Below are 71,912 nucleotides of genomic sequence, written 5' to 3' on the forward strand. Positions count from 1 at the left end.
GGTGTCGGGTGGGGTGAATTCTACTTCACACACAGTACTGCCAGCCCTGGACTCCCCTCCATCTCCCTCTCCATCATGTCCCTGCTGGGTTTGGGCATTTAGTGCAGGACACACACAGTGGAGACAAACTAACTAAGGTCAGAGTTCCCTTCCCAGATTCCAGCCCCACAGACATTCACCACAGAGAGAAGGACCAATTTAATGGGAGTGAGTCAGCAGTGGGAGACCAGTCTCAGTCCAGGTCGCTGGGCCTCTTTCCCTGATCATGACCCTGAGATAGACCTGCAGGGCTCTGTAAGGACCTGGCCTGAGGGGCTCCCTGGGTTCTTCACAGAGAAGCTCAGCTTGGGCAGCCCCTCTACACACTCCTTTCACAAAAGTCCTGCCTCCATACACCCTGGGGAGACTGTATCTGGTTGGGTTTTGCCTCTTGCGAAGGGCTGAGGGAGAGCAACTGTTTCCCATGTGCCAGGGTCACAAGGCTCTTGAGCTGGTCCCCAGTTGGGGGTCAACCCTAACAGCCACGTCTGGGTAGAGTTGGAGCCTGGTCCTTCACCTGAGACTGTGTGTGGAGAGCCTAACTGGACAAGCTCCACAGATTATTAGCTGACTCTTCTGGGAGACTTAGGAGTCCAAAAAAGGTTAGTGTCCTAAGGGAGGACCAGGAGTAAAGATTCCCCTGGCAGCAGCTCATCCACCAGGGATCAGCCCAGGGCATTCTCTCATGAAGTCCATCAATAACAAATGCCTTTTATTTGAGTAGTTTTCCTTCCCAATATGTATGTCAGATACTGTAAATGTTTTATGAGTAGTACATTGTCAGCCTTGCAGTTAAATATTCATTTTACTTCACTGAGGGGAAAGTGAGGCAGAAGGAGAAACAGTCCCTAAGCAGAGTCACGAACACCATGAGAAATTGATCTGAGTCACTTGAGGTCTATCTGTAGCCATAGCCCCATTTTTCCTCCAATCCCAGTGGCCTTATGAGATGTCTTTGGATCCCTAGATCAATCATTGGTTCATATCCTTCCTTTTTAGGGGTCTTCAGTTCAGAGGGGTAGATTTGGTCTGGGGAGTGATGGCCAATTTAGAATTAATTAATTTTTATTGTGGAACCAAATTATCCTCATAACAATCAGAGTCACGGCTGAGATCTTTGAGGTAGGAGCATGGCCCCAGGTCTTTAGTCCACACTTAATCATTCTCACCTTCTATTTCTTCACAGGGGCAGTGAGTGTGCCCACACTCCTAGCCAGCAACACCACAGTCACAGAGAATGAGGATGCTGTGGTCCTGACTTGCTACACAAATGCTACCAACACCAGGTGGTTATACAATGCTAAGATGCTGCGGTTCACGGGGAGGATGAAGCTGTCCGACGACCACAAAATCCTCACCATAGACCCTGTCAGGAGAGAGGATGCTGGGAACTACCAGTGTAAAGTCTCCAACCCCCTCACCTCCTTTGAAAGTGCGCCTGTACAGTTAGATGTGAAGTACTAGTGATACTCCATCCTTCCCCTATGTTCTTAAACTAAAAAAAAAAAAAAAAAAGTACCTATTAGATTTCTTGTGGTGGTGTAAATTGCTTAGAAGACTTGCTCTGAATCAATAAATACTAAAAATGTGAGATGTGAGCTGGCATTGTCATTATTGTTGATATAAGGTAACATATCACATTGGATCCCATCTCTGGTTGGTCCCATTTGCACCATCTCCACAATGAAGGGTACACCATGTGCTTCACAGGAATCTGAGTACTCTCCCATTTCCAGGGAGACCTGTGGAGGGTGCCTGGATACTTGTGATGATGGGAATAGACAAGAAAACACCTATGGGAGATGCAACAGTGACCTTTGTCTTCCTCCAAATTAGTAATGCTCTCTGGAGTATTCTTATGTTTATGGCAATAGACTTATTTGCATAAGTGCAGTAGCATCCTGTCCTTTTGTTGATAGAATAGAATTGGAAACATTGGTAATATAAGCAAGGCTTAGCAAATATCCTAGTTCAAATAGAAATATAAACGACCTCACCTTTTATGGAGCTAATTTTGACCTGATGAAAACTTGTAATCTGTTTGAGAGTAGAGCATCATTGAAAACTAGAGAGACTGCAGGTGAAGTGTGAGGGTGGGGTCGCCTAACCTCAAGAGGCTGTTAAATCTCCCATCTCAGGTTTCATAGAAAAACCTGCTTCAGAGCAAACTATAAGGTGAATGTCAGTTCCTCTGCACTTAGGTTATTAATCAGGGCAAATTGAATGACACCAGCCATATATGGGATAGGATCAAAATACTCTTCTTCCTTGGAGATGTCGTTTGATCAAAGAGAAGGCTACTGTAGAGAGAAATGTAATGTCTCCATGGAAAACTCCAGAAGTACAGCCTTCTGAGAGATCAGATGCTATCTCTGTTCACTCTCTCAGCTATTTTGCATCTATTTATAAATGGCTGGCGACTTGCACTAGTTTATAAATTGTAGGAACTGATGGCGATGCAAACTGGGTCTTGGATGAAAGGAATTAGTTGTGTTTCCCTTCGCTGTGCAGAAAATAGCTGTGTTATGAACCAGAGGCCTCATTATTCCCTCAGAGTCGCTAACCTTTCTTCCTGACTAGGCCTCTTACCCCTATTTTTTTTTTAGAGCATGTCCTTTAGAAATGTAACTGCAATTTGTAATTGCAGATTCTTTCTCTGTCCTTTTGAAATATACCTAAGTCTCCTTAAAAGCTTCTTGCCTCCTGGCTGGAGTGGCTCAGTGGTTGAGCATCAACCCAGGAACCAGGAGGTCATGGTTAAATTCCCAGTCAGGGCACATGCCTGGGTTTCATGCTTCATCCCCAGTAGGAGTGTGCAGGAAGCAGCCAATCAATGATTCTCTTTCACCATTGCTGTTTCTATGCCTCTCCACTTCTCCCTTCCTCTCTCTGAAATCAATAAAACTGAATTTTTTAAAAACACAAATTCTTGCCAGTCATATGATTCATAGAATATCTGCCTAGAGGTTGGGGGCCATTCTGTTAAAATTAATTTGTCCTGTTTTCTGTGTCTCAGTCTCTGAGGAAGTGTAGGATCCTAACTTGGGTGGGAACATTAGAAACCAAGATGTAAAAAAACCTGCTTGCACTCAGCTGTGTGGCTAAGTTGGCTGGCACTTTGTTCTGAACATCTAAAGTGTGCATGTTCAATCCTTTGTCAAGGCATTTATGGAAGGCAACTGGTTATTTTCTCTCTCACATCTCCTCTCTCTCTCTCTCTCTCTCTCTCTCTCTCTCTCTCTCTCTCTCTCTCTCTCTCTCTCTTTCTCTCCCTCCCTCATAAATAGAAACTTATCCTTGAGTGAGGTTTAAATGTAACAATAATGAAAACCTTTCTGTCAGGATTTCATGAGTTTTATTTATCTTTTGTGTCAATCCAATTAGGAATCACAAATGCCTATGATGCTTTCTCCTGTTCTTAAAATCTCCCCAGCCTTTGTTTCAGTGGTGTTGAAATAAGTCTCACATGCCCTACTGCATGGTCTTGAATACGGACTTCCTTGCCTCCCAAAATTTGCCTGGCTCAAGTTTTACTTTGACATCATCTACCTGTGATTAGCGGAACCTGTCATCTTACAGTGTCAATCCTTACCATATTTTCCCATTTCTTTCATTATGTGGCTACAATCCACCAAATAAATGTTTCCCACTTTTCTTCCTCTCTTCTGACGTGTGGTTCAAAGCAGGACATGGCCTGACTTCCCAGATCTTTCCCAGGTTGCCTCTGAGTGGCCTTTGCACCAGATCTGAGAACACGCCACCTAACCATCAAAAGTGTTCTCATCCCACAATCATTTTCACAGCACCTTCGAAGAACAATATCACAGAGAATTAAACAAATATTCAGTGATAAAAGAACAACTCCAGTAAACATGCACATCCCTGTGATGTCAGCCACCTGCAGACTTACACCTAACGACCCTAATTCTAGCCCTCCATGACCCTGAGCTCAGGCCAGACATCAGGGTCCTCATTCTTTGTCTCTTTTTTGTTGTTGCTTTGCAAACTCTATGTGCCTGGCCTTTGAGAGTCAAGAAGCAGAACCTGGGAAATGGAAATAAATCTCTCCTCTAGTTCTGATTTGTTTCCTGCTTATTGTGGCCTGTGGGGTATTTGGTGGGAAGTTTTGGAAACCTAGCCAAAGTTGAATTGTGTGTAAGCAGAAGAGAGCATAGGAAGGGGTAGCCGGCCCTTCAACTCAAGGTTAACCTGGGCATTTACTCTATTAGATGCCTCTCTTCAGGAAAGTCTCCCTGGTCCCTCAGTCTAGGTCAGAATCCCAGTTATGTGAGGTCATGACGCTCCATATTTCACCCTTTCAACCATAATCACATGTGTAACTTCTTTACTCATTTGTCAAAAGACCATCCTTCTGCTAACCATCTTCTGACACTGCTCTAAGCACTGGGGGTGCAGGTGTGAGACAGAACAGACAAAATCCCAGTCCTCATGGACAGGCATGCTGGTGGGGGAGTCGCCCAGTAACCCACATAGCAACAACGGTAATAATGTGATAGCACGTTAGAGTGAAATAAGGCATGTTTGGGGTGTTTTTATTTCTTTCCATTTAAAAATGTTGGAGCAGTAAAAAGGAGGAAAGCTGGTTTGAGGAGACAGAGCAGGACATGACAGGACATGAAGTCAGAGATGGAGGCGCCATAGCCAGAAGTCTGGCTTCCCTCTCAGTGATTTGAGTAGCCTCTGGAGGGCTCAGAGCCCCAGTGGGCGTGAGTGATCTGTGTTTAGTGAAGCCATCCAAAATTTAGCCTTTCTGAAGTTCCTACTTTGGGATATTGATTTCAAGCTTTTAAGAAACAAAACTCAGAAAGAACTTTTGACCACTTCCCTCACCCCCCCAAAATTCCTGCCATAGATTCATACAGAAAAACTTGGTCAAGAAAGGAATCAGGATGTTCACCTTAGTCTACTTACCTCAGCACCTGTGTGGCTGCTGGGTGGAGGGCAGGGAGCCCAGTGAGAAGGCAAGAGCTGTCTGTCATCCAGGTGACAGGTGAGGGTGGTCAGACAAGGATGGGAAGAAGGGGTCAGTTTCTGTATTTATTGAAAGCATGGACTCAACTGGATTTGCTGAAAGATTGGATGTGTGGTGTGGGAGACAGAGAAAGAGATCCAGGAAAATTCTGGAGGAGCACATTGAGGTCATAAGTTTGGTGGAGATCAAGGATCTTAGGGCATCTTGAAGTGCCTTTTAGATATTAGTTGTCAAATAAATCTTTAGATATCAGCACTATTGCCCAGTTTGTCTCTCTCATCCACTCTCGTGCCTCTACGGCCCTGGATAGTGATGGGTAGGTACATAGTAGCAGTACATTACATATTCCAATAATCGACAAATGAACAATCAGATCCTATCCTGGACACTCATACACAATATCTCTTAGTGACTGAAAAAATACACAGATGCCATAAAGTTACCATGCCTGCAGGGGCCCTTATGATCCCATTTGAGTTTGTAAGTAACATCAGGACCTTTCTCCAGCATTCATGATGTACGCATTTGGGAACTAAATTAAGTTAAACATGAAAGTGCATGGGTGATATTGAAGCTTAGCTGGCAACCCTCGGAGAGACTCCTGTCCCCAATTCCTCAACAATAGAGATGTGACTGGAGTCCTTCGGGCAGGCAAGAAGATCATATACTAGTCATAATTAGGGATGTGTGCAAACATAACAAAGGAACCGCTTAAGCAGTGAGTAGTGATGGCGTAAACACTAATCTGAGACATGAGTCAGGGTCTCAGGACTCCTCGTTCTTCCTGAACAGCTATGGGTGATGTGAGTGTGTCAAGTTGCTCTCCAAGAATGAAGAAATTTTTTATTAGCAGATTCCAATGAATCTTTTAGTTTTTTTTTTCTAATGAGAAGTCAAAGGTGGACACATTTAGACTGAAAGAGCAATGTTGCAGTATTTTTATGTTTTGTTTTGTTTTGGTAATGAGTTAGGTACTCAATGACTATGTAACTAGGATTGAGCTTTTAGTTAGACTTTTAAACCTTACTAATTGTCGTGGCTCTGCTGTGAAGGGAAGCCGAGTGTTTACCCCAGATGTGCCTTTTTGGGTATTGATTTTGATATCCTTATTGGGAAAAGGGTTTAAGAAATAAGCCTTGGACCTTCCCACTAAACTGCCTAGAATGTGTATAGATGGAGGACCAGCTCCAGGAGGGACATTCACATTTGCTTTGATATCTCCATGCTAATATTCCTGCCTTTTGAAGCCTCAAACCACAACCCTCATTCCCCTTTAGCTTCAGAATGACACATAAGCCTCCACTATTCAATGCTTCCTTTGGTCTCTATTCTTATAGCTCCAGAATATTTGACATATATCAGACTTTGTACATTTTCTCCTCTTAATCTGTAGCTGTTAATTTTATTTTTAGCCCAGATAGAAGACTTTAAAAGATGAGAGGAAAACTACCCTTTGTTCCCAAAGCTGGGTGTTATGATTTCTAGTTAAATAACAAATAGAAAATATAACCTGGCAGGTGTGATAGGAAAGAATGCAGATGCGGCCTGGATCCTGGAAACTAGTCAGTGAAACAGGTTGCAGGAGATATCTTGCTTGAGATAGGGAAAGATGTTGTCTGCTAAACACAAGATGGATAGATGTTTTCTGCTCTTAAGGTAACATCACTGACCCAACCCCAAAATGGGTTGCAGAACATTGGGTTGTCTGCACGAAGGCAGACCTCTAGGCCCCAATAACCAAAGACCCCAGCCAGGATGGTGCCGGGAGAAATAAGTCACATTATGAGTACTGATAGCATAACTGACCAATCCTCAAAACCCATGAGTCTGAACCCCACGGCATGACTTTTGCCCCTTAAAAGACCCTAAATATAAACCACTGCAAGTTCTGGTCTTTGAGCAGCAGCTGCCCCATTGCCCTTCATTGTTACCTTTGAAATATATACTCTCTTTTCTTTCACTGCGACCTGGAGTCAGTTTACTGGCTGTCTAGGCATTAGGAAAACAGATCCCACCTCAGGGTGTACAACAGTATGAACAGACTTACAAGCCTGTACCTCCACTGCTCCTGGGATCAGAAACACTGCTTCAAGCCTCACACTGTGAGAACAGAGAGGAAGAAAAGGGGTGAAGGTGGACTCTGAAGGTGACAGAGGGATTAGTGAGAGAGGGGAGTGAAAGTAAAGTCTCAACTTGCTGAGCACGTAATACAGGCCGATCAATGGCAAAATCATAATCACTTCTAGCATTACCCTGCCGGATAGTTTTTATATGAGCTGAAGGTTATTTTTTTTTTTCCCCATCAACAACAAATTATCCAATGAGGTGTCCTAAAATTCATTTCAGTTCTGATACTAATTATCTGAAGTGGGTGCAGATGCCATAGGTTGAAGGCTCAGTAACAACTTCAGAAACCATCACAAATGGGGTGCCTAGGTATCTCACATTTTGGCCTGGTTAACTACAGGTTTGGAGGTTCCCATGACCCCTCATGCTTTATAATTATCTAAAAAAACCCACAGTACTCAGGAAAGGACTTTACTTACTATTACTGGTTTATTGTAAGTATATAATAAACCAGTGATAACTAAATGGGAGAGACTGGCAGATCAAGGCATGGGGAGAAGTGTGAAACTTCCATTTTTTCCCTGAGCACTCAGCCTTCCAGCATCAACACTAAGTTTTCTGAACCCTGTGTTTAGGGTTTTATTGGAAGTATCCTTATGTTGGCATAATTGATGAAGTAATTGGCCATTGGTAATTATCTGTAGCTCCTCTCTCCTCCCAAGAGGTTAAGGGTTTGGGCTGTGTGAATGAAAAAGGGGCCACATACTCAGCCTGATGAGTTCAGGAAAGGCCTGTGTGGGGGCCTTATAAACTCAGAAACCTGAAGTAACCCCACAGGATGGTCTGAAAATAAATCTTCTAATTTAAAGTGAGTCACGGTGGGTAGTCATGTGCTAGGCTGGTGTCTTTCCTGACAAAGGTCAGTCTTTACATTAACTGAGCCCATCCATTGACTTTTTGCATCTACAATAACATACCTTTGGAATGTCAGGATGATTTTCTTTTTTCCAAACTCCTCACAACTCTAGAACAGAGAGCACAAGACCCCTCCATGTTATCGTTATCCTGCTAATTGTTTACTGCTAACTATCTTATATCAACTAATATAAAAGAAGTATGCGTTGATTGGTTTTAATTTTTATCTAATCCCAGAGATTCTCTCTATGCCTTGCTGTTTTTTCTTCCACCTCTCCAATCTTTGACCACTGGATACCATGTCACTACTTTTCCTTCTATAGATTGTAAAGTGTGTAGCAGGTGTTCTATTGTCTAAATATACCCCTGGAAAATCATTCCATGAACCCCAAGCTCATTTCCTACTTCCTGTAGATCCCTTTTAAAGATGGCAATTGAATTTTATCCAAGTGATACCATGTGAGGAATACAAATATGTGTTAGTTATGATTTGTATGTTATTCTCACTAGGTTGAGGCACTCACTTGAAGGAGAGCAACAGTTAAAAAGGTAAATTATGATTGGGGATAATTAACGCCTTTTGGGGAATTCCCCATGAGTTACAGTGACTGAGGGACACATTTCACTATTCAAAAAATACAATTCATTTCTAATGATTGTCCTATTCAACTAGTCTTTTTGTTGTACTGATAACTCCAGTTGTCTGGATTGGTGTAATATACAAATGATATAATTAAAACTCAACTAGGTAAATTTTCAGAAGCTTTTAATCTCCCTTGGCCTAAAGCCCTCCTTATGGTTCTTCTCAACCTGGAATCTCCTTTTTTGGTAAACACATAGCTTTTCTCTTCATTAAATAGTCACGAGTAACCCCATGTATCTAGATGAAGAGACATATGAACCGATCTTACGAAAAGGAGACATATTGCATTATTATCAGGAACTTTTTAACCAGCTTATAGGGACAGATAAATTAGTGACATTTATTTTACAGGAGTGCTCTGAGCACATGAAGACTTCAAAGACCATGACTTATTTTGTCAATTGGAAAAGACATCAATGAAAGACTCTCCAACATTCTTTGAAGGGACCTTATCAGGTGCCCAACCACAAATGGACATCTGCCCCTGTCTCTGACACTTGCCTCCACCGATAGTGAACTAAGTCTTCCTGAGTTGAGAGGTCACTGACATCAGAGATCGACAGCTATCCCAAGACACTGACAAGGCCTGTATGAGTACAAATTGATTTTCTTTCCCTGTCTGTGGATATTAGTGATAATAATAATTACACTTGTCCTTTGGACTTTTCTCCAACATTGTATAAATAGCCCAATTTTTAATAATGACTAAAGGTGTATATGATAACTTTTGTATTATTAATAATACTTTTTTTGGTTTTCTCTTTTTGAGACCGGATACTAAGAAGCTAGGAAAATTCCTTGGCAAGTGGAATTAGGCAACTGAAACAGATAGCTGAAGAAACTGGCCAAGCAATTTACAGCCAGATACTGAAGGCCATCAGGGTGGAAAGCCCGTGTGCCTAGTAATGGGCGGAACTGGCCCCAGGGAGGCCTTTCCTTCCCTGCAATGTTGGTGATAATGAGGTTTAGACTGCCTGCCCTGGCACTGACCCATTATTAGAGACCATGGCCCTTAAAAGGGACATCTGGGAAAGCTGATGAAAATTCTATTGAGATCTCCCCTGAGACCTCCGCTAAATCCACACCTTTGGAAGGTAACTAACAGTGCGCAAGACAAAGAAATCAGTGTGAGTCCTCCTTGTGGCATGTTCCCCCCCCCCCCCCGCCCGCTTCTTCATTCTGTGTGAATTTTCTTTCTTTTAATCACTATGAGGTCCCCATGCAGCTTGCAAACGGGGGAGCAATGAGCAGCAGCAGCTTGTCCTGGACTAATCCCATTGACCTGCTCCCCAAACCTTTTTACCCGTGAGCTTGCAGCAGCCCCAGCTAGACTCACTTCACTCCCATGTTTCTAGAGAGCCCAAACAGCCCTGCCTAGTCTCTCTGCTACTGCCTCTATCCTAAGCCTTTCCTTGTTTCACTGTTCCAAGCTGTAAAAAACATACTTTCAATATCACCTGAACTCATGTTGTGAAATCTTTTTTTTGCCAAGTCAAGAACCCACAAACTGCACTCTGGCCTTAAGCCAATCAGTTCAGGACCTGGCTCCCTTTCGGGTAACATTTTGAAACTTAGAAGGAATGCTATTGCAAAGGAAAGGAATAGAATGTGTTTGTTTTTAGGAGAATTTAAAAGAAAGTAGTTTTTCCTAAGCAGTTGGTTATTTTAAAAAATGTTTTTATTGATTTCATTGAGACGAAGGGAGATGGAGAGGGAGATAGAGAGAGAAACATCAATGACGAGAGAGAATCATACATAGATTGGCTGCCTCCTGCACGTCCCCTGCAATGGATGCAGCCCGAAACCTAGGCATGTGTCCTGACTGTGAATTGAACTGCGACCTCCTAGGTCATGGGTTGATGTTCAACCACTGATCCACACTGGCTGGGCAAGTTGGTTATTTATTTATTTTTTAAGATTTAAAGCACTTTTATGCTTTTAAAGAAAGTTAAATATTTTATTGTTTAAAGTATTACATGAGTTTCCTTTTTCTCTCCTTTACCACTCCCCAGTCACTTCCACCCACCAGCATATGCCCTCACCCCCCCTATTTTCTGTGTCCATTGGCTATGCTCATATGCATACATACATGTCCTTTGGTTGATCTCTTACTCTGACATTCCTCGTCTTCCCTCAGTGGTTAGACATGCTTCTGTGTCTCTGGTTCTATTTTTGTTCATTAGTTTGTTGTTCATTATATTCTGCAAATGAGTGAGGTCATGTGATATTTATTTTTCTCTGACTGGCTTATGTCACTTAGCATAATGTTGTCCAGTTCCATCCCTGCTGCTGCAAATGGTAATAATTCTTTTTTTTTTTTTACAGCAGCGTAGTATTTCATTGTGTAGATATACCACGTTTTCAAATCCACTCGTCTGCTGATGGGCACTTAGACAGTTTCCAGATCTTAGCTATTGTAAATTGTGCTGCTATGAATATAGGGGTGCATATATCCTTTCTGATGGGTGTTTCTGTTTTCTTGGGATATATTCCTAAAAGTGGAATTACTGTGTTAAATGGAAGTTCCATTTTTAATTTTTTTGAGGAAACTCCATACTGTTTTCCACAGTGGCTGCAGCAGTCTGCATTCCCACTCCCAGTGTATGAGGGTTTTTTTTTCTTCACATCCTTGCCAGCACTTGTCATTTGTTGCTTTGTTGACGATAGTCATTCTGACAGTGTGAGATGGTATTTCATTTTCAGTTGGATTCGCATTTCTCAGATGATTAGCGACTTTGAGCATGTTTTCATAAGTTGGTTATTTTTGAATGACTAAAAAGTGATAAACCAAGAAGAACAAGGGAATATGTAGAAAGTTTGTGGAAAAGAAATGTTGAGAACCATATTTTTTGTATGAATGCTAGAACCTGATTATGGGCATATGCTTACACTTTAACCTAGCAAGGATTACTAACTATACTAATTAAAATAGAAGCTTTACAAAGAAGGCCCTCTATAACAGCTGCTGAGACATAGGAAATTTACTGATTAAACTTTCACTGTCTTCCTTGACTTTGGAATGTTTAGATGGTAATTGTAATTTATAGCATTGTATTCTTACAGCCTTGTTTCTGCATAAACCTTAAGATTATAGCTTCCAATTGCAAAACCAGCAGAAGTCAGATTAATAATGAATAGCACTTGAGTGTTTCCAATGGGAAGTATAGGGGCCATAGTAAATGGGAACCCATCTCATGGTCAGATGATAATAATTGAAGAGTTGTATAAGTTGCCCGCAAACTATGAGTAAATGTCAGACTAGAGGCAAAGTACAGAGAAATGAGACAGATAGCAAAGCTTGGATTATAGGTTAGAAATAATCCAGACTGTTTTCTTAGTGAAGGCCCATGGAACCTGCCTGCCTCCCATTTACTTCTTTTCACTTTTGAGAAAATTCAGCCTTGACTCCCATCCAAGGTTGCAGTCTTGGCCCATCCCCAATGGTCTGTTGTTCAGCAAGACAAATGCTTACACTAAGACTTCCTAGGAATGAGCCTCCTTAGCCCCGTGGGATCACATTATCCAATCCAGGTGTTGGTCATTAATGCCTCCTTTAGATTGACTTATGACCAAAATTTGAAAGTGTTGACATAAAAGGGCCCCATACTCAACCTGACAAGCTCAGGGGAGGCCTGCGGTGGGACTTACAAACTCAGAGATCTACAGTGACTACATAGGATGATGTGAAATGAAAATGTTCTAATGAAAAGTGAGCCATGGTGGGTAGTCCAGTCTTAGGCCTATCTCTTCCCTAACAAAGGCCAATCTTTAGTTTAATGCAGCCTGTCTACAGTAGCATACCTATGGAGCGTTTGTGTAATTTCTTTATTTCCAGACTTCCTACTGCACCGCAGAACTCCTTATTGTTATTGCCACGGCATTAATTGTTAACTGTTAAGTATTCTGCACCCTCCCATTTAAAATTAGTATGTGTCTACTTGTTTTACTTCTTATCCAATCTCAGAGATTTCCCCACTTTGTTTTCTCCCGCCTTCTAATATTTCAACAGTGGATTTCAGTTAACCCCTTATGCCTTCTGCTCTGATTGTAATGTATAAAATAAAAAGTGAAACTCCCATTTTCTGAAGCATTTTCTCAGTCCATTGAGTTTTGACTTTCTAGCAATTCTCATTAGTTTGGCTCAAATAAACTCATAAGATTTATCTACAGATTTAAACACTTCTTACATTGGCAGCCAAAAATTCCTACACACTTTACATACCTTCATCTCCTCAGGCAATTCCAGCTTCTAAGCAAGGTTTTGTCTATTTATTTATTTGTTTGTTTTTTTGTTTATTTATTTATTTTTATTGTTTAAAATATTACATATGGTAGTACATATATCTCCTTTTTTTCCCCATTGACCTTCTCTCTGCTTCCACTAACCCCTCCAGCATGCCCTCATGCCATCACCCCCCAGTGTCTTGTGTCCATTGGTTGTGCTTATGTACATGCATACAAGTCTTTTGGTTGATCTCTTTCCCCCTCTCCCCAACACTCCCCAGCCTTCCTGTTTAAATTGACAGTCTGTTCAATGCTTTAATGCCTCTGTATCTATCTTTTTGTTCATCCGGTTATAATTTTCTTTATTTTCCGTAAATGAGTGAGATCATGTGGTATTTTTTTTTCAGTGCCTGGCTTATTTCACTTAACATAATGCCCCTCAGATCCATCCATGCTTCTGCAAATGGTAAGAATTCCTTCTTCTTTAAAGCAGCATAGTATTCCATTGTGTAGATATACCAGAGTTTTCTAATCCACTCATCCCTTGATAGGCATTTAGGCTGTTTCTTAATCTTAACTTTGGTGAATTGTGCTGATATGAACATAGGGGTGCATATATCCTTACAGTTTGGTGTTTCTAGTTTCTTGGAATATATTTCTAGAAGTGGGATTACTGGGTCAAATGTGAGTTCCATTTTTAGTTTTTTGATGAAACTCCATACTGTTCCCACAGTGGCTGCACCAGTCTGCATTCCTACCAGCAGTGCACGAGGGTTCCTTTTTCTCTGCACACTCACCAGCACTTCTCATTTGTTGATTTGTTGATGACTGCCATTCTGACAGGTGTGAGATGGTACCCCATTGTTGTTTTGATTTGCATCTCTCGGATAATTAGTGACTTTGAGCATGTTTTCATATGTCTCCTGGCCTTCCTTTGTCTTCTTTCGAAAAGATTCTATTTAGGTCCGTTGCCCATTTTTTTATTGGATCATTTATGTTCTTTTTATTATGTTGTGTGAGTTTCCTGTAAATGTTGGAGATTAAACCTTTATCAGTGATAACATTTGCAAATATCTTTTCCCATACAGTGGGCTTTCTTGTTGTTTTGTTGATGGTTTATTTGCTGTGCAAAAGCTTTTTATTTTGATGTAGTCCCATTTGTTTATTTTCTCTTTAGTTTCCATTGCCCTAGGATTGGTGTCTGTGAAGAAATTGCTTCGGCCTATGTCTGAGATTTTTCTGCCTGTCGATTCCTCTAGTATTTTTATGGTTTCCCATCATATGTTTAAGGACTTTATCCATTTTGAGTTTATTTTTGTGTATGGTGTAAGTTGGTGATCTAGTTTCATTTTTTTGCATGTATCTGTCCAATTTTCCCAACACCATTTCTTGAAGAGACTGTCCTGACTCCATTGTATGTTCATGCCTCCTTTGTCAAATATTAATTGAGCATAGTGGTTTGGGTCGACATCTATGTTCTCTATTCTATTCCATTGGTCTATATATTTGTTCTTGTGCCAGTACCAGGCTGTTTTGAGAAAAGTGGCTTTGTAATACAGTTTGAAATCTGGTATTGAGATCCCACCTACTTTGTTTTTCTTTCTCAGGATTGCTCTGGCTATTCGGGGTCTATTTTTTTCCAGAGAATTTTTAGAGAGTTCTTTCTAGGTCTGTGAAATATGCCATTGGTATTTTAATGGGGAGTGCATTGAATCTATAGATTGCTTTGGTAGTATGGACATTTTAATGATGTTGATTCTACCAATCCATGAACATGGTATGTTCTTCCATCTGTTTATGTCTTCCTCTATCTTTTTTTTTTTTTTTTTTTTAGTGTCCTGTAGTTTTCCATGTATAGGCCTTTTACCTCCTTAGTTAAGTTTATTCCTAGGTATCTTAATTTTTTTGCTGTGATGGTAAATGGGATTGCTTTTTTGGTCTCTCTTTCTATAAGTTCACTATCGGTGTATAGAAATGCCATAGATTTCTTGGCATTAATTTTGTATCCTGCTATATTGCTGTATTTATTTATTAAGTCTAAAAGTTTTTTGATTGAATCTTTAGGGTTTTTTTATGTACAGTATCATGTCATCTGCAAATAAGGATAGTTTTACTTCTTCTTTCCCAATTTGGATGCCTTTTATTTCTTCTGCCTGTGTAATCGCAATGGCTAATACTTCCAGTACTATGTTGAACAAGAGTGGTGAGAGTGGGCATCCCTGTCTTTTTCCTGTTCTTAGAGGAAATGGTTTTAGTTTTTGCCCATTGAGTATGATGTTGGCTGAGGGTTTATTATATATGGCTTTTATTATGTTGAGGTATGATCCTTCTATTCCCACCTTGCTGAGAGTTTTTTATCAAAAATGTGTGCTGGATTTTGTCCAATGCTTTTTCTGCATCAATTGATATGACTATGTGTTTTTTATCTCTCAATTTGTTTATGTGATGTATCACGTTAATTGATTTGCGGATATTGTGCCATCCTTGCATCCCTGTGATAAATCCTACTTGGTCATGGTGTATTATTTTTCTGATGTACTCCTGGATCCGATTTGCTAGAATTTTGTTGAGGATTTCAGCAGCTATGTTCATGAGGGTTATTGGCCTGTAATTCTTTTTATTTGTGTTGTCTTTATCTGGTTTTGGGATTAGGGGGATGCTGGCTTCATAGAATGGGTATTGGAAGTGTTTCTTGCTCTTGAATTTTTTGGAATAGTCTGAGGAGGATAGGTTTTAGTTCTTCTTTGAATGATTAGTAAAACTACTCTGTGATGCTGTGTGGCCCCACGCTTTTGTTTCCTGCAAGCTTTTTGATGACTGCTTCAATTTGTTCCATAGTTATTGGCCTATTGAGATGATTAGATTCCTCCTGATTGAGTTTTGGAAGGTTACATTTTTCTGGAATATGTCCATTTTCTCCAGGTTGTACAGTTTGTTGGAATAGAGTTGTTCATAGTATTTTTAAACAATCCTTTGTATTTCTTTGTGGCCTGTTGTTATTTCTCCTCTTTCATTTCTGATTTTGTTTATTTGGGTCTTGTCTCTTTGCTTCATGGTGAGCCTGGCTAGAGGTTCATTAATCTTGTTTATCCTTTCAAGGAACCAGCTGTGGGTTTTGTTTATCTTTTGTATTTTTTTTTATGGTCTCTATGTTGTTTATCTCCACTCTGATCTTTATTATTTTCTTCCTTCTGCTGACACTAGGCTTCTCTTGTTGCTCTCATTCGTAGTCTTTAAGTTGTAGGGTTAGATAATTTATTACCAATTTTTTACCAATGTTTCTTTCTTTCTTTCTTTCTTTTCTTTCTTTTTTTTTTTTTTCTTGAGGCAGGCCTGTAGAGCTATGAACTCCCCTCTCAAGACTGCTTTCATTGTGTCTCATAGATTTTGGATTGTTGTGTTTTCATTGTCATTTGTTGCCATGATGCTTTTTATTTCTTCTTTAAACTCTCTGGTAACGCAGTCATTGTTTAATAGCATACTATTTAGTCTCCATGTGTTTGATTTTTTGGATTGTTTTTATTGTAGTTGATTTCCAGTTTTATGACATTGCGATCTGAGAAGATGCTTGATATGATTTCTATCTTCTTGAATTTGAAGAGACTTTGCCTGTGACTCAATATATGGTCTATCTTTGAAAATGACCCATGTGCACTTGAGAAGAATGTACATTCTGTGGCTTTGGGGTGAAATATTCTGAAGATGTCAAGTAATTCCATCTGGTCTAGTGAGTCACTTAGGATTGGTGTTTCTTTGCTGATTTTTTGTTTAGAGAATTTGTCCAATGGTGATAGTGGGGTATTAAAGTCCCCTACTATGATTGTATTGCTGTCAGTCTCTCCCTTGATATCCTCCATGAGTGTTTTTTTTTTATATATATATTTAGGTGCTCCTGTATTGAGTGCGTATATGTTTACCAGAGTTATTTCTTCTTGTTGCATTGCTCACTTTATTATTATGAAGTGGTCTTCCTTATCGCTTGTTAGGTCCTTCACTTTGAGATCTAATTTGTCAGATATAAGTATTACTACCCCAGCTTTTTTTCATTTCCATTCACCTGAAAACCTTGTTCCTTCCCTTTATCCTCTGTCTGTGTGTGTCTTTTTTTCTAAGGTGGGTTTCCTGTAGACAGTAGAAATATGGATCAAGTTTTCATATCCAATCTCTTACCGTATGTCTTTTGATTGGGGCATTTAATCTATTTGCATTTAAAGTTATTATTGACAGGTGCTTGTTTTTCACCCTTTTTATTCATTAGCCCCATGTTCCTTCTTTGCTTCCTATTTCTGCTTTTTACAGCAGACCCTTTAGCATTTTTTGCATTGCTAGTTTGGTGGTAATAAACTCCCTTAGTCCTTTTTTGTCTGTGAAGCTCCTGATTTCACCCTTATTTTGATTGATAGCCTTGCTGGGTACACTATTCTTGGAATCAGACCCTTCTTTTGCATGACTTTGTATATATCATTCCATTGTCTTCTGGCCTGATGTTTTTCTGTTGAGAAGTTAGTTGCTAGTCTGATGGGGGATCCTTTGAAGGTAACTTTCTGTCCCTCTGTGGCTGCTTTTAAGATTCTTACTTTGTCGTTGGTGTTTGCTAATTTAATTATAATGTGCCTTGGCGTTGGTCTTTTGGGGTTCATTTTGCTTGGGACTCTGGGCTTCTTGGATTTGTGTGGGGTTTTTCTTCCTTATATCAGGGAAGTTTTCTGTCATTATTGCTTCAAACAGTTTTTCTATTTCTTGCTCATTTTCCTTTCCTTCTGGCACCCATATTATGTGGATGTTATTTTGTTTTGAGTTGTCCCAAAGTTCCCTTATGCTCTCCTCCTGCTTTTAAGTTTTTTTTTTTTTTTCCAGAAGCTGCTCTACTTGGGTATTTTTTTCTACCATGTCTTCTAGCTCACAGATGCAGTCCTCTGCTTCTTCTAGTCTACTGTTGACGCTTTCTATTGAGTTCTTTACAGCAGCGATGTCATTTTTTCATTTCCTCTTGGTTCTTCTTTATTTCCTCTTGGTTCTTACAAATATTGTTGAATTTGTCTTCCATTCTTTTCATCCACCTTATGACCATTTCTCTGGATTCTTTCTCTGACAGGTTGCTTGTCTCCATTTCGTTTACTTCCTTTTCTGGTGATGCCTGCTTTTCTGTCATATGCAGGTTGTTTTTCTATCTCCCCATGATCTCTCCCTTTTCCAGGTGTCTTGTTATGTGGTTCTCTCTCTCCTGCGTTGATTTAAAGGCACAAAATACAACACAACATGGCACAATAAACACGCTACTGAACACAAATGTATTCACAATACTAATAATCCCAAATAAAGGTGACCACCAGCGAAAAGAGAATTAGAGGATAAGAAAGAAAGAAGAAGAGAAAAAAAGAAAAAAAGAGAGAAAAAGGAGGGAAAAAATGAAAATGGGAAAAGGAGAAAAAAGTAAGAGAGAAAAGAAAGGCAATAAAAAAGAAGAGGGAAAAAACCTATTTATATGGGGAGAAATCTCTAATAGAACGCCACAAATCCCAACAAATGCTAGCAACAAATACCTAGAGATGAATACAAACAACAACTAATATCAAGTGAGGTAAGGGAAAACAGAAGCAAGAAACAAGCAAAACAAAAAGAAAAAGCAAAACAATCTCACAAACAGGCATAAAGAAAAGGGTATAATCCACAATCAAGCAAACAACAACAAAAAGACAGAGAGAAAGAAAATTTTTGGATAGTGAAGAAAGAGAAGAGAGAGGTGTGTGTGGACTTGGAGCAGGGGATTGGAAATTAGATATATAAGTGGGATGAAATTTTAACAGGGGGTAAAAAGAAGGAATAGGGAAAATCTAAAGCAGGAATAGGGGAAGAGAAACAGGACAACAAAAGGGGAAAAGTGAGGAAGAGAGTGTTGGCCTAAAGGTAAAGTTGAGATAGAGTAAAATGATGCTAAAGGAAAGATGAAAATAGAATGTAGAACACAAATACCAAAATAAAAAAAAAGAAAAAAGAAAATGACTCTTTTTACAAAAAAGGTAAAATAGTAGCAGTAATAATACTGATTGAAAATAAAAATGTAATAATTAAAAAGGTAAAATCAAGTGAGGAAAAAAATTTAGTTTTTTAAGTAAAAGATGAAAAAATAAAAATGTGCAGCAGTGAAGGTCATTCACTTCCAATACTGTTCTGTTTTGCAGGCCTGTTTCCTAGTCAGGACAGTATTGAAGGTCCCTGCGTTATACTGATACTCCGTGTTGTAGGCCACAGTCCTGATTTTAAAGCAGGCAGTACGTCTTTATTTCTTATACTCCTTTGTGTTTACATAAGAGTCAATTTGTGATTCAACCCCTGGGTGGCAGTGTTTCTGGATTGACGTCCAGGTCTATAGGTCCTCTCTAGCTAATGCTTAGATTTTGTTTCCCCTGTGGCACTGAATGCCAGTTTGGGGAATGGGTTGCCCCAGGACTGGTTCTCTGATGGTTATTCCCCACTCTGATTCCCAGGTTCCACAAAAACAACTTTCCCCTGCAGTCTCTTAGAGTGTCCCTAACTGGGTGATCCTATGTATTGGGCTTAGTAATCAAAAGCAAGGATTTAAACAGAAAAAAAAGGAGGGAGAAAAAAGAGCCAGCATAATTGTGCAAACTCCGGCGCTGCGCACAAGTCTGTGTAGTCTTTTTTTCCTTTGGGACTAAGCAGCCCACACACTTTTAAAACTTTTATACAGTCCTTTTGCGCACAGTTCAGCCATGGGTTGATTTTTAGAGTTCCCTTCTTTAAGCAGCTCTGCAGATCCCTTTCCACGTTCCTGGATCATTCCAAGCCAAATGACTGTGGATTTTTCTGGTCGCAGACTTCCCAGGTCCTCCAGCTACTGCAGTCGGAGTTTCTCTCTCCTGCAGGGACCACAGACCTCACATTATCCCAGGCAAAGTCTGACCTTACTGTGAGGGAGTGCAGAGCTCCTCTGAATCCACATGCTTGCGCCACTTTGAAAAGCTGTTCTCGGGTTCGCAGCTGTTTGCTGGGTCCATAGTTGTAGTTTTCAGATTCCTGATAACATCCAGAGTCCCTTTCAAGATGGCGCATTCTCCATGTCAGATCTGTTCACTCCTGGAGGGAACCCAGCAGAAGTGGGGGCTGCCCGTACAGGGGAACCCCGTCTGGCCTTCCCCAACAGTCTGCTGGAGTATAGCTGTCCCTCAACTCACCAACAAACACTCCCCATGCGACCACACACTCTCCCTTTCTTCTCTCACTCACACACTATCTTGCAGTCTGCCTTCCTGTTGGCACCCATCTTCCAGCAATGTACTGTCACTATTTTTAACTGGTATGATAGTACACCTCTCACCAGGCAACACTTGGTTGTGCGGTTTCCCGGAGTACTCCTTGCTCAGGGCTTATTCCCTTACTTGGGAGGAAAAAGGAACGAAAAGACAGAAAGGGGACCGAAACCGGTTTCTGAGCATCTTCCCGCAAGCACAGCCAGCTTGGGAAGCAAGGTTTTGTCTTTATGGTGACCTGCCCTTACCTTGCATGTATCCAGAGGCCTGTCAGAGTTTCTTCAACACCACAAAAGACACTCTTAACACCCTTATAAATCATAAAATTCCAAGTATTTTGTTGCTCAGTTCTAAGAACCAGGAAATAACACCAAATATCTTTCTTTGATATCACATAGGGAAACTGAAGTTTTTTGAGGTGGGATCACTTGCCTAGAGTCCCACAGCTTGAATGGGGACTCAGACATGCCATATATTGGCACATGGCATTTATGTTCCACCCTTTTCCATGTTCCCTCCTGTACCAGGTATATTGAAAGGTTAAATACTCCATTCCACCCTCCTTGTGATTAAGAATCCAGAAGTGAATTAAACTCAGCCTCTGAGATGAACTTGTGTGTAATTTGGAACCTGGAAAGGTGATGGGCCTCTTATTTCTGCTACTGTGTTGACTGATGCATGGCCGCTGGCAGACACAACTAATTCTTTACCTGTGGGAGGGGGCTGTGCCAGCATGACCTTAAAACCCAACTTCCAGTGGAAACTCTTTAACTTCCATTTCTCTAGCCCTTTAATAATTTTATAAGCTCTTAATTCTTTGTGCGAAAGACTTTTCTACACAAATATTTATGGAATGTTTATCTACGAGCCTGTCTCTCCTTACAGGTTAAACTCCATGAGCACAGGGCCCACGTATTTACTGCTCTCTGTGGCGTTCTGAGGGCCCAGTCCTGAACTGAAACACCAGAGATACTTAGTAAACTCTCATTAAATGGATGAGGGAAACCATATAAGGAAAGCCTGTCACCCTTTATGACACTTGCAGTCAGATCATGTTCCTCATCCACATGAAGGCCATGGTGTCACCTGGGAAGAGGAGACAGCCTTTTTTTATACAGGGATGTCCCAGGGTCTGGTGTGTACTCCACTTACCATCAGGAAAGGGGGACAGGAACCTCCTAACAGTGAGGGGTCAGAACACTCTGATTTCATTGCCAGGAAATCACAGCCCTCTCCACATCTCATCTCTTCAGGGCCTGGAAAGCAGCCCATGCTCTTCCTTTTAACACAGATCCCTGACTTGGCAGACATTCTGGATTCTCCATCCCAGGTAGAGTTTCTACCAAGGCAGGAGCGTGCTCACCCTCACCTCAAGGAAATTAGGGGATGACTCCCCATCCCCAAGGTCCCTGGTGTGTGTACAGCTGCCTATGGCCTCTAAAGACATCTCAGCAGCCCACGGTGTCCTGGGGAACAAGGAGAACTTCCTCAGCAGGATGGGAAAGGAGAACCCAGGATCTGGGGTTGCTTCCTTCTCAGAGGTGCTGAGGGTCCCTCAGGGTCCTCCCCTCCCTTAACAGTAGAACCCACAGAGTCCCCAGAGTGACACTCCATATGGAGCTGCTCCAGAACCTGGGCCCAGTGGGGAGCCCTAGAGCAGATGAAGGACAGGGACACAGGGGACTGGATGCAACATCCCAATACTGTGATGGGAAACACAGAGGGCATTTTGGGGATCAATGATCCAGGCCAGCACCCTCTCCCAAAAGAGCCCTCACCAGGCCATGGCTTTGAAAACCTGGAAAAGCACATCTTCCTGAAACAGCATATCCACCAGAGGGGACAGCTTTCTGGTCACTGGACTCAATACTCTGGACAAAGCCAGTCCTTTCACTGGGCCCAGCCTGCCCTGGGATGCAGTGGGGAGCTATGAGACACTCAGGGACCGGGCCCTGGATCGCTGGAACTTCGTCTAGAGGTCAGAGCTCACCTTTGTCCAGTTCTCACAGTGACCTCCCAAGTTTAGGAGCCTGGTCAGCATTCCTAGTGCAGTACCTGACATTGCCTGCAGGTCTCCTTTTGCCTTCTAGGGAGTGATATTGAGACGCACCTACAAAACACAGGAAATGCACACTAGAACTGGGCTTTGGCTAAGGAGGTGCAGAAGCAGATCTATTTCCATGCCCTGACTAGTAGATTTTTCTGGGCCCCTCTGTCATGCCTGCGCTGTCCCACCTGCTCTTTCCAGAAACTGTGAATGAAAAAGGGGCTGTGCAAAAATCTTGATAAGCCCAGGGGGCCCCATGGCAGGCCTCACAAGCTCATTGACACACAGTGTGGTCTGATCACAAATGCCTAACAGGGCAGGTGATGGCAGGTAGTCATGTCACAGAACCACAGCTTACTTAGCAAATGTCAGACTTTACGTTAAGTGAGCCCTTTCCCTGTTCTTATGCATCATGGATAACATACCTTTGACATCACATACCTCTAGCAAATTTTCTTTGCTAGACTCATGGAAGGCAGAGCCTGTGGTGCCAGAATCCAAGACCACAGAGCTCTCATGTTGCCTGGTTCCCTGCACAGCCTCTATATGTGCTGTAAATGTTAACTATCCTGACCCTCCAAAGTAAAAATAATACATGTTTCTCCATTTTGCTTTTTATTTATTTTTAGAAATCTCCCTGCTATCCTTTCTCTCACTTTCGAATAGATTTCATGCAACTTTTTTCATCTTCTCCTTTGATTATAATGTATAAAATAAACCACAAAACTGCTGTTCATCTCAGGATTTGAGATCTTGCTTGCAGTCATATGACATCAATTTAGCTGAAATACTCATAACAATCCTCCACAGGTTTGGACATTTCTTACCTTGAGACCGTGTAAGGACAGCTGCTTTTTGAGGGATCTCTATGTTGCTCCCCAACTCATAACTGGATCCACACATGGGCGAGATGAAGTGACCTCAAAAAAGTCCGCCAGGCAGAGGTCAGAGGCTGACCGAATAGTCAGGGAAGATTTGGACAGGGTCAACCAACAAAGAGAGGGAGGGTCTCCTTGAAAACATTACCCAAGGACCATGGAGCCCACAGCCACCTGAGCTCCCACCACAGTCCTTGCTTTGCACCTTATCTTTCACACCTGGAAACTGCATGTCCTCCTGATACCCGTGGTGATGGGGTCTCTTTCTCTGGAAACAATGGCCAGACTGGTGACAACCTGAGAAAGAGGGAGGGTCCCTCTGCAGTCATCACTTAGCTTGACCCCTTCTCACCGTCAGTCACCTCTGTGGCCTTCCTGATGGGAGGAAATAGCATCTTCTCAGCACAACTGAGAACAGAGGGTAGACCTGGTGCCCAGCTGTGTTTCTGGGTCACAACCAGAAATAATCCCCAGTTTGGGGCCTGTGGGACTCTCTGTGTGGTGCTGACAGACCCAAGATCAAGATGAAGCAGAGGCAAATGCTGGTGTGAGGGGGTCAGTCCCTCAGGAGGACATGTGCCCCCATAAGCCTTGCCATTGCAAGTGGGCTCCACAGGCCAGTAAGACCCACCTCCCCTGAGAGCCTGTCAGATGCAATGTCTCTGGTCCACTGCACACCTGCTGAGTCAGAATCTGCATTTTAAGAGGATCTGGAGACCCTCCCTGTGACAGGAGAGGGACATGGCCCCCCGCCCTCACATCATAGGGTCTCATTCTGGCATCCCTGCAAGCTGGTCAGCTGCTGAAAGCAGCCTTTCTAAAATATAACCTGGGCCTACAATGTAGAGCCGGGACATTCCTTTGACAATATTCCTGAGGGGTGCCCAGACCTCTTACTCTGAAGGGAAAAATAAAATGTGCACTGATAGGGAGCTGTGGAGAATGACCAAGAACTGGGTGGCCCAGGGTAGTGCTTTTGTGGGCACGTGTCTGTGCATGTGTGTGTTTGTGTTGGTATGTGTGTGTGTTGTCAGATACTGCAGCAGTTTCCAGGAAACCAAAATATAGAGTAAAGATAAACTGAAAAGGGCAAGAGGGTTGGCGAAAATGAGGGCAGAGAGAGGGCAGGTCTTGGGCCCTGACCCCGCCCTGGCCCACATGACCAGGGAGGTTATTTTGCCCCAGGAGGAGGCTCAGCACACAAGAAGGAGAGACAGCACATCCCACCAGTCTGGACAGAGGAGCCTGGGAGCCTTACTGGACCTCAGGCTCTTCTCTCAGAGGGAGGGACAGAGCAGTCAGCAGTCACCATGGAGTTCCCTGCAGCCTCTGCCCACAGAGGACTTGTCCCCTGGCTGGGGCTCCTGCTGGCTGGTAAGGAGGGAACAATCCCTGGGAATGGAAGGGAGGTTGGGAGTCCGATAGTGGAAAGAACTCCTGAGGAGGACAGCACTCTGGGAGGGGAGGAAGGGCTTCTCTTTGGACCTGAGTGAAAGGACAGGGGCGCAGAGTAGGATGAGACAGGGGGCTCAGCAACAGGAAAATCTCATGATGTGGAAGTCGTGAGGGACAGGAAAACCTCAATTTGCTATTCATTTGCTAAGTTATTCATCACAGGGTATTGAATTTTGACAACTGACCGCAGTAATAACAATTTATTTCAGGTGATAGCACAAACATTTTAACCAGGGGTGCTAAACATTGTCCTCACCAACAACTTCAAATATGGGGAAACACAACATGGGTCATGGTCAAGTCTGGGAACACCCATTCATGCACCCACAGGTGTTTGCAGCCTATTGTAGGCACTTGGGGGCTCAAGATCACAAAATCCCCTGCCCACTTGCAGCTTACTGTATATGGGAGAAAACAGACAGGAAGAGATCTACTTGTGACATCAGGTACCCACAAGTGCCCAGAAATGCACAGAGCGGGGACAGGTCAGAGAGGAAGATAGAGGGTCTTTAGAGGACATGGTCAGGGAAGGTCTTCCAAGAAGGCCGCTGAGTGTCAACAGGTATCTGAGGGCAGTAAGGAGGACAGCCACACAGACAGCAGGGAAAGAGAATTCAAAACAAAAAGCATAGGTTCCGAGGTGCAGAAGCAATGGTGGCCAAGTTGCTCACCTTGACCAAGGAGATGCACACACAAACTCATGCACAGACCAAGGCTGAGAGATGAAGAGAAATGCTCATCTCTCCATCCCAATACTAGATCAAAATACTGATCAATTTCTCTTTTCCCTTCTCGTCTTCCTCTTAGCCTTCTGGATCCCGGGCACCATTTCGCAATTTGCTATTGTCACGACCCGTGCTGTTGAAGGGCAGGATGTGATTCTACGTACCCAAAATCCGCCTCCTGATGTTGTAGGCTTCATGTGGTTCAGGGGAACAGAGATGCTTTACACTAATTTTATTGCGTCTATTGCAGTGAGAGAAAGTGGATTTACACCAGGGCCAGAATACAGTGGTCGAGAGACAGCAAACCCTGACGGAACCCTGATCATAAGAAAAGTCATTCCGAGGGACCTAGGACTCTACTTGGTAGTAGCTGTCCTTCCCAAAGGGAAAATAGCAATGGGATTTGGACGGCTCAATGTATACGGTGAGTGATAGCTCTCTGACCTCTAGGTGTCTGGTGGGGTGAATTCTACTTCACACACAGGACTGCCAGCCCTGGACTCCCCTCCCTCCCCCTCTGCATCACGTCCCATGATGGGTTTGGGCATTTAGTGCAGGACACACAGAGTGGAGACAAACTAAGGTCAGAGTTCCCTTCCCAGATTCCAGCCCCACAGACATTCACCACAGAGAGAAGGACCAATTTGATGGGAGTGAGTCAGCAGAGGGAGACCAGTCTCAGTCCAGGTCCCCTTTCCCTGATCATGACCCTGAGATAGACCCTGCAGGGCTCTGTGCGGACCTGGCCTGAGGGGCTCCCTGGGTTCTTCACAGAGAAGTTCAGCTTGGGCAGCCCCTCTCCAGGACCCTGTCACATGTCCTGCCTCCAGAGACCCTGGGGATCCTGTGTCTGGTTGGGTTTTGCCTCCTGGGAAGGGCTGAGTGAGAGCAACTGTTTCCCATGTGCCAGAGTCACAAGGCTCTTGAGCTGGTCACCAGTTGGGGCTCAACCCTAAGAGCCATGTCTGGGCAGAGTTGGAGCCTGATCCTTCACCTGAGACTGTGTGTGGAGAACACAACTGGACAAGCTCCACAGATTAATAGCTGACTGTTCTGGGGGACTTAGGAGTCCAGAGAAAGGTTAGTGTCCCAAGGGAGGAGTAGGAGTAAAGGTTCCCCTGGCAGCTGCTCATCCACCAGAGATCAGCCCAGGACATTCTCTCGTGAAGTCCATCAATAAAAAATGCCTCTTATTTGAGCAGTTTTCCTTCCCAATATGTATGTCAGATACTGTGAATATTTTATGATTAGTACAATGTCAGCCTGGCAGTGCTGACATTTCCCATTTTACTTCACTGAGGGAAAAGTGAAGCAGAAGGAGAAAGAGTCCCTAAGCAGAGTCACAAAGACCATGAGAAATTGATCTGAGTCACTTGAGGTCTATCTGCAGCCATAGCCCCATTTTTCCTCCAATCCCAGTGGCCTTATGAGATGTCTTTGGATCCCTAGATCAATCATTGGTTCATATCCTTCCTTCTTAGGGGTCTTCAGTTCAGAGGGGTAGATTTGGTCTGGGGAGTGATGGCAAATTTAGAATTATTTAATTTTTATTGTGGAACCAAATTATCTTCATAACAATCAGATTCAGGGCGAAATCATTGAGGCAGGAGCAGGGTCCCAGGTCTAAAGCCCACACTCAATCATTCTCACCCTCTATTTCTTCGCAGAGCCACTGATTGTGCCCACACTCCTAGCCAGCAACACCACAGTCACAGAGAATGTGGATGCTGTGGTCCTGACTTGCTACACAAATGCGGTCCTCACCTTCTGGTTATACAATGCTAGGAATCTGCCGTTCACGGAGAGGATGAAGCTGTCCTGGGATCACAGAACCCTCACCATAGACCCTGTCAGGAGAGAGGATGCTGGGAACTACCAGTGTAAAGTCTCCAACCTCATCGACGCCTTTGAAAGTGCGCCTGTACAGTTAGATGTCAAGTACTAGTTATCCTCCTCCCTTTCCCTATGTTCTAAAACTAAAAAAAAAAAAAAAAAAAAAAAAAAAAAAAGTGCCTATTAGATTTCTTGTGGTTGTGGAAATTGCTTAGAAGACTTGCTTTGAATCAATAAATACTAAAAAATGTGAGCTGGCATTATCATTATTGTTGACGAATGTAACAATAGCACATTGGATCCCATCTCTGGTTGGTCACATTTGCACCATCTCTACAATGAAGGGGACACCATATGCTTCACAGGAATCTGAGCTCTCTCCCATTTCCAGGGAGACATGTGGAGGGTGCCTGGACACTTGTGATGATGGGAATAGACAAGAGAACACCTATGTCAGATGCAACAGTGACCTTTGCCTTCCCCCAAATTACTAACGCTCTCTAGAGCATTCTTATGTTTATGGAAATAGACTTAATTGCATAAGTTAAGTAGCACCATGGCCTTTTGTTGATAGAATAGAATTGGAAAAGTTGGCAATATTAGCAAGGATTAGCAAATGTCCTAGTTCAAACAGAATTATAAACGACCTCACCTTTTATGGAGATAATTTTGACCTGAAGAAGACTTACTTGTAATCTCTTTGAGAGGAGGGCATCACTCAAAACTAGAGAGACTGCAGGTGAAGTGTAACGATGAGGTCGCCTAACCTCAAGAGGCTGTTAAATCTCCCATCTCAGGTTTCATAGAGAAACCTGCATCAGAGCAAACTATAAGGTGAATGTCACTTCCTCTGCACTTAGGTTATTAATCAGGGCAAATTGAATGACACCAGCCATATATGGGATAGGATCAAAATACTCTTCTTCCTTGGAGATGTTGTTTGATCAAAGGGAAGGTTGACTGTAGAGAGAAATGTAATGTCTCCATGGAAAACTCCGGAAGCACAGCCTTCTGGGAGATCAGATGCTATCTCTGTTCAGTCTCTCAGCTATTTTGCATCTATTTATAAATGGCTGGGAACTTGCACTTTTTTTTTATAAATTGTAGGAACTGATGGTGATTCAAACTGGGTCTTGGATGAAAAGATTTAGTTGTGTTTCCCTCCGCTGTGGAGAAAATAGCTGTGTTATGAACCAGAGGCCTCATTATTCCCTCACAGTCTCTAACCTTTCTTCCTGACTAGGCCTCTTACCCCTATTTTTTGAGAGCATTTCCTTTAGAAATGTAACTGCAATTTGTAATTGCCGATTCTTTCTCTGTCCTTTTGAAATATACCCAAGTCTCCTTAAAAGCTTCTTGCCTCCTGGCTGGAGTGGCTCAGTGGTTGAGCATCAACCCAGGAACCAGGAGGTCATGGTTCAATTTCCAGTCAGGGCACAAGCCTTTGTTTCAGGGTTGATCCCCAGTAGGGGTGTGCAGGAAGCAGCCAATCAATGATTCTCTGTCACCATTGCTGTTTCTATGTCTCTCCCCTTCTCCCTTCCTCTCTCGCAAACAATAAAACTGTATTTTTAAAAAACAAAATTTCTTGCAAGTGATATGATTCATAGAATATCTGCCTAGAGGGTTTGGGTCCATTCTGTTAAAATTAATTTCTCCTGTTTTCTGTGTCTCAGTCCCTGAGAAGGGTAGGAGCCTAACTTGGGTGGGAACATTTGAAACCAAGATGTACAAAAACCTGCTTACACTCAGCAGTGTGGCCAAGTTGGCTGGCACTTTGTCCTGAACATCTAAAGTTTGCATGTTCAGTCCTCGGTCTAGGCATTTATGGGAGGCGATTGCTTATTTTCCCTCTCACATCTCTCTTCTCTCTCTCTCTCTCATAAATAAAAACTTATCCTTGAGTGAGGTTTAAATGTAATAATAATAAAAATAATGTAAACCCTCCTGTCAGGATTTCATGAGTTTCATTTATCTTTTGTGTCAATCCAATTAGCAATCATAAATGCCTATGATTCCTTCTCCTGTTCTTAAAATTTCCCCAGCCTTTTATTTCAGTGGTGTTGAGGTCATTCTCACTGCCTTATTGCAGGGTCTTGAATAAGGACTTTCTTGCCTTCCTAAATTTTTCTGGCTCAAGTTTTAATTTGACATCATCTACCTGTAATTAGTGGAACCTGTCATCTTATACTGTCAGTCCTTACCATATTTTCCATTTCTTCCTTACATGGCTACAATCCTTAAATAAATGTTTTCCACTTTTCTTCCTTTCTTCTGACGTGGGGTTCACAGCAGGACACGGCCTGATTCCCCAGATCTTTCCAAGGTTGCTGCTGAGTGGCCTTTGCACCAGATCTGAGAACACGCCACCTAACCATCAAAAGTGTTCTCATTCCACACTCATTTACATGGCACTTTCGAAGAACAGTATCACAGAGAATTAAACAAATATTCAGTGATAAGAGAACAACTCCAGTAAACATGCACGTCCCTGTGATGTCAGCCACCTGCAGGCTTACATTGGATGATGCTGATTCCAGCCCTCTATGACCCAGAGCTCAGGCCAGACATCAGGGTCCTCATTCTTTGTCTCTTTTTTATTGTTGATGCTTTGCAAACTCTATGTGTCTGTCCTTAGAGAGTCAACAAGCAGAACCTGGTAAATGTAAATAAATCTCTCCACTGGTTTTGTTTTGTTTCCTGCTCATTGTGGCCACTGGGGTATTTGGTGGTAAGTTTCAGAGACCTGGCTAACGTTGGATTGTGGGTAAGCAGAAGGGAGCATAAAAAGGGGTCCTGGAGGGATCGGTTTTGTTCAGAGTCAGGATGAGAAATTGTAAAGTTTGGAGGTTTTAGGGTATGAGGCATTTTATGAGTTCAATGTACAGACTGACAGGGTAGATAATACAGAAAACGGGACAAGAAAGAAAGGAGACAGATTCAGATTGGTGGTTTTGAGGGATAGGCGCTGGGGGATGGGAGCAACCTCTCATTGGGTACAGAGTTTTATTTGGGGTGATGGAAATGTTTTAGTACTAGGTAATATGGTGGCTGAACAACATTGTGGCTATACTTCCAGTAAAATGTTCACTTTAAAAGGATTAATATCTTCTTATAAGAATTTCACCTCATAAAAATCATTATGCTTATTGAAAAAAGCCAGACAAAGAGGAGAGCATACGATATAATTCCATATAACATTCTAGAAAATGCAAACTAATCTATCAAGAAAGACAGGCTGAGTGATTGCCTGATGACTGTGGGGTGGGGTGCAGAGAGAGGGAGTCCAAAAGCACATGAGAAACTTTTGCATGACAGGTAGTATGTATGCGTGTCAGCACTTACCGGATTATACATTTTACATATGTGTGGTTTATTGCCTGTCACTTATACCAGTCAAGTTGTATTCAAGGCTTGATGTCATGAATTGCATATGTAGTTTGGGAGGGAAGAATCCCTTTATTCTGTTATTGTTGTTCCCAAGTGGGCAGACCCTGGATGTGCAATAATGACAACAGCTGGCCTTTCTCCAGCACACACTGTGTACTGGGCACTTCAGGTCTATTAGCTCATTTAATCACCCTAATGAGTCAGTTTAATTCATTTACTTCCCTTTACTTTCCCACCTCCTGGCCTTTGCACCTGCTGTGCCCTCTGCCTGGACCTCTTACTCCTCCCCGCCGACCCTTCAACTGTAGGTTAACCTGGGTATTTGCTCTATTAGATGCCGCTCTTTAGGAAAGTCTCCCTGGTCCCTCAGTCTAGGTAAGAATCCCAGTGATGTGAGATCATGATGCTCCATATTTCACCCTTTCAACCATGATCACATGTGTAACCTCTTTACTCATTCATCAAAAATGACCAGCCTACTGATCACCATCTGCTGACACTGCTCTAAGCACTGGAGGTGCAGAGTGAGACAGAACAGAAAAAATCCCAGTCCTCTTGGACATGGCATGCTGGTGGGGGAGTCGCCCAGTAACCCACACAGCAACAACAGTAATAATGTGATAGCACGTTAGAGTGAAATAAGGCATGTGTGGGGTGTTTTTATTTCTTTCCATTTAAAAATGTTTGAGCAGCAAAAGGAGGCAAGCTGGGTGCAGGAGAAAGAGCTGGAGATGAGAGGACATGAAGTCAGAGAGGGCGGGGCCATAGCCAGAAGTCTGGCTTCCCGCTGAGTGATCTGAGGAGCCTCTGGAGGGCTCTGAGACCCAGTGGGCATGAGCGATCTGTGTTTAGTGAAGGCATCCAAAATTTAGCCTTTATGAAGTTCCTACTTTGGTATATTGATTTCAAGCTTTTAAGAAACAAAATTCAGAAAGAACTTTTGACCACTTCCCCTGCACCCCCCCCCCCACATTCCTGCCATAGATTCAGACAGGAAAACTTGCTCAAGAAAGGAATCATGATGTTCACCTTAGTCTACTTTCCTCAGCACCTGTGTGGCTGCTGGGCAGAAGGCAGGGAGCCCAGTGAGAAGGCAAGAGCAGTCATCCAGATGATGGTGAGGGTGGTCAGTCAAGGGTGGGAAGAAGGGGTCAGTTTCTGTATTTGTTGAAAGTATGGACTCAAGAGGATTTGCTGAAAGATTCGATGTGTGGTGTGGTAGACAGAGATCCAGGAAAATGTGGAGGAGCACATTGAGGTCATAACTTTGGCAGTGATCAATGGTCTTAGGGCATCTTGAAGTGCCTTTTAGATATTAGTTGTCAAAGAAATAGTTGGAGAGACTCAGGAGAAAACAAGATGGCGGCATAGGTAAACACCAAAACTCCTGCCTCGAACAACAATTTCAAAACTACAACTGAAGGACAAAACAGACATCATCCAGAACCAAAAGAAAGCTGGCTGTGTGGAAATTTTACAACTAGAAGGAAAGAGAAAACCACACTGAGACTCAGAGGAGCTCCAGAAGGCAGAGGTACTGAGATGTGTGCGTGCGGAGAGGGCGGGCAACTCAGTACCAAGCTGGCTTTCCCAAGCACGAAGGAGACAAATGTTTCTCACTGCACTGAACTCCAGCTCCAGGCAAGACTCTGGGGACCCAGACTCATTCGGGGAGAAACTGGACCGTCTGACAGTGAACGAAACTTGATGCGGCTTTCTCTCAGAGGTGCTTGCAGCGATTACCAATTACTATGGGACACTAAGATCCAGGGGCCTCTTAGGGCAGGGCTGACAGGGAAACCAATGCTGTCTTCTCCACCCTGAGACTGCCCCCAAAATCCACCCCAACAAATCTGAGCACAGAGGATTTTGCAAGTGTTGCCTCATAAGGGTGTCTCCAGCACAGAAGTTCTCCCAGCATAGACACAGCTCGTCCTCACAGCCAATTGGCCGGGAAGTCAATTCCTTCCAGTGATACCAACAAAAATCAAGGCTTAACTACAACAAGACTGTGCACACAGCCCACAAACGGGTACACCAAGAGTGTCCACCTCAGGTAACTGGGGAGGCTGAGCCACTGGCCCTATAGGACACCTAACAAAAAAGCCACTCTATCAACTCAGGGAAGCAGAAAAAATGCGGAGACAAAGAAACAGATCACAAATGAAAGAAATGGAGGAAAGCAAATGACTGGATATACAGTTCAAAACCACGGTTATAAGGTTTTTCAAGAATTTTCTAGAAAAGTCCGATAAATTTAGTGAGACCCTCAAGGATATAAAAAAGGACCAACTACAAATTAAGCATACACTGACTGAAATAAAAAATATTATACAGAGATCTCACAGCAGGCTAGAGTATTGCAAGAATCCAGTCAAAGATGTGAAATACAAAGAAGCAAAAAACACGCAACCGGAAAAGCAAAAAGCAAAAAGAATCCAAAAATATGAAGATATTGTAAGGAGCCTTTGGGACAACTTCAAGTGTACCAAAATCCAAATTATGGGGCTGCCAGAAGAAGAAAGAGAGCAAGATACTGAAAACCTATTTGAAGAAATAATGACTGAAATCTTCCCCCACCTGATGAAAGAAATAGACTTACAAGTTCAGCAAGTGCAGAGAACCCCAAACAAAAGGAATTCAAAGAGGACCATACCAAGACACATGATAATTAAAATGCCAAGAGCAAAAGACAAAGAGAGAATATTAAAAGCAGCAAGAGAAAAACAGTTAGTTACCTACAAGGGAGTACCAATACGACTGTCATCTGATTTCTCAACAGAAAGTATGCAAGCCCGACGGGAGGGCAAGAAATATAAGTGATGAATAGCCAGGACCTACAACCAAGATTACTCTACCCAGCAATTCTATCATTCAGAATTGAAGGTCGGACAAAGAGCTTCACAGATAAGAAAAAGCTAAAGGAGTTCATCACCACCAAACCAGTATTATATGAAATGCTGAAAGGTATTCTTCAAGAAGAGGAAGAAGAAGAAAAAGGTAAAGATAAAAATTATGAACAACAAATACATGTCTATCAACAAGTGAATCTCAAAATCAAGTGAATAAAAAATCTAATCAACAGAATAAACTGGTAAATATAGTAGAATCAGGGGCATAGAAAGGGAGTGGACTGACAATTCCTAGGGGTAAAGGGGTGTGGGAGGTGTGGGAAGAGACTGGACAAAAATTGTACACCTATGGATGAGGACAGTGGGGGGGGGGATAAGGGCAGAGGGTCGGGTGGGAACCTGGTGGAGGGGAGCTATGGGGGGAAAAAGAGGAACAATTGTAATAATCTGAACAATAAGATTTAATAAATTAAAAAATAATAAAAATCAAGTGAATAAAAAATCTGATGAACAGAATAAACTGGTGAATAAAATAGAATCAGGCATAGGAAAAAAGTGGACTGACCATTCTAGGTGGAAAAAGGGTGTGGGATTGTGAGAAGAGACTGGACAAAAATCATACAGCTGAGGATGAGGACAGTGGGGCGGGGATAAGGGCAGAGGGTGCGGTGGGAACCGGTGGAGGGGAGCTTTGGGGGAAAAAAGAGGAACAATTGTAATAATCTGAACAATAAAAATTTATTAGAAAGTCAAAAAAATAAAAAATGAATAGTTGGACATCAGCACTAATATCCAGTTTGTGCCTCTAGGGCTCTGGATAAATATGGGTAGGTACATAGTTGGAGCACTTCACATACTCCAAGAATCGACAAATGAACAATCAGATCCTATCCTGGACACTCATACACAATATCTCTTAGTGACTGAAAAAATACACAGATGCCATAAAGTTACCATGCATTCATGGGCCCTTATGAACCCATTTGTTTTTGTAAGTCACATCAGGACCTTTCTCCCTCACTCATGCTGTACGCATTTTGGAACTAAATTAAGTTTAACATGAAAGTACATGGGTGATATTGAAGTCTAGCTGGCAACCCTCGGCGAGACTCCTGCCCCCAATTCCGCAACAATAGAGACGTGACTGGAGTCCTTCAGGCAGGCCAGAAGCTCATGTAGTAGTCAAAATTAGGGACATGTACAAACACAACAAAGGAACCGCTTAAGCAGTGAGTAGTGATGGCATAAACACTAATCTGAGACATGAGTCAGGGTCTCAGGACTCCTCGTTCTTCCTGAACAGCTATGGATGATGTGAGTATGTCAAGTTGCTCTCCAGTAATGAAGAAATTATTTATTAGCACATTCCCATGTATCTTCTACTTTTTTTTCTTATGCGAAGTCAAAAGTGGACACATTTAGACTGAAAGAGCAATGTTGCAGTATTTTTATGTTTAGTTTTGTTTTGGTAATGAGTTAGGTACTCGATGACTAGGTAACTAGGATTGAGCTTTTAGTTAGACTTTTAAACCTTACTAAGAGTCGTGGCTCTGCTGTGAAGGGAAGCCGAGTGTTTACCCCAGATGTGCCTTTTTGGGTATTGATTTTGATATCCTTATTGGGAAAAAGGGTTTAAGAAATAAGCCTTGGACCTTCCCACTAAACTGCCTAGAATGTGTATAGATGGAGGATCAGCACCAGGAGGGACATTCACATTTGCTTTGATAACTCCATGCCAATGTTCCTGCCTTTTGAAGCCTCGAACCACAAGCCTCTTTCCCCCTTAGCTTCAGAATGACATATAAGCCTTCACTATTCATTGCTTCCTTTGGTCTCTATTCTTATAACTCCAGAATATTTGTTCATATATCAGACTTTGTATATTGTCTCCTGATAATCTGTCTCTGTTAAATTGATTTTTAGCCCAGATAGAAGAATTTAAAAGATGAGAGAAAAACTACCTTTTGTTCCCATAGCTGGATGTTATAATTTCTAGTTAAAGAATAAATTGAAATTATAACCTGGCATGTGTGATAAGAAAGAATGCGGATGCGGCCTGGATCCTGGAAACTAGTCAGAGAAACAGGTTGCAGGAAATATCTTGCTTGAGATAAGAGAAAGATGTTGTCTGCTAAGCAGAAGATGGATAGATGTTTTCTGCTCTTAAGGTAACATCACTGACCCAACCCCAAAATGGGTTGCAGAACATTGGGTTGTCTGCACGAAGGCAGACCTCTAGGCCCCAAAAACAAAAGACCCCAGCCAGGATGGTGCCGGGAGTAATAAGTCACATTATGAGTACTGACAGCATAACTGAACAATCCTCAAAACCCATGACTCTGAATCCCACGGCATGACTTTTGCCCCTTAAAAGACCCTAAATATAAACCACTGAGTGTTCTGGTCTTTGAGCAGCAGCTGCCCCATTGCCTTTCATTGGGACCTTTGAAATATATACTTTCTTTCCTTTCACTGCAACCTGGTGCAAGTTTACTGGCTGCCTAGGCATTAGGAGAACAGTTCCCACCTCAGGTTGGACAACAGTATGAATAGACTTACAGGCCTGTACCTCCACTGCTCCTGGGATCAGAAACACTGCCTCAAGCCTCACTCTGTGAGAACAGAGAGGAAGAAAAGGGGTGAAGGTGAACTCTGAAGGTGCTAGAGGGCTTAGTGAGTGAGGGGAGTGAAAGGAAAGTCTTCTCAAACTTGCTGAGCACCTAATACAGGCCGATCACTGACAATATCATAATCACTTCTAGCATCACCCTGCCGGGTAGTTTTTATATGAGCTGAAGGTTTTGTTTTATTTTTTATTTTTTTTCTCCAAAAAACAACCAATTTTCCAATGGGATGTCCTACAATTCATTTCAGTTCTGATACTAACTATCTGAAGTGGGTGCAGACACCATAGATTCAAGGCTCAGTAACAACTTCAGAAACCATCACAAATGGGGTGCCTAGGTATCTCACATTTTGGCCTGGTTAACTGCAGGTTTGGAGGTTCCCATGACCGCTCCTGCTTTATAATTATCTACAAAAACCAACACAGTACTCAGGAAAGGACTTTACTTACTATTACTGGTTTATTGTAAGTATACTATTCAGGGATAACTAAATGGGAGAGACTGGCAGAACAAGGCATGGGGAGAGGTGTGAAACTTCCATTTTTTCCCTGAGCGCTCAGCCTTCCAGCATCAAAACAATGTTTTCTGAACCCCATGTTTAGGGTTTTATTGAAAGTATCCTTATGTTGGCATAATTGATGAAGTAATTGGCCATTGGTAATTATCTCTAGCTCCTCTCTCCTCCCAAGAGGTTAAGGGGTTGGGCTGTGTGAATGAAAAAGGGGCCACATACTCAACCTGATGAGCTCAGGAATGGCCTGTGTGGGGGCCTTACAAACTCAGAACCCTGAAGTAACCCCACAGGATGGTCTAAAAATAAAACCTTCTAACTTAAAGTGAGTCACGGTGGGTAGTCATGTGCTAGGCTGGTGTCTTTCCTGACAAATGTCAGTCTTTATGTTAACTGAGCCTATCCATTGATTTTTTGCATCTATAATAACATACCTTTGGAATGCCAGTTGATTTTCTTTTTTCTAAACCCCTCACAACTCCAGAGCAGAAAACAGAAGATCTCTCCATGTTATCATTATCATGCTAATTGTTTACTGCTAACTATCTTATAGAAACGTATATAAAAGAATTATGCGTTCATTGGTTTTACTTTTTATCGAATCACAGAGATTCTCTCTATGCTTTGCTGTTTTTCCTTCTACCTCTCCAATCTTTGACCATTGGATACCATGTCATTCCTTTTCCTTCTATAGATTGTAAAGTGTGTAGCAGATGTTCTATTGTCTAAATATACCCCTGGAAAATCATTCCATGAACCTCTAGGTCAAGTGATCCCATGTCAGGAAAGAAATATGTGTTACTTATAATTTGTATGTTATTCTCACTAGGTTGAGGCAATCACTTGAAGGCAAGCAACGGTTAAAAAGGTAAATCATGATTGGGGAAAATTAATGCCAATAGGGGAATACCCTATGAGTTACAGTGACTGAGGGACACGTTTCACTGTTCAATTCATTTCTAATGTTTGTACTATTCTACTAGTCTTTTTATTGTCCCTAAAACCCCAGTTCTCTGGATTGGTGTAATATATAAATTATATAATTAAAACTCAACTAGATAAATTTTCAGAAGCTTTTAATCTCCCTTGGCCTAAAGCCCTCCTTATGGTTCTTCTCAACCTGGAATCTCCTTTTTTGCTAATCACATAGCTTTTCTCTTCATTAAATAGTCACGAGTAACCCCATGTATCTAGATGGAGAGACATATGAACCTATCTTATGAAAAGGAGACATATTGCATTATTATCAGGAACTTTTTAACCAGCTTATAGGAACAGATAAATTAGTGACATTTATTTTACAGGAGTGCTCTGAGTACATGAAGACTTCAAAGACCATGACTTATTTTGTCAATTGGAAAAGACATCAATGAAAGACTCTCCAACATTGTTTGAATGGACCTTATCAGGTGCCCAACCACAAATGAACATCTGCCCCTGTCTCTGACACTTGCCTCCACCTATAGTGAACAAAGTCTTCCTGAGTTGAGAGGTCACTGACATGAGAAATCAACAACTATCCCAAGACACTGACAAGGCCTGCATAACTACAAATTGATTTTCTTTCCCTGTCTGTGAATACTAGTGATATATTAGTGAATATTTCCTTTCACTGCAACCTGGTGCCAGATTACTGGCTCTGTAGGCATTAGGAGAACAGATCCCACCTCAGGGTGGACAACAGTATGAATAGACTTATAGGCCTGTACCTCCACTGCTCCTGGGATCAGAAACACTGCCTTAAGCCTCACTCTGTGAGAAAAGAGAGGAAGAAAAGGGGTGAAGGTGAACTCTGAAGGTGCTAGAGGGCTTAGTGAGTGAGGGGAGTGAAAGGAAAGTCTTCTCAAACTTGCTGAGCACCTAATATAGGCCGATCACTGACAATATCATAATCACTTCTAGCATCACCCTGCCGGGTAGTTTTTATATGAGCTGAAGGTTTTGTTTTATTTTTTATTTTTTTTCCCCCAAAAAACAACCAATTTTCCAATGGGGTGTCCTACAATTCATTTCAGTTCTGATACTAACTATCTAAGTGGGTCCAGACCCCATAGGTCCAAGGCTCAGTAACATAACTTCAGAAGCCATCACAAATGGGGTGCCTAGGTAACTCACATTTTGGTTAACTCCAGGTTTGGAGGTTCCCATGACCCCTCGTGCTTTATAATTATCTACAAAAACCCACAAGGACTCAGGAAAGGACTTTACTTACTATTACTGGTTTATTGTAAGTATACAATTCACGATAACTAAATGGGAGAGACTGGCAGATCAAGGCATGGGGAGAGGTGTGAAACTTCCATTTTTCCCTTGAGCGCTCAGCCTTCCAGCATCAAAACAAAGTTTTCTGAACCTCTTGTTTAGGGTTTTTATTGGAAGTATCCTTATGTTGGCATAATTGATGAAGTAATTGGCCATTGGTAATTATCTCTAGCTCCTCTCTCCTCCCAAGAGGTTAAGGGGTTGGGTTGTGTGAATGAAAAAGGGGCCACATACTCAACCTGATGAGCTCAGGAAAGGCCTGTGTGGGGCCTTATAAACTCAGAAACCTGAAGTAACCCCACAGAATGGTCTGAAAATAAAACTTCTAACTTATAGTGAGTCATGGTGGGTAGTCATGTGCTAGGCTGGTGTCTTTCCTGACAAAGGTCAGTCTTTACGTTAACTGAGCCCATCCTTGACTTTTTGCATCTTCAATAACATACCTTTGAAATGTCAGGGGTTTTTTTTGTTTTTGTTTTTTTTTCCAAACCCCTCACAACTCCAGAGCAGAAAACACAAGACACCTCTATGTTATTGTTATCATGCTAATTGTTTACTGCTAACTATCTTATACCAGACAATATAAAAGGAGTATGCGTCGATTGGTTTTACTTTTTATCTATTCCCAGAGATTCTCTCTATGCCTTGCTGTTTTTTTCTTCTACCTCTCCAATCTTTGACCACTGGATACCATGTCACTCCTTTTCCTTCTATAGATTGTAAAGTGTGTAGCAGATGTTCTATTGTCTAAATATACCCCTGGAAAATCATTCCATGATCCCCAAGGTCATTTCGTACTTCCTGTAGATCCCTTTTAAAGATGGCAATTGAATTTTATCCAAGTGATACCATGTCAGGAATACAAATAAGTGTTAGTTATGATTTCTATGTTATTCTCACTAGGGTGAGGCATTCACTTGAAGGAGAGCAACAGTTAAAAAGGTAAATTATGATTGGGAAAAATTAACGCCTATTGGGTAATTCCCTATGAGTTACAGTGACTGAGGGACATGTTTCACTGTTCAAAAAATACAATTAATTTCTAATGTTTGGCCTATTCTTCTAGTCTTTTTATCGTACGTCTAACTCCAGTTCTCTGGATTGATATAATATGCAAATGATATAATTAAAATTCAACTAGATAAATTTTCAGAAGCTTTTAATCTCCCTTGGCCTAAAGCCCTCCTTATGGTTCTTCTCAACCTGGAATCTTCTCAACCCGGGTGCCTAGTAATTGGTAAACACATAGCTTTTCTCTTCATTAAATAGTCACGAGTTACCCGAAGTATGTAGATGAAGAGACATATGAACCGATCTTACGAAAAAGAGACATTCTGCATTATTATCAGGAACTTTTATCCAGCTTATAGGGACAGATAAATTAGTGACATTTATTTTACAGGAGTACTCTGAGCACATGAAGACTTCAAAGACCATGACTTATTTTGTCAATTGGAAAAGACATCAATGAAAGACTCTCCAACATTGTTTTTAGGGACCTTATCAGGTGCCCAACCACAAATGGACATCTGCCCCTGTCTCTGTCACTTGCCTCCACCGATAGTGAACAAAGTCTTCTTGAGAATAAGAGGTCACTGACATCAGAAATCGACAGCTATTTTCACAGCAAAAGAAACAAGAAACCCCACTGTATGGGAGAGCATATTTGCAAATGTTATCTGTGATAAAGGTTTAATCTCCAACATCTACAGGCAGCTTATACAACTTAATAAAAGGAAGATAAATGATCCAATAAAAAATGGGCAACGGGCCTAAATAGAATCTTTTCGAAAGAAGACAGAAGGAAGGCCAAGAGACACATGAAAACATGCTCAAAGTCACTAATTATCTGAGAGATGCAAATCTAAACGACAATGCAATACCATCTCACACCTGTCAGAATGGTTATCAACAACAAATCAACAAACAAGTGTCGGTGAGGATGCAGAGAAAAAGGAACCCTCGTGCACTGCTGGTGGGAATGTAGACTGGTGCAGCCACTGTGGAGAACAGTATGGAGTTTCCTCAAAAAACTGAAAATGGAACTCCCATTTGACCCAGTAATCCCACTCCTAGGAAGATATCCTAAGAAACTAGAAACACCAATCAGAAAGGATATATGCACCCCTATGTTCATAGCAGCACAATTTACAATAACTAAGATTTGGAAACAGCCTATGTGCCGGTCAGTAGATGACTGGATCAGAAAACTATGGTACATCTACACAATGGAATACTATGCTGCCATAAAAAGAAGGAATTATTACCATTTGTAGGCACCTGGATGGAATTAGAGAACATTATGCTAAGTGAAATAAGCCAGTCAATGAAAGAAAAATACCACATGATCTCACTCATTTGGGGATAATGAAAAAAGTTATAAAATGATGAACAAAAAGATAGATACAGAGGCAGTAAAGCATCAAACAGACTGTCAAATTACGGCAGGAAGGTTAGGGAGAGGTGGGAGAAATAAGAGATCAACTGAAGGACTTATATGCATGCATATAAGAGAAACCAACTGATGCAAAACATTGGAGGGTGAGGGCATGTATGGGAGTGGGGTGGGGGGGCAATGGTAAGATATGTACACATATAATACCTTAATAAAAAAAAATTAAAAAAAAGAAATTGACAGCTATCCCAAAACATTTACAAGGCCTGTATAAATATAAATTGATTTTCTTTACCTGTCTGTGAATATTAGTGATAATAATAATTACACTTGTTCTTTGGACTTTTCTCCAACATTGTATATATAGCCCAATTTTTAATAATAACTAAAGGTGTATATGATAACTTTTATATTATTAATAATACTTTTTTAGGTTTTCTCTTTTTGAGACCGGATACTAAAAAGCTAGGAAAATTCCTTGGCAAGTGGAATTAGGCAACTGAGACAGATAGCTGAACAAAGTGGCCATTTACAGCCAGATACAGAAGGCCATCAGGGTGGAAAGCCCGGGTGCCTAGTAATTGTCAAAACTGGCCCCAGGGAGGCCTTTACTTCCCTGTAATGTTGGTGATAATGAGGTTTAGACTGCCTGCCCTGGTACTGACCCATTATTAGAGACCATGACCCTTAAAGGGACATCTGGGAAAGCTGATGAAAATTCTATTGAGATCTCCCCTGAGACCCCTGCTAAATCCCCACCTTTGGAAAGTAAATAACAGTGCTCAAGACAAAGAAGTCAGTGTGTGTCCTCCTTGTGGCACTCCCCCCTCCCCCATCTTCTTTTTGTGTGAATTTTCATTCTTTTAATCTCTATGAGGTCCCCATGCAGCTTGCAACCAGGGGAGCAATGAGCAGCAGCAGCTTGTCCTGGACTAATCCCATTGACCTGCCCCCCAAACCTTTTTACCGGTGAGCTTGCAGCAGCCCCACGTAGACTCACTTCATTCCCATGTTTCTAGAGAGCCCAAACAGCCCTGCCTAGTCTCTCTGCTACTGCCTCTATCCTAAGCCTTTCCTTGTTTCACTGTTCCAAGCTGAAAAAAACATACTTTCAATATCACCTGAACTCATGTTGTGAAATCTTTTTTTTGCCAAGTCAAGAACCCACAAACTGCACTCTGGCCTTAAGCCAATCAGTTCAGGACCTGGCTCCCTTTCGGGTAACATTTTGAAACTTAGAAGGAATGCTATTGCAAAGGAAAGGAATAGAATGTGTTTGTTTTTAGGAGAATTTAGAAGTAAGTAGTTTTTCCTAATCAGTTGCTTATTTTAAAAAATGTTATTATTGATTTCAGAGAGAGGAAGGGAGAATGACATAGAGAGAGAAACATCAATGATGAGAGAGAATCTTACATAGATTGGCTGCCTCAGGCACGTCCCCTGCGATGGATGGAGCCCGAAACCTAGGCATGTGTCCTGACTGGGAATTGAACTGCGCCCTCCTGGGTCATGGGTTGATGCTCAACCACTGATCCACACTGGCTGGGCAAGTTGGTTATTTACTTACTTATTTATTTTTTTTAAGATTAAAAGCACTTTTATGCTTTAAATAAAGTTAAATTTTTTGTTGTTTAAAGTATTACATGAGTTTCCTTTTCCTCTTGTTGAACTCTCCCCAGCCACTTCCACCCACCAGCATATGCCCTCACCCCCGCTACTGTCTGTGTCCATTGGTTATGCTCATATGCATACTTACAAGTTCTTTGGTTGATCTCTTACTCTCTCATTCCCCATCCTCCCTAGCGGTTAGACATGCTTCTATGTCTCTGGTTCTATTTTTGTTCATTAGTTTGCTGTTGATTATATTCCGCAAATGAGTGAGGTCATATGATATTTATTTTTCTCTGAATGGCTCATTTCACGTAGCATAATGTTCTCCAGTTTCATCTCTGCTGTAGCAAAAGGTAACAATTCTTTCTTTTACAGCAGCGTAGTATTTTATTGTGTAGATATACCATGATTTCTAATCCACTCGTCTGCTAATGGGCTCGTAGGCAGTTTCCAGATCTTAGCTATTGTAAATTGTGCTGCTATGAATATAGGGGTGCATATGTCCTTTCTGTTGGGTGTTTCTGTTTTCTTGGGATATATTCCTAGAATTAAAATTACTGGGTCAAATGGAAGTTCCATTTTTAATTTTTTTGAGGAAACTCCATACTGTTTTCTACAGTGGCTGCACCAGGCTGCATTCCCACCACCAGTGCATGAGGGTTCCTTTTTCTTCACATCCTTGCCAGCACTTGTCATTTGCTGCTTTGTTGATGATATTTATTCTGACAGTGTGAGATGGTACTTCATTGTCATTTTTATTTGCATTTCTTAGATGATTAGCGACTTTGTTTTTTTTTTAAATTAATCTTTATTCAGATTATTACAATTATTTCTCCTTTTTCCCCCCATAGCTCCCCTCCACCCATTTCCCACCCCACCTTCTGCCCTTACCTCCCCCCGCATTGTCCTCATCCATAGGTGTATGATTTTTGTCCATTCTCTTCATGAACCCCCCATCCCCCTTTCCCCCTGAGAATTATCAGTCCACTCCCTTTCTATGCCCCTGATTCTATTATATTCACCAGATTATTCTGTTCCTCAGGTTTTTAATTCACTTGATTTTTAGGTTTGCTTGTTGATAGATATGTATTTGTTGTTCATCATTTTTATCTTTACTTTTTTCTTCTTCCTCTTCTTTAAGAATACCTTTCAGCATTTCATATAATACTGGTTTGGTGGTGATGAACTTTTTCAGCTTTTTCTTATCTGTGAAGCTCTTTATCTGCCCTTCAATTCTGAATGATAGCTTTGCTGGGTAGAGTAATCTTGGTTGTAGGTTCTTGCTATTCATCACATTGAAAATTTCTTGCCACTCCCGTCTGGCCTGCATAGTTTCTGTTGAGAAGTCAGCTGACAGTCGTATGGGTGCTCCCTTGTAGGTAATTAACTGTTTTTCTCTTGCTGCTTTTAATATTCTCTCTTTGTCTTTTGCTCTTGGCATTTTAATTATCATGTGTCTTGGTGTGGTCCTCTTTGGATTCCTTTTGTTTGGGGTTCTGTGGGCTTCCTGGACTTGTAAGTCTATTTCTTTCACCAGGTGGGGGAAGTTGTCAGTCATTATTTCTTCAAATAGGTTTTCAGTATCTTGCTCTCTCTCTTCTTCTGGCACCCCCATAATTCTGATGTTGGTACTCTTGAAGTTGTCCCAGAGTCTTCTTACATTATCTTCAACTTTTTGGATTTTTTTTTTTGCTTTTTGCTTTTTCGGTTGAGTGTTTTTTGCATCTTTGTATTTCAATTCTTTGACTTGATTCTTGTGTTCCTCTAGTCTGTTTTTGGGTCTCTGTATAATATTTTTTATTTCAGTCAGTGTATGTTTAATTTCTAGTTGGTCCTTTTTCATATCTTCGAGGGTCTCGTTATATTTATCGGCCTTTTCTAGGATATTCTTAAAAAGCCTTATAACCGTGGTTTTGAATTCTATATCCAGTCGTTTGTTTTCCTCCATTTCTTTCGTTTGTGATCTGATTCTTTGACGCCGCATTTTCACTGCTTCCCTGAGTTGGTAAGGTAGATATTTGTGCTAGGTCTCCAATATGGCCCAGTGGGTCTGCCTCCCCACTTAACCTGAGGTGGACACTCTTGGTGCACCCCTTTGTGGACTGTGTGTACAGCCTTGTTGTAATTAAGTCTTTATTGTTGTTGGTATCACTGGGAAGAATTGACCTCCGGGCCAGTTGGCTGTAAGGATCAGCTGTGTCTATGCTGGGAGTAGTTCGGTGCTGGAGACAGCCTTATAGGATTAGACTTGCCAAATTGCAATAGCCTCTGTGCTCAGCTTGGATGGGGTGGAGTCTCAGTCTTGGCTTCCTGTCAGCCTTGCCCTTGCACGCATGTGCGCTTTCAGTCCTCCGCTTTCCCCAGCTTGAGTCTCCGCCTGAGAGTCCAGACTCCCCCCACAAGAGCGTGGGTCCCCAGGGGCTCGCCTGGAACTGGGGTTCACTGCAGTCAGAACTGGGGCTCAGTGCCGTCAGGAGCCTCTGACTCCCTTCCACTAGGGAAAGCCTGTGGCAACCTCCACAGCCTTTGTGCGTACTGGCCCAAGCGCCTTCAGACTTCTGCCTTTCCCAGCTAGAGTCTCCGTCCGAGAGTCCAGACTCCCCCTGTAAGAGCGTGGGTCCCCAGGGGTTCGCCCGGAACTGGGGTTTAGTGCAGTCAGAACTGGGGTTCAGTGCGGTCGGAGGCTTCCTTCCCCCTTCCGCCAGAGAAAGTCAGCCAGGCTCTCAGCCGCCCTTCCTCTCTGCGCGCACAAAGCCCCTTTGCCGTACCTCCAATTCTCTGTGAGCTTTTCTCCTTCCTTCTAGTTTTAGAATTTTCACTCAGCCAGCTTTCCTGTGGTTCTGGATGGTGTCCGTTCTGTCTTTTAGTTGTAGTTTTGAAATTGTTGTGCGAGGCAGCAGTTTAGGTGTTTACCTATGCCGCCATCTTGGTTTCTCTCTGATTAGCGACTTTGAGCATGTTTTCATAAGTTGGTTATTTTTGAATGACTAAAAGGCGATAAACCAAGAAGAACAAGGGAAGATGTATATAGTTAGTGGAAAAGAAATGTTGAGAAAGATATTTTCTGTATGAATGCTAGAACCTGATTATGGGCATATGCTTACACTTTAACGTAGCAAGGATTACTAACTATGTTAATTAAAATAGAAGCTTTACAAACAAGGCCCTCTATAACAGCTGCTGAGACATAGGAAATTTACTGATTAAATCAGCTGTGGGAAAACTATGGCCCGCGCTGTTCTATCCTGCACACAGAGGCGAAAGAGCAGAGGGTTCTCTTGCTCTCCCCTCTGCTCCTTTATTTTGAATTTATATTAGTTCACACAAACACTCCATCCCTGCTTTTAATCCCGCCCTCCGGTCCAGTTTAAGAACCCATTGTGGCCCTCCAGTCAAAAAGTTTGCCCACCCCTGGATTAAACTCTCACTGTCTCCCTTGACTTTGGAATGTTTAGATGGTAATTGTAATTTATAGCATTGTATTCTTACAGCCTTGATCTCCATAAACCTTAAGATTATAGCTTCCGATTGCAAAACCAGCAGGAATCAGATTAATAATAAATAGCACTTGAGTGTTTCCAATGGGAAATATAGGGGCCATAGTAAACGGGAACCCATCTCATGGTCAGATGATAATAATTGAAGAGTTGTATAGGTTGCCCTCAAACTATGAGTAAATGCCAGACTAGAGGCAATATACAGAGAAATGAGACAGATAGCAAAGCTTGGATTATAGGTTAGAAATAATCCAGACTGTTTTCCTCAGTGAAGGCCCATGGAACCTGCCTGCCTCCCATTTACCTGCTTTTCACTTTTGAGAAAATTCAGCCTTGACTCCCATCCAAGGTTACAGTATTGGCCCATCCCCAATGGTCCGTTGTTCAGCAAGACAAATGCTTATACTAAGGATTCCTAGGAATGAGCCTCCTTAGCCCTGTGGGAGCACATTATCCAATCCAGGTGTTGGTCATTAATGCCTCCTTTAGATTGACTTATGACCAAAATTTGAAAGTGTTGACATAAAAGGGCCACATACTCAACCTCACCAGCTTGGGGGAGGCCTGCGGTTGGACTTACAAACTCAGAGATCTACAGTAACAAATAGGATGATCTGAAATGAAAATGTTCTAAACAAAAAGGAGCCATGGTCAGAAGTCATGTCTTAGGCCAATCTCTTCCCTAACAAAGGCCAATCTTTAGTTTAACACAGCCTGTCTACAGTAGCATACCTATGGAACGTTTGTGTAATTTCTTTTTTTCCCGACTTCCTACTGCACCGCAGAACACCTCATTGTTATTGTCATGGCATTAATTGTTAACTGTTAACTATTCTGCACCCACCCATGTAAAATTAGTATGTGTCTACTTGTTTTACTTTTTATCCAGTCTCAGAGATTTTCCCAATTTGCTTTCTCCCGCCTTCTAATATTTCACCAATGGATTTCAGGTAACCCTTTATGCCTTCTGCTTTGATTGTAATGTATAAAATAAAAAGTAAAACTCCCATTTTCTGAAGCATTTTCTCAGTCCATTGAGTTTTGGCTTTCTAGCAATTCTCATCAGTTTGGCTCAAATAAATTCATAAAATTTATCTACAGATTTAAACACTTCTTACATTGGCAGCCAAAAATTCCTACACACTTTACGTACCCTCATCTCCTGCGGCAATTCCAACTTCTAAGCAAGGTGTTTTCTATTTATTTATTTATTTATTTATTTATTTATTTATTTATTTATTTATTTTTATTGTTTAAAATATTACATAAGGTGGTACATATATCTAGTTTTTTTCCCCATTGACCTTCCGCCAGCCTCCCCAACCCCCTGTCGCATGCCCTCAACACATCATCCCCCAGTGTCTTGTGTCCATTGCTTGTCCTTATATACATGCATACAAGTCCTTTGGTTGATTTGTTTCCCCCTCTCCACAACACATCCCAGCCTTCCTGCTTTAATTTCACAGTGTGTTCGATGCTTTACTGCCTCTGTATCTATCTTTTTGTTCATCAGGTTATAATGTTCCTTATTTTACATAAATGTGTGAGATCATGTGATATTTTTCTTTCATTGACTGGCTTATTTCACTTAACATAATGCTCTTCAGATCCATTCATGCTGCTGCAAATGGAAAGAATTCCTTCTTCTTTATAGCAGCGTAGTATTCCAATGTGTAGTTATACCATAATTTTCCAATCCACTCATCTGCTGATGGGCATTTAGGCTGTTTCCAAATCTTAGCTATGGTGAATTGTGCTGCTATGAACATAGGGGTGCATATATCCTTTCTGATTGGTGTTTCTAGTTTCTTGGGTCATATTCCTAGAAGTGGGATTACTGGGTCAAATGGGAGTTCCATTTTTAGTTTTTTGATGAAACTCCATACTGTTCCCACAGTGGCTGCACCAATCTGTATTCCTACCAGTAGTGCACGAGGGTTCCTTTTTCACCGCATCCTTGCCAGCACTTGTCGTTTGTTGATTTGTTGATGATTGCCATTCTGACAGGTGTGAGATGGTATCCCATTGTAGTTTTGATTTGCATCTCTTGGATAATTAGTGATTGAGCATGTTTTCATGTTTCTTGGCTTTCCTTTGTCTTCTTTCGAAAAGATTCTGTTTAGGTCCATTGCCCATTTTTTTTTTGGATCATTTATCTTCCTTTTATTATTTTGTATGAGTTTCCTCTAAATGTTGGAGACTAAACCTTTATCAGTGATAACATTTGCAAATATGTTCTTTCATACAGTGGGCTTTCTTGTTGTTTTGTTGATGGTTTCTTTTGCTGTGCAAAAGCTTTTTATTTTGATGTAGTCCCATTTGTTTATTTTCTCTGTAGTTTCCATTGCCCTATGAGCAGTATCTTTGATGAAATTGCTTCAGCATATGTCTGAGATTTCTTTGACTGTGGATTCCTCTAGTATTTTTATGGTTTCCCATCTTATATTTAAGGACTTTATCCATTTTGAGTTTATTTTTGTGTATGGTGTAAGTTGGTGATCTAGTTTAATTTTTTGGCATGTATCTGTTCAATTTTCCCAACACCATTTACTGAAGAGACTGTCTTGACTCCATTGTATATTCTTGCCTCCTTTGTCAAATATTAATTGAGCATAGTGGTTTGGGTCAATATCTGGGTTCTTTATTCTATTCCATTGGTCTATATATTTGTTCTTGTGCCAGTACCAGGCTGTTTTGAGAACAGTGGCTTTGTAATACAGCTTGAAATCTGGTATTGAGATCCCACCTGCTTTGTCCTTCTTTCTCAGGATTGCTGTGGCTATTTGGGGTCTATTTTTATTCCAGATGAATTTTTGGAGAGTTCTTTCTAGGACTGTGAAATATGCCATTTGTATTTTAATGGGGAGTCCATTGAATCTATAGATTGCTTTGGGTTGTATGGACATTTTATTGATGTTGATTCTACCAACCATGAACATGGTATGTTCTTCCATCTGTTTATGTCTTCCTCTGTCTCCTTTTTCAGTGTCCTGTAGTTTTCCACTTATAAATCTTTTACATTATTGATTAAGTTTATTCCTAGGTATCTTAATTTTCTTGCTGTTATGGTAAATGGGATTGCTTTTTCCTCTTTCTGTAAGTTCACTATTGATGTATAGAAATGCCATAGATTTCTTGGCGTTAATTTTGTATCCTGCTACATTGCTGTATTCATTTATTAAGTCTAATAGATTTTTAATGAACTCTTTCCGGTTTTTTATGTTCAGTATCATGTCATCTGCAAATAAGGATAATTTTACTTCTTCTTTTCCAGTTTGGATGCCTTTTATTTCTTCTTCTTGTGTAATCGCAATGGCTAATACTTCCAGTACTATGTCGAACAGGAGTGGTGAGAGTTGGCATCCCTGTCTTTTTACTGTCCTTAAGGGAAATGGTTTTAGTTTTTGCCCATTGAGTATGATGTTGGCTGCGGGTTTATTATATAAGGCTTTTAATATGTTGAGGTATGATCCTTCTATTCCCACCTTGCTGAGATTTTTTATCAAAAATGGGTGTTGGATTTTGTTCAATGCTTTTTCTGCATCAATTGATATGACTATGTGATTTTTATCTCTCAATTTGTTTATGTGATGTATCACGTTTATTGATTTGCAGATATTGTACCATCCTTGCATCCCTGGGATAAATCCTACTTGGTCCTGGTGTACGATTTTTCTGATGTACTGCTGGATCCTATTTGCTAGAATTTTGTTGAGGATTTTGGCACCTATGTGCATCAGGAATATTGGCCTGCAATTCTCTTTCTTTGTGTTGTCTTTATCTGGTTTTGGTATTAGAGTGATGCTGGCTTCATAGAATGAGCTTGGAAGTGTTCCTTTTTCTTGAATTTTTTCGAATACTCTGAGGAGGATAGGTTTTAGTTCTTCCTTAATGTTTGGTAAAATTGCACTGTGAAGCTGCGTGGCCCCGGGCTTTTCTTTTCTGGAAGCTTTTTGATGACTGCTTCAATTTGTTCCATAGTTATTGGCCTATTGAGATGTTGAGCTTCTTCTTGATTGAGTTTTGAAAGGTTGTATTTTTCTAGGAATATGTCCATTTCTTCCCGGTTGTCCAGTTTGTTGGAATAGAGTTGTTCATAGTATTTTTAAACAATCCTTTGTATTTCTGTGTGGTCTGTTTTTATTTCTTCTCTTTCACTTTTGATTTTGTTTATTTGGGTCTTGTCTCTTTGCTTCATGATAAGCCTGGCTAGAGGTTCATCAATCTTGTTTTTCCTTTCAGAAAACCAGCTCTTGGTTTTGTTGATCTTTTGTATTGTTGTTTTTGTCTCTATGTTGTTTATCTCCGCTCTGATCTTTATTATTTACTTCCTTCTGCTTACATGGGGCTTCTCTTGTTGCTCTTTCTCTAACTCTTTGAGTTGTAGGGTTAGGTAATTTATTACCATTTTTTCTTCTATTATTTTTCTTTCTTAATTTTTTTTTTGATAGACCCGTAAAGCTATGATCTTCCAGCTCAAGACTGCTTTCGCTGTGTCCCATAGATTTTGGATTGTTGTGTTTTCATTGTCGTTTGTTGCCATGATGTTTTTTATTTCTTCTTTAAACTCTCTGGTAATGCAGTCATTGTTTAATAGCATGCTATTTAGTCTCCATGTGTTTGATTTTTTTGGATTGTTTTTATTGTAGTTGATTTCGAGTTTCATGCCATTGTCATCTGAGAAGATGCTCGATATGATTTCTATCTTCTTGAATTTGAAGAGACTTTGCCTGTGACCCAATATATGGTCTATCTTTGAAAATGACCAATGTGCACTTGAGAAGAGTGTACATTCTGTGGCTTTGGGGTGAAATGTTCTGAAGATGACAATTAATTCCATCTGGTCTAGTGAGTCATTTGGGATTGATGTTTCTTTGCTGATTTTTTGTTTAGAAGGTTTGTCCAATGGTGATATTGGGGTATTAAAGTCTCCTATTATGATTGTATTGCTGTGAAACTCTCCCTTGATATCCTTCAGGAGTTTATGTTTTTATATTTAGGTGCTCCTGTATTGGGTGTGGCTATGTGTACCAGAGTTATTTCTTCTTTTTGGTTTGCTCCCTTTAGTATTATGAAGTGGCCTTCCTTATCACTTGTTATGTCCTTCACTTTGAGATCTAATTTGTCAGATATAAGTATTACTACACCAGCTTTTTTTTCATTTCTATTCGCCTGAAAAACCTTGTTCCATCCCTTCACCTTCGGTCTGTGTGAGTCATTTTTCTGAGGTGGGTTTCCTGTAGATAGTAGATATATGGATCATGTTTTCTTATCCAATCTCTTACCATATGTCTTTTGATTGGGGCATTTAATTCATTCACATTTAAAGTTATTATTGATAGGTACTTGTTTGTCACTATTTTCATTCATTACCCCTGTGTTCCTTCTTTGCTTCCTATTTCTTCTACTTACAGCAGACCCTTTAGTATTATTTGCATTGCTAGTTTGGTGGTAATAAACTCCCTTAGTCCTTTTTTTGTCTTTGAAGCTCCTGATTTCTCCCTCATTTTGATTGATAGCTTTCCTGGGTACACTATTCTTGGATTCAGACCCTTTCTTTGCATGACTCCGTATATTTCATTCCATTCTCCAGTGGCCTGATGTGTTTCTGTTGATAAGTCAGTTGCTAGTCTGATGGGAAATCCTTTGAAGGTAACTTTTCGTCGCTCTCTGGCTGCTTTCAACATTCTTACTTTGTTGTTGGTGTTTGCTACTTTAATTATAATGTGCCTTGACATCGGTCTTTTGAGGTTCATTTTGCTTGGGAGTTTGTGGGCTTCTTGGATTTGTGTGTTTTTTTTCTTCCCTATATCAGGGAAGTTTTCTGTCATTTTTGCTTCAAACAGTTTTTCTATTCTATGCTCACTTTCCTCTCCTTCTGGCACTCCTATTATGCGGATCTTATTTTCTTTCATGTTGTCCCAAAGTTCCCTTAGGCTCTCCTCCTGCTTTTTAAGTTTTTTTTTCTTTTTTTTTTTTAGAAGCTGCTTTACTTGGGTATTTTTCTCTACCTTGTCTTCTAGCTCACCAATGCGGTCCTCTGTTTCTTCCAGTCTACTGTTGATGCTTTCTATTGAATTCTTTATAACAGCGATGTCGGTTTTCATTGCTTTTCGGTTCTTCTTCATTTCTTCTTGGTTCTTACAAATATTGTTGAATTTGTCTTCCATTCTTTTCATCCACCCTATGACCATTTCTCTGAATTCTTTCTCTGACAGGTTGCTTGCCTCCATTTTGTTTACTTCCTTTTCTGGTGATGCCTGCTTTTCTGTCATATGCAGGCTGTTTCTTTATCTCCCCCATGGTCTCTCTCTTTTCCGGTTTTCTTGTTATGTAATTCTGTCTCTCCAGTGTTGATTTAAAGGCACAAAATATAACACAACATGGCACAACGCACAAGCTACTGAACACAAATGTATTCACAATACCAATAATCCTAAATAAAGGTGACCACCAGCGAAAAGAGAATTAGTGGATAAGAAAGAAAGAAGAAGAGAAAATAAAGAGAGGAAAAAAAGGAGTGTAAAAATGAAAATGGGAAAACGAGATAAAAATATGACAGAAAAGAAAGAGATCAAAAAAGAATAGGGAAAAAAACTGTTTATATGGTGAAAAAACTGCAACAGAACAGCCACTAATCCCAACAAATGGCAGCAACTAATACCTAGAGATGAATGCAAACAACAAACAACAACTAATATCAAGGTAGGTGAGGGAAAACAGAAGCACGAAACAAGCAAAACAAAAAGAGAAAGCGAAACAATCTCACAAAAAGGCATAAAAAAAGAATATAATCCACAATCAAGCAAACAAAAACAAAAGGACAGAGAGAAAAAAATTTTGGATAGTGAAGAAAGAGAAGAGAGAGGTGTGTATGGACTAGGATCAGGGGCTAAAATTAGATATATAAGTAGGTTGAAATTTTAACAGGAGGTAAAAAGAAGGAATAGGGAAAATCTAAAGCAGGAATAGGGGAAGAGAAACAGGACAATAAAAGGGGAAAAGTGAGGAAGAGTTTGTTGGTGTAAAGGTAAAGTGGAGATAGAGTAAAATCATGCTAAAGGAAAGATGAAAATAGAATGTAGAACACTAATCCCAACATAAAATAAAAAGAAAATAAAATTATACGTTTTTTTAAAAAGTTTAAAATACTAATAGTTATAATACTGATTGAAAATAAAAATGTAATAATTAAAAAGATAAAATCACGTGAGAAAAAAATTAGTTTCCTAAGTAAAAGATTAAAAAAAATAAAAATAAAAATGTGCTGCAGTGAAGGTCATTCACTTCCAATACTGTTCTTTTTGGCACATCTGTTTCCTAGTCAGGACAGTATTGAAGTTCCTTGCGTTCCACTGCTCCTCAGTGTTGTAGGCACAGTCTTGATTTTAAAGCAGGCAGTACATCTTTATTTCTTATACTCCTTTATTTGTGTTTACACAAGAGTCAATTTGTGATTCAACCACTGTGTGGCAGTGTTTCCGGATTGACCTCCAGGTCTATAGGTCCTCTCTAGCTAGTTCTTAGATTTTGTTTTCCCTGTGGCACTTAATACCCGTTTTGGGGGAATGGGTTGCCCCAGAGCTGGTTCTCTGATGGTTATTCCCCACTCTGATCCCCAAGTTCCACAAAAAAACTTTCCCCTGACGTCTCTTAGAGTGTCCCCAATTGGGTGATCCTATGTATTGGGCTTAGTAATCAAAAGCAAGGATTTAAACAGAAAAAAAAAAAGAGAGAGAGAGAAAAAAGAGTCAGCATAATTGCATGAACTCCGGCACTGTACCGAAGTCTGTGCAGTCTTTTTTTCCCTTTGGGACTAAGCAGCCAGCACACTTTTAAAATTTTTATACTGTCATTTTGTGCCCAGTTCAGCCATGGGTTGCTTTTAAGAGTTCCCTTCTCTTAGCATCTGTGCGGACCCCTTTCCATGTTTGTGGATCACGCCAGCCCCAATGGCTGCTGATTTTTCTGGTCGCAGACTTCCCCACGTCCTCCATATCCCACATTGCTTGTTTCTCTCTCTCCTGCCAGGACCACAGACCTCACCTTATCCCAGGCAAAATCTGACCTTTCTGTGAGGGAGTGCAGAGCTCCTCTGAATCCACGTGCTCACGCCACTCCGGAACCTGGGTTATCTGGATTTCAACTGTTCGCTGGGTGCCATAGCTGTACTTTTTCAGGTTCCTGATAACATCCAGTGTCTCTCTCAAGATGGCGCATTCTGCATGTCAGATCTGGTCACTCTGGGAGGGAACACAGCAGCAGTGGGGCTACCCGGTCAAGGCAACCCCGTCTGGCTGTCCCCGACAGTCTGCTGGAGTATAGCTGTCTCCCAACTCACCAACAAACACTCCCTGTGCGACTACCCACTCACCCTTTGTTCTCTCACTCACACACTATCTTGCAGTCTGCCTTCCCGTCGGCCGCCATCTTCCAGCTATGTACTGTCACAATTTTTAACTGGTATGATAGTACACCTCTCACCAGGCAACACTTGGTTGTGTGGTTTCCCGGAGCACTCCTTGCTCAGGGTTTATTCCCTTACTTGGAGGAAAGAGGAACCAAAAGAAAGAAAGGAGACCGAAACCGGTTTCTGAGCGTCTTCCCGCCTGCACAGCCAGCTCGGGGAGCAACGTTTTGTCTTTATGGTGACCTGCCCTTACCTTGCATGTATCCAGAGGTCTGTTAGAGTTTCTTCATCACCACAAAAGACACTCCTAACACCCTTATAAATCATAAATTTCCAAGTATTTTGTTGCTCAGTTCTAAGAACCAAGAAATAACACCAAATATCTTTCTTTGATATCACATAGGAAGACTGAAGTTTTTTGAGGTGGGATCACTTGCCTAGAGTCCCACAGCCTGCATGTGGACTCAGACATGCCATGTAATGGCACATGGCATTTATTTTCCACCCTCTTCCATGTTCCCTCCTATATGAGGTAGACTGAAATGTTAAATACTCCATTCCCACAGTCCTTGTGATTAAGAATCCAGATGTGAATTAAACTCAGCCTCTGCAATGCACTTGTGTGTAATTTGGAAGCTGGAACGGTATGGGCCCCTTATTTTTGCTACTGTGTTGACTGATGGGTGTCCTCTGGCAGACACAACTAATTCTTTACCTGTGGGAGGAGGCTGTGCCAGTGAGACATTGAAACCTGACTTCTAGTGGCAACTCTTTAACTTCCATTTTCTAGCCCTTTAATAATTTTATAAGCACTTAATTCTTCGTGTGAAAGACTTTTCTACACAAATGTTTATGGAATGTTTGTCTGAGAGCCTGTCTCTCCTTGAAAGATAAATTTCACGAGTGCAGTGCACACGTATTTCGTGTTCTCTGTGGCATTCCCAGGGCCCAGCCTTACCTGAAACACCACAGATACTCAGTAAACTCCCATTAAATGGACGAGGTAAACCATATAATGGAAGCCGGTCACCCTGTGTGACACTTGCTGTCATATCATTTTACTTATCCACACGAAAGCCTTTGTGTCAGCCTGGGAGGAGTCCATAACCCCTTTTTATACGGGGATGTCCCAGGGTCAGGTGAGTACCCCAATTACAGTCAGGAAAGGAGGACAGGAACCTCCTAACAGTGAGGGGTCAGACCACTCTGATTTCATTGCCAGGAAATCACAGCCCTCTCCACATCTCATCTCTTCAGAGCCTGGAAAGCAGCCCATGTTCTTTCTTTTATCACAGATCCCTGACTTGGCAGACATTCTGGATTCTCCATCCCAGGTAGAGTTTCTACCAAGGCAGGAGGGTGCTCACCCTCACCTCAGGAAATTAGGGGATGACTCCCCATCCCCAAGGTCCCTGGTGTGAGTACAGCTGCCTATGGCCCCTAAAGATATCTCAGCAGGCCAAGGTGTCCTGGGGAACAAGGGGACTTCCTCAGCAGGATGGGAAAGGAGAACCCAGGATCTGGGCTTGCTTCCATCTCAGAGGTGCTGAGGGTCCCACGGGTGCCTCCCCTCCCCTAACAGAGGAACCCACAGAGTCCCCTGGTTGACACTTCATCTGGAGCTGTTCCAGAGCCTGGGCCCTGTGGGGAGCCCTAGAGCAGATGACAGACAGGGACACAGGGGACTGGATGCAACATCCCAATACTGTGATGGGAAACACAGAGGGCATTTTGGGGATCAACGATCCAGGCAATCACCCTCCCAAAAGAGCCCTCACCAGGCCATGCCTTTTAAAACCTGGAACAGCACATCCTCCTGAAACAGCATATCCACTAGAAGGGACAGCTTTCTGGACACTGGACTCATAATACTCTGGACAAAGCCAGTCCTTGCACTGGGCCCAGCCTGCCCTGGGATACAGTGCGGAGGTATGAGACACACAGGGAATGCGCCCTGGATGGCTGGCTCTTAATCTAGAGTTCAGAGCTTACCTCTGTCCTGGGCTCACAGGGAGCTCCCCCTTTAGGAGCCTGGTCAGCATTCCTAGTGCAGTACCTGTCATTGCCTGCAGGTCTCCTTTTGCCTTCTAGGGGGCGATATTGAGACACACCTACAAAACACAGGAAATGCACACTAGAACTGGGCTTTGGCTAAGCAGGTGCAGAAGCAGACCTATTTCCATGCCCTGACTAGCAGATTTTTCTGGGTCTCTCTGTCATGCCTGTGCTGTCCCACCTGCACTTTACAGAAACTGTGTATGAAAAAGGGGCTGTACAAGAAACATGATAAGCCCTGGGCAGCCCCCACTGTTCCTGCGTTCCCTCCCAAGGGGGCCCCATGGCAGGCCTGACAAGCTCAGTGAAGCACAGTGTGGTCTGATCACAAATGCCTAACTGGGCAGGTGATGGCAGGTAGTTATGTCACAGGCCCACAGCTTCCTTAGCAAATGTCAGACTTTACGTTAAGTGAGCCCTTTCCCTGTTCTTATTCATCATGGATAACATACCTTTGACATCACATACCTCTAGCAAATTTTCTTTGCTAGACCCATTGAAAGCAGAGCCTGTGGTGCCAGAATACAAGACCACAGAGCTCTCATGTTGCCTGGTTCCCTGAACAGCCTCAGTACCTGCTGTAAATGTTAACTATCCTGGACCCTCCAATGTAAAAGTAATACCTGTTTCTCCATTTTGCTTTTTATTTATTTTTAGAGATCTCCTTGCTATCCTTTCTCTCACTTTCCAATAGATTTCGTGCAACTTTTTTCATCTTCTCCTTTGATTATAATGTATAAAATAAGCCACAAAACTGCTGTTCTTCTCAGGATTTGAGATCTTGCTTGCTGTCATATGACATCAATTCAGCTGAAATATTCATAGCACTCCTCCACAGTTTTGGACATTTCCTACCTTGAGACTGTATAGGGGCAGCTGTTTTGTCAGGGATCTCTATGTTGCTCCCCAACTCATAACTGGAACCACACATGGGCAAGATGAGGTGACCTCAAAAAGTCCGCTAGGCAGAGGACAGAGGCTGCCCGAATAGTCAGGGAGGACATGGACAGGGTCAACCAACAAAGAGAGGGAGGGTCCTTGAAAACATTCCCCAAGGACCTTGGGGCCCACAGCCACCAGATCTTCCATCACAGTCCTTGCTTTGCAAGTTAACCTTCACACCTGGAAACTGCATGTCCTCCTGATACCCGTGGTGATGGGGTCTCTGTCACTGGAAACAATGGCCACGCTGGTGACATCCAGAGACAGAAGAATGGTCCCTCTGCAGTCATCACCTAGCTTGACCCATTCTCACTGTGAGTCAACTCTGTGGCCTTCCTGCTGGGAGAAAATACCATGTTCCCAGCACATTTGAGAACAGAGGGAAGACCTGGTGCCCAGCTGGGTTTCTGTGTCACAACCAGAAATAATCCCAAGTTTGGGGCCTGTGGGACTCTCTGTGTGGTGCTGACAGACCCAAGATCAAGAAGAAGCAGAGGCCAATGTTGGGGTGAGGGGGTCACCCCCTCAGGATAACATGTGCCCCCATCAGCCTTACCATTGCAAGTGGGCTCCGCACTCCAGTAAGACCCACCTCCCCTGAGAGCTTGTCAGATGCAGAGTCTCTGGTCCACTGCACACCTGCCCAGTCAGAATCTGCATTTTAAGAGGATCTGGAGATCCTCCCTATGCACAGGAGGGGACAGGGCCCCCCACCCGCACATCAAATGGTCTCATCCTGGCATCCATCCAAACTGGTCAGCTGCTAAAGCAGCCTTTCTAAAATGTCACCTGGGCATACAATGTAGAACCGGGGCATCCATGTGACAATATTCCTGAGAGGGTCCCAGGGCTCTTACTCTGAAGGGAAAAATCAAATGTGCACTGATAGGGAACTGTGGAGAATGACCAGGAAATAGACGCCCCAGGCCAGTTCTTTTGTGGACACGTGTCTGTGCATGTGTGTGTTTGTATGTGTGTGTGTTGTCAGAGGCGTCAGCAGTTTCTAGGAAACCAAAATAAGAGTAAAGGTAAACTGAAAGGGGCAACAGCATTGGCAAAAATGAGGGGAGAGAGAGGGAGGGAACTGGGCCCTGACCCCGCCCTGGCCCACATGACCAGGGAGGTTATTTTGCCCTAGGAGGAGGCTCAGCACACAGGAAGGAGAGACAGCACATCCCACCAGTCTGGACAGAGCTGCCTGGGAGCCTTACTGGACCTTGAAGTCTTCTCCCAGAGGGAGGGACAGAGCAGTCAGCAGTCACCATGGAGTTGCCTGCAGCCTCCGCCCACAGAGGACTTGTCCCCTGGCTCGGGCTTCTGCTGGCTGGTAAGGAGGGAACAATCCCTGGGAATGGAAGGGAGGTTGGGAGTCTGAGAGTGGAAAGAACTCCTGGGGAGGACAGCACTCTGGCAGGGGAGGAAGGGCTTCATGTGGACCTGAGGGAAAGGACAGGGGCGCTGAGTAGGATGAGACAGGGGGCTCAGCAACAGGAAAATCTCATGATGTGGAAGTGGTGAGGGACAGGAATACCTTAATTTGCTATTCATTTGCTTAGTTATTCATCAGAGAGTTTTGAATTTTGACAACTGACCACAGTAATAACAATTTATTTCAGGTGATAGCACAAACATTTTAACCAGGGGTGCTAAAAATTGTCCTCACCAACAACTACAAATATGGGAAAATACAACATGGGACTAGGTCAAGCCTGGGAACACTCATTCATGCACCCACAGGTGTTTGCAGCCTATTGCAGGCACTGGGCGCTCAAGATCACAAAATCCCCTGCCCACTTGCAGCTTACTGTATATGGGAGAAAATAGACAAGAAGAGATCTACTTGTGACATCAGGTGCCCATAAGTGCCCGGAAATGCACAGAGCCCGGACAGGTCAGAGAGTGAAGATAGACGGTCTTTAGAGGACGTGGTCAGGGAAGAAGGTCTTCCAAGAAGGCCGCTGAGTGTCAACAGGGATCTGAGGGCAGTAAGGAGGACAGCCACACAGACAGCTGAGAAAGAGAATTCAAACCAAAAGTATAGGTTCTGAGGTGCTGAAGCAATGGTGGCCATGTTGCTCACCTTGACCAAGAAGATGCACACACGAACTCAAACACAGACGAAGGCTGAGAGATGAAGAGAAATGCCTCATCTCTCCATCCTAATACACAGATCAAAATACTGATCAATTTCTCTCTTCCCTTCTCGTCTTCCTCTTAGCCTTCTGGATCCCGTGCACCCGTGCGCAATTTGCTATTGTCTCGACCCATGCTGTTATAGGAGAGGATGTGATTCTACGTACCGAAAATAGTCCTCCGGATGTTATAGGCTTCATGTGGTACAAGGGAGCAGAGATGAACTACACCTATTTTATTGGGTCTATTGCATTGAGTATAAGTCAATATATAACAGGGCCAAAATACAGTGGTCGAGAGTCATTAAACTCTGATGGATCCCTGCTCATAAGAAAAGTCACTCCGTGGGACCGAGGAGTCTACACGGTAGCAGCTGTTCTTCCCAATTCACACAGAGTATTAGGATATGGAGTGCTCATTGTATACCGTGAGTGATTGCTCCCTGACCTCTAGGTGTCGGGTGGGGTGAATTCTACTTCACACACAGGACTGCCAGCCCTGGACTCCCCTCCATCCCCCTCTGCATCATGTCCCTGCTGGGTTTGGGCATTAAGTGCAGGACACACACAGTGGAGACAAACTAACTATGTTCAGATTTCCCTTCCTAGATTCCAGCCCCACAGATATTCACCACAGAGAGAAGGACCTATTTGATGGGAGTGAGTCAGCAGTGTGAGACCAGTCTCAGTGCAGGTCCCTGGGCCTCTTTCTCTGATCATGACCCTGAGATAGACCTGCAGGGCTCTGTAAGGACCTGGCCTGAGGGGATCCCTGGGTTCTTCACATAGAAGCTCAGCTTGGGCAGCCCCTCTCCACACTCCTTTCACAAAGTCCTGACTCCAGACATCATGGTGAGCCTGTGTCTGGTTGGGTTTTGCCTCATGGGAAAGGCTGAGGGAGAGCAACTGTTTCCCATGAGCCAGGGTCACAAGGCTCTTGAGCTGGTCCCCAGTTGGGGCTCTACCCTAAGAGCCACGTCTGGGCAGAGTTGGAGCCTGGTCCTTCACCTGAGACTGTCTGTGGAGAGCCCAACTGGACAAGCTCCACAGATTATTAGCTGACTGTTCTGGGAGACATAGTAGAGTCCAGAGAAAGGTTAGTGTCCTAAGAGAGGAGCAGGAGTAAAGATTCCCCTGGCAGCTGCTCATCCACCAGGGATCAGCCCAGGGCATTTTCTCATGAAGTCCATCAATAACAAATGCCTCTTATTTGAGCAGTTTTCCTTCCCAATATTTATGTCAGATACTGTGAATATTTTATGAGTAGTACATTGTCAGCCTGGCAGTCAAATATTCATTTTACTTCACTGAGGGGAAAGTGAGGCAGAAGGAGAAACAGTCCCTAAGCAGAGTCACAAAGACCATGAGAAATTGATCTGAGTCAATTGAGGTCTATCTGCAGCCATAGCCCCATTTTTCCTCCAATCCCAGTGGCCTTATTAGATGTCTTTAGATCCCTAGATCAATCATTGGTTCATGTCCTTCCTTCTTAGGGGTCTTCAGTTCAGAGGGGTAGATTTGGTCTGGGTAGTGATGGCAAATTTAGAATTAATTAATTTATATTGTGGAACAAAATTGTCCTCATAACAATCAGATTCATGGCTGAGATCTTTGAGGCAGGAGCATGGCCCCAGGTCTCAAGCCCACACTCAATCATTCTCACCCTATATTTCTTCACAGGGCCAATGAGTGTGCCCACACTCAAAGCCAGCAACACCACAGTCACAGAGAATGAGGATGCTGTGGTCCTGACTTGCGACACAAATGCTCTCAAGATCAAGTGGTTATACAATGCTAAGATGCTGCGGTTCACGGGGAGGATGAAGCTGTCCGACGACTACAAAACCCTCACCATAGACCCTGTCAGGAGAGAGGATGCTGGGAACTACCAGTGTAAAATCTCCACCCGCCTCATCTCCTATGAAAGTGAGCCTGTACAGTTAGATGTCAAGTACTAGTGATACTCCATCCTTCCCCTATGTTCTTAAACTAAAAAAAAACAAAAAAAAGAAAAGTGCCTATTAGATTTCTTGTTTTGGTTGAAATTGCTTAGAAGACTTGCTCTGAATCAATAAAAACTAAAAAATGAGAGCTGGCCTTGTCATTATTTTTGATGTAAGGTAACATACCACATTGGATCCCATCTCTGGTTGGACCCATTTGCACCATCTCCACAATGAAGGGGACACCATGTGCTTCACAGGAATCTGAGCTCTCTCCCATTTCCAGGGAGACAAGGTGAGGGTGCCTGGACACTTGTGATGATGGGAATAGACAAGAGAACACCTATGTGAGATGCAACAGTGACCTTTGTCTTCCCCCAAATTACTAATGCTCTCTGGAGTATTCTTATGTTTATGGCAATAGACTTATTTGCATAAGTTTAGTAGCAACTTGTCTTTTTGTTGTTAGAATAGAATTAGAAAAGTTGGTAATATAAACAAGGCTTAGCAAATATCCTAGTTCAAATAGAATTATAAACGACCTCACCTTTTATGGAGCTAATTTTGACCTGATGAAGGCTTGTAATCTGTTTGAGAGGAGGGCATCACCCAAAACTAGAGAAACTGCAGGTAAAGTGTGAGGGTGGGGTCGCCTAACCTCAAGAGGCTGTTAAATCTCCCATCTCAGGTTTCATAGAAAAACCTGCATCAGAGCAAACTATAAGGTGAATGTCACTTCCTCTGCACTTAGGTTATTAATCAGGGCAAATTGAATGACACCAGCCATATATGTGATAGGATCAAAAAACTCTTCTTCCTTGGAAATGTCATTTGACAAAGGGAAGGTGACTGTAGAGAGAAATGTAATGTCTCCATGGAAAACTCCGGAAGTACAGCCTTCTGGGAGATCAGATGCTATCTCTGTTCAGTCTCTCAGCTATTTTTCATCTATTTATAAATGGCTGGGAACTTGCACTTCTTTATAAATTGTAGGAACTGATGGCGCTGCAAACTGGGTCTTGGATGCAAGGAATTAGTTGTGTTTCCCTCCGCTGTGCAGAATATAGCTGTGTTATGAACCAGAGGCCTCAGTATTCCCTCAGAGTCTCTAACCTTTCTTCCTGACTAGGCCTCTTACCCCTATTTTTTGAGAGCATTTCCTTTAGAAATGTAACTGCAATTTGTAATTGCAGATTCTTTCTCTGTCCTTTTGAAATATACCTCAGTCTCCTTAAAAGCTTCTTGCCTCCTGGCTGGAGTGGCTCAGTAGTTGAGCATCAACCCAGGAACCAGGAGGTCATGGTTCAATTCCCAGTCAGGGCACATGACTGGGTTTCAGGCTTGATCCCCAGTCAGAGTGTGCAGGAAGCAGCCAATCAATGATTCTCTTTCACCATTGCTGTTTCTATGTCTCTCCCCTTCTCCTTTCCTCTCTCTGAAATCAATAAAAGTAAATTTTTAAAAAACACAACTTCTTGCTACTGATATGATTCATAGAATATCTGCCTAGAGGTTTGGGGTTCATTCTGTTATAATTTAATTCTCCTGTTTTCTGTTTTTCAGTCTCTGAGGAAGGGTAGGAGCCTAACTTGGGTGGGAACATTTCAAACCAAGATGTAAAAAAACCTGCTTACACTCAGCAGTGTGGCCAACTTGATTGGCACTTGGTCCTGAACGTCTAAAGTTTGCAAGTTCAATCCTTGGTCAAGTCATTTATGGGAGGCAACTGGTTATTTTCTCTCTCACATCTCTCCTCTCTCTCTCTCTCTCTCTCTCTCTCTCTCTCTCTCTCTCTCTCTCTCTCTCTCTCATAACTAAAATCTTATCCTTGAGTGAGGTTTAAATGTAACAATAATGAAAATAATGAAAACACTCCTGTCAGGATTTCATGAGTTTTATTTATCTTTTGTGTCAATCCAATTAGCAATTACAGATGCCTATGATTCTTTCTCCTGTTCTTAAAATCTCCCCAGCTTTTGTTTCAGTGTTGTTGAAGTCAGTCTCACTGCCCTATTGCATGGTATTGAATACGGACTTCCTTGCCTCCCTAAATTTGTCTGGCTCAAGTTTTACTTTGACATCATCTACTTGTGATTAGCGGAACCTGTCATTTTACAGTGTCAATCCTTACCATATTTTACCATTTCTTTTGTTATGTGGCTACAATCCACCAAATAAATGTTTCCTACTTTTCTTCCTCTCTTCTGATGTGGGGTTCACAGCAGGACATGGCCTGACTTCCCAGATCTTTCCCAGGTTGCCTCTGAGTGGCCTTTGCACCAGATCTGAGAACACGCGACCTAACCATCAATAGTGTTCTCATTCCACACTCATTTTCACTGCACCTTCGAAGAACAATAAAACAGGCAATTACACAAATATTCAGTGATAAGAGACAACTCCAGCAAACATGCACGTCCCTGTGATGTCAGCCACCTGCAGGCTTACACTGGATGACCCTAATCCAGCCCTCCATGACCCAGAGCTCAGGCCATACATCAGGGTCCTCATTCTTTGTCTCTTTTTTTGTTGTTGCTTGGCAAACTGTATGTGCCTGGCCTTAGAGAGTCAACAAGCAGAACCTGGGAAATGGAAATAAATCTCTCCTCTGGTTCTGTTTTGTTTCCTGCTTATTGTGGCCTCTGGGGTATTTGGTGGGAAGTTTTGGAGACCTGGCCAAAGTTGGATTGTGGGTAAGCAGAAGGGAGCATGGGAAGGTGTCATGGAGGAATGGGGTTTGTTCAGAGTCAGGATGAGACATTGTGAAGCTTGGGAGGTTTTGGGGTGTGAGGCATTTTATGAGTTCAATGGCACCTAGGGGTGTAATGTAGGAAGGCTCTGTATGTGTGGGTTTAGGTTGGGCTGAGGAACACAAGAGAGGCTGATCTATCTGTTGATAAAGCAGCCACTGGAGCTGGTTCAGTGTTATTGGGGTGCCATTCCCACAGAGCTAGATGGATTTGAGGGATGAGAAACGAGGTGCAGAGAAATAATAAGGTCTTGAAGGCTTAGATTAGTGCCCTGACATTGGGACAAGTGGAGCACTAGATGTACAGGCTTACAGGGTAGATGGTACAGAATACAGGGGACAAGAAAGCGAAGAAGATAGAATTCAGATTGGTGGTTTTGAGGGATAGGCGTTGGGGGATGGGAGCAACCTCTCATTGGGTACAGAGTTTTATTTGGGGTGATGAAAATGTTTTAGTACTAGGTAACATGGTGGCTAAACAACATTGTGGCTATACTGCCTGTGAAATGTTCACTTTAAAAGATTAATATCTTGTTATAAGAATTTCACCTCATAAAAATCATTATGCTTACTGAAAGAAGGCAGACCAAAAGGAGAGGATACGATGTAATTCCATGTATACAACGTTCTAGAAAATGCAAACTATTCTATCAAGAAAGACAGGCTGAGTGATTGCCTGATGACTGTTTGGTGGGGTGCAGAGAGAGGGAGTCCAAAAGCATATGAGAAACTTTTTCGTGACAGGGAGTGTGTATGCGTGTCAGCACTCACCGGATTATACATTTTACATATGTGTGGTTTATTGCCTGTCACATATATCACAGTTAAGCTGTAATCAACGCTTGATGTCATGAATCGCTTGCATAGTTTGGGAGGGAAGAACCCATTTATTCTGTTATTGTTGTTTCCCAAGTGGGCAGACCCTGGATGTGCAATAATGACAACAGCTGGCCTTTCTCCAGCACACAATGTGTACTGGTCACTTCAGGTATATTAGTTGATTTAATCACCCAAATGAGTCAGGTTAACTCATTTACTTCCCTTTACTTTCCCACCTCCTGGACTTGGTACCTACTGTGCCCTCTGTCTGGAAGTATTACTCCTGCCCTCAGTTAGCTCTAGGTTAACCTGTGCACTTGCTCTATTAGAGGCTGCTCTTCAGGAAAGGCTCCCTGGTCCCTCAGTCTAGGTCAGATTCCTAGTTATGTGAGGTCATGACGCTCCATATTTCACCCTTTCAACCATGATCACATGTGTAACTTCTTTACTTATTTATCAAAGAAAACCATCCTTCTGCTCACGATCTGCTGACACTGCTCTAAGCACTGGGGGTGCAGTGTGAGACAGAACAGACAAAATCCAGTCCTCACGGACATGGCATGCTGGTGGGGGAGTCGCCCAGTAACCCACACAGCAACAACAGTAATAATGTGATAGCACGTTAGAGTGAAATCAGGCATGTGTGGGGTGTTTTTATTTCTTTCCATTTAAAAATGTTGGAGCAGCAAAAAGGAGGCAAGCTGGTTTGAGGAGACAGAGCAGGACATGACAGGACATGAAGTCAGAGAGGGCGGGGCCATAGCCAGAAGTGTGGCTTCCCTCTCAGTGATCTGAGTAGCCTCTGGAGGGCTCAGAGCCCCAGTGGGCGTGAGCGATCTGTGTTCAGTGAAGGCATCCAAAATTTAGCCTTTCTGAAGTTCCTACTTTGGTATATTGATTTCAAGCTTTTAAGAAACAAAACTCAGAAAGAACTTTTGACCACTTCCCTCCATCCCCCCACATTCCTGCCATAGATTCAGACAGAAAAACTTGCTTAAGAAAGGAATCAGGATGTTCACCTTAGTCTACTTTCCTCAGCACCTGTGCGGCTACTGGGCGGAGGACAGGGAGCCCAGTGTGAAGGCAAGAGCAGTCATCCAGTTGACAGGTGAGGGTAGTCAGGAAAGCATGGGAAGAAGAGGTCAGTTTCTGTATTTGTTGAAAGCATGGACTCAACTGGATTTGCTGAAAGATTGGGTGTGTGGTGTGGGAGACAGAGAAAGAGATCCAGGAAAATTCTGGAGGGGCAGAGTGAGGTCATAAGTTTGGCGGGGATCACGGATCTTAGGGCATCTTGAAGTGCCTTTTAGATATTAGTTGCCAAATAAATAGTTAGAAATCAGCACTAATGTCCAGTTTGTCTCTCTCATCCATTCTCGTGCCTCTTGGGCCCTGGATAATGATGGGTAGGTACATAGTAGGAGTACATTATATATTCCAAGAATCGAGAAATGAACAATCAGATCCTATCCTGGACACTCATACACAATATCTCTTAGTGACTGAAAAAATACAGAGATGCCATAAAGTTACCATCCCTACAGGGGCCCTTAGGATCCCATTTGAGTTTGTAAGTCACATCAGGACCTTTCTCCAGCATTCATGATGTACGCATTTGGGAACTAAATTAAGTTAAAGATGAAAGTGCATGGGTGATATTGAAGCCTCGCTGGCAACCTTCGTCGAGACTCCTGCCCCCAATTCCTCAACAATAGAGATGTGACAGGAGTCCTTCAGGCAGGGAAGAAGATAATATACTAGTCAAATTAGGCACATGAACAAACATAACAAAGGAACCGCTTAAGCAGTGATTAGTGATGGCGTAAACACTAATCTGAGACATGAGTCAGGGTCTCAGGACTCCTCGTTCTTCCTGAACAGCTATGGGTGATGTGAGTGTGTCACGTTGCTCTCCAGGAATGAAGAAATTTTTTTTTAGCAGATTCCAATGTATCTTTAACTTTTTTTTCTAATGAGAAGTCAAAAGTGGACACGTTTAGACTGAAAGAGCAATGTTGCAGTTTTTTTATGTTTTGTTTTGTTTTGGTTATGAGTTAGGTACTTGATGACTAGGTAACTAGGATTGAGCTTTTAGTTAGATTTTTAAACCTTACTAAGAGTCGTGGCTCTGCTGTGAAGGGAAGCCGAGTGTTTACCCCAGATGTGCCTTTTTGGGTATTGATTTTGATATCCTTACTGAGAAAAAGGGTTTAAGAAATAAGCCTTGGACCTTCCCACTAAACTGCCTAGAATGTGTATAGATGGAGGACCAGCTCCAGGAGGGACATTCACATTTGCTTTGGCATCTCCATGCCAATGTTCCTGCCTTTTGAAGCCTCGAACCACAACCCTCTTTCCCCCTTAGCTTCAGAATGACATATAAGCCTCCACTATTCATTGCTTCCTTTGGTCTCTATTCTTATAACTCCAGAATATTTGACATATATCAGACTTTGTACATTGTCTCCTTTTAATCTGTCTCTGTTAATTTGATTTTTAGCCCAGATAGAAGATTTTAAAAGATGAGAGGAAGACTACCCTTTGTTCCCAAAGCTGGGTGTTATGATTTCTAGTTAAAGAATAAATGAAAATATAACCTGGCAGGTGTGATAGGAAAGAATGCGGATGCGGCCTGGATCCTGGAAACTAGTCAGTGAATCGGGTTGCAGGAGATATCTTGCTTGCGATAAGGGAAAGATGTTGTCTGCTAAGCACAAGATGCATAGATGTTTTCTGCTCTTAAGGTAACATCACTGACCCAACCCCAAAATGGGTTGCAGAACATTGGGTTGTCTGCACGAAGGCAGACCTCTAGGCCCCAATAACCAAAGACCCCAGCCAGGATGGTGCCGGGAGAAATAAGTCACATTATGAGTACTGATAGCATAACTGAACAATCCTCAAAACCCATGACTCTGAACCCCACGGCATGACTTTTGCCCCTTAAAAGATCCTAAATATAAACCACTGCGAGTTCTGGTCTTTGAGCAGCAGCTGCCCCATTGCCCTTCATTGGTACCTTTGAAATATATACTTTCTTTCCTTTCACTGCAACCTGGTGTCAGTTTACTGGCTGTCTACGCATTAGGAGAACAGATCCCACCTCAGGGTGGACAACAGTATGAATAGACTTACAGGCCTGTACCTCCACTGCTCATGGGATCAGAAACACTGCCTCAAGCCTCACTCAGTGAGAACAGAGAGGAAGAAAAGGGGTGAAGGTGGACTCTGAAGGTGCCAGAGGGCTTAGTGAGTGAGGGGCGTGAAAGTAAATTCTTCTCAAACTAGCTGAGCACGTAATACAGGCTGATCACTAACAATATCATAATCACTTCTAGCATCACCCTGCCGGGTAGTTTTTATATTAGCTGAAGGTTTTGTTTGTTTGTTTTTTTCCCTTCAACAACAAATTATCCAATGAGGTGTCCTACAATTCATTTCAGTTCTGATACTAACTATCTAAAGTGGGTGCAGACCCCATAGGTTCAAGGCTCAGTAACAACTTCAGAAACCATCACAAATGGGGTGCCTAGGTATCTCACATTTTGGCCTGGTTAACTGCAGGTTTGGAGGTTCCCATGACCGCTCCTGCTTTATAATTATCTAAGAAAAACCCACACAGTACTCAGGAAAGGACATTAATTACTATTATTGTTTTATTGTAAGTATACAATTCAGGGATAACTGAATGGGAGAGACTGGCAGATCAAGGCATGGGGAGAGGTGTGAAACTTCCATTTTTTCCCTGAGCACTCAGCCTTCCAGCATCAAAACAAAGTTTTCTGAACCCCATGTTTAGGGTTTTATTGGAAGTATCCTTATGTTGGCATAATTGATGAAGTAATTGGCCATTGGTAATTATCTCTAGCTCCTCTCTCCTCCCAAGAGGTTAAGGGGTTGGGCTGTGTGAATGAAAAAGGGGCCACATACTCAACCTGAAGATCTCAGGAATGGCCTGTGTGGGAGCCTCACAAACTCAGAACCCTGAGGAAACCCCACAGGATGGTCTGAAAATAAAACCTTCTAATTTAAAGTGAGTCATGGTGGGTAGTCATGTGCTAGGCTGGTGTCTTTCCTGACAAAGGTCAGTTTTTACGTTAACTGAGCCCCCATCCATTGACTTTTTGCATCTACAGTAACATTCCTTTGGAATGTCAGGGTGATTTTCTTTTTTCCAAACCCCTCACATCTCCATAGGAAAAAGCACAAGACCCCTCCATGTTATTGTTCTCATGCTAATTGTTTACTGCTAACTATTTTATACCAACTAATATAAAAGAAGTATGCGTTGATTGGTTTTAGTTTTTATCTAATCCCAGAGATTCTCTCTATGCCTTGCTGTTTTTTCTTCCACCTCTCCAATCTTTGACCACTGGATACCATGTCACTACTTTTCCTTCTATAGATTGTAAAGTGTGCAGCAGATGTTCTATTGTCTAAATATACCCCTGGAAAATCATTCCATGAACCCCAAGGTCATTTCCTACTTCCTGTAGATCCCTTTTAATGATGGCAATTGAATTTTATCCAAGTGATAGATACCATGTCAGGAATACAAATATGTGTTAGTTATGATTTTTATGTTATTCTCACTAGGTTGAGGCATTCACTTGAAGGAGAGCAACAGTTAAAAATGTACATTATGATTGGGGAAAATTAACTCCTATTGGGGAATTCCCCATGACTTACAGTGACTGAGGGACACGTTTCACTGTTCAAAAAATACAATTCATTTCTAATGATTGGCCTATACTACTAGTCTTTTTGTCATACTGATAACTCCAGTTGTCTGGATTGGTGTAATGTACAAATGATATAATTAAAACTCAACTAGGTAAATTTTCAGAAGCTTTTAATCTCCCTTGGCCTGAAGCCCTCCTTATGGTTCTTCTCTACGTGGAATCTCCTTTTTTAGTAAACTCATAGCTTTTCTCTTCATTAAATAATTATGAGTAACCCCATGTATCTAGATGAAGAGACATAGGAACAGATCTTACGAAAAAGAGACATTCTGCATTATTATCAGGAACTTTTTAACCAGTTTATAGGGATAGATAAATTAGTGACATTTATTTTACAGGAGTGCTCTCAGCACATGAACACTTCAAAGACCATGACTTATTTTGTCAATTGGAAAAGACATCAATGAAAGACTCTCCAACATTGTTTGAAGGGACCTTATCAGGTGCCCAACCACAAATGGAAATCTGCCCCTGTCTCTGACACTTGCCTCCACTGATAGTGAACAAAGTCTTCCTGAGAATGAGAGGTCACTGACATCAGAAATCGACAGATATCCCAAGACACTGACAAGGCCTGTATGAGTACAAATTGATTTTCTTTCCCTGTCTGTGAATATTAGTGATAATAATAATTACACTTGTTCTTTGGGCTTTTCTCCAACATTGTATATATACCCCCATTTTTAATAATGACTAAAGGTGTCTATGATAACTTTTGTATTATTAATAATACTTTTTTATGTTTATTCTTTTAAAGAAAGGATAGTAAGAAGCTAGGAAAATTCCTTGGCAAGTGGAATTAGGCAACTGAGACAGATAGCTGCACAAAATGGCCAAGCAATTTAGAGCCAGATACAGTAGGCCATCAGGGTGGAAAGCCTGGGGTGCCTAGTAATGGGCAGAACTGGCCCCAGGGATCCCTTTCCTTCCCTGTAATGTTGGTGATAATGAGGTTTAGACTGCCTGCCTGGCACTGACTCATTATTAGAGACCATGGCCCTTAAAAGGGACATCTGGGAAAGCTGATGAAAATTCTATTGAGATCTCCCCTGAGACCTCCGCTAAATCCCCCCCTTTGGAAGGTAACTAACAGTGCGCCAAACAAAGAATTCAGTGTGTGTCCTCCTTGTAGCATGTCCCCCCCCCTTTCTTCTTTCTGTGTGAATTTTCTTTCTTTTAATCTCTATGAGGTCCCCATGCAGCTTGCAAGCAAGGGGGCAATCATCAGCAGTAGCTTGTCCTGGACTAATCCCATTGACCTGCCCCCCAAACCTTTTTACCCGTGAGCTTGCAGCAGCCCCAGCTAGACTCACTTCACTCCCATGTTTCTAGAGAGCCCAAACAGCCCTGCCTAGTCTCTCTGCTACTGCCTGTATCCTAAGCTTTTCCTTGTTTCACTGTTCCAAGCTTTAAAAAACATACTTTCAATATCACCTGAACTCATGTTGTGAAATCTTTTTTTTTTGCCAAGTCAAGAACCCACAAACTGCAGGCTGGCCTTAAGCCAATCCGTTCAGGACCTGGCTGCCTTTCCGGTAACATTTTGAAACTTAGAAAAAATGCTATTGCAAAGGTAATAAATGGAATGTGTTTGTTTTTAGGAGAATTTAAAAGAGAGTAGTTTTTCCTAATCAGTTGGTTATTTTAAAAAACGTTTTTATTGATTTCAGAGAGATGAAGGGAGAGGGAGATAGAAAGAGAAACATCAATGATGAGAGAGAATCATACACAGATTGGCTGCCTCGGGCACGTCCCCTGGGATGGATGGAGCCCGAAACCTAGGCATATGTCCTGACTGGGAATTGTACTGTGACCTCCTGGGTCATGGGTTGATGCTCAAACACTGATCCACACTGGCTGAGCACGTACGTTATTTACTTATTTA

The 71,912-nt window shown here is 42.2% G+C and overlaps 2 protein-coding genes across 3 annotated transcripts; both read left to right on the top strand.

Annotated features, from left to right (window-relative positions):
* The first annotated feature begins 24,281 nt into the window (after positions 1-24,281).
* Positions 24,282-27,342, top strand: LOC308235666 (cell adhesion molecule CEACAM21-like). Of its 2 annotated transcripts, none has more exons than XM_080644701.1 (3): positions 24,282-24,451; positions 25,340-25,681; positions 26,925-27,342. In XM_080644701.1, the coding sequence occupies exons 1-3, from the start codon at positions 24,388-24,390 to the stop codon at positions 27,200-27,202; spliced, it is 684 nt and encodes a 227-aa protein (XP_080500827.1). In that variant the 5' UTR covers positions 24,282-24,387; the 3' UTR covers positions 27,203-27,342. The 2 variants fall into 2 exon arrangements, with proteins under 2 accessions (XP_080500827.1, XP_080500828.1); XM_080644702.1 differs by having other exon boundaries at positions 25,508-25,681.
* Positions 27,343-58,793: 31,451 nt separating this feature from the next.
* Positions 58,794-61,844, top strand: LOC308235678 (cell adhesion molecule CEACAM21-like). The gene is made up of 3 exons (XM_080644713.1): positions 58,794-58,969; positions 59,861-60,202; positions 61,455-61,844. Exons 1-3 carry the CDS (start codon positions 58,906-58,908, stop codon positions 61,730-61,732), a joined length of 684 nt encoding a protein of 227 aa, XP_080500839.1. The 5' UTR covers positions 58,794-58,905; the 3' UTR covers positions 61,733-61,844.
* The last annotated feature ends 10,068 nt before the right edge of the window (positions 61,845-71,912 follow it).

This window comes from Plecotus auritus, assembly GCF_963455305.1.
Source record: "Plecotus auritus genome assembly, chromosome: 10".
Lineage (NCBI taxonomy): Eukaryota > Metazoa > Chordata > Mammalia > Chiroptera > Vespertilionidae > Plecotus > Plecotus auritus.

Bases quoted from the DNA above. Each gene is read 5' to 3' on its own strand.
- LOC308235666 (XM_080644701.1), top strand. From the start codon at position 24,388: ATGGAGTTCCCTGCAGCCTCTGCCCACAGAGGACTTGTCCCCTGGCTG. The intron at 24,452-25,339 runs GTAAGGAGGGAA...TCTTCCTCTTAG, and splicing joins GCTGGGGCTCCTGCTGGCTG to CCTTCTGGATCCCGGGCACC. The intron at 25,682-26,924 runs GTGAGTGATAGC...ATTTCTTCGCAG, and splicing joins TGGACGGCTCAATGTATACG to AGCCACTGATTGTGCCCACA.
- LOC308235678 (XM_080644713.1), top strand. From the start codon at position 58,906: ATGGAGTTGCCTGCAGCCTCCGCCCACAGAGGACTTGTCCCCTGGCTC. The intron at 58,970-59,860 runs GTAAGGAGGGAA...TCTTCCTCTTAG, and splicing joins GCTCGGGCTTCTGCTGGCTG to CCTTCTGGATCCCGTGCACC. The intron at 60,203-61,454 runs GTGAGTGATTGC...ATTTCTTCACAG, and splicing joins TGGAGTGCTCATTGTATACC to GGCCAATGAGTGTGCCCACA.